This window comes from Amblyomma mixtum, chromosome 10, assembly GCF_055824585.1.
Source record: "Amblyomma mixtum isolate Tamu chromosome 10, ASM5582458v1, whole genome shotgun sequence".
In the NCBI taxonomy this organism is placed as follows: Eukaryota; Metazoa; Arthropoda; class Arachnida; order Ixodida; family Ixodidae; genus Amblyomma; species Amblyomma mixtum.
Window position 1 is genome coordinate 99,394,386 of NC_143021.1, and position 72,089 is coordinate 99,466,474.

Here is a 72,089-nt window from a genome sequence, read left to right on the forward strand (position 1 = left end):
TTTTGAGATTTAAAATATAGCGACAAATGATGCTGTCAGGCTGACAGACGCAACATAGCTGGAATAACAGAAATTCCTCTGGAACCTTCGCATAATACTCGATGTCGCCCTATTGACTTTGGGGACCAAGAGGAGCGGTTTTTTATGGCGGCTAAGTTGAGCGGTAGGCATAAAATACTAGACATGAAGAAAACCACGTTTTCAAGCTTAGCATATATACTTACCGAATGGCGATGAACAATAGGACAACGGAAAAGTGTTTAGAGGGGACATCAGCTGATTGCATGTGATAAAAAATTATGAATATCGTAGATCAAAAGTGCAGGTAAAATATGAATTGGGTGGAGAGCATATTGAGGACAAATGGCTGTCACGCGGAAGAGTTGAAGATCACATCTACACCTACATCTACATCACACCTACAGCATCACATCTACAGCACGACAATGACGATGCGGGTTGGCGTTGCTTATCCCCTACAGATTTCGCTTTAATGTTTAACGAACACTAGGGTCCGCAATGTGACCTCAGCGAAGACGTGAATACTGGGCACAAACCTTCTTCCGAAGCTCGCGGCCTGCCGCTCCACAGTGAGAGGAGCACTGCAGGTAGAAGAACAGCTGGTCGAGCGGGAAACCCCAGAAGAACTTCTTCCCGTCCTTCGAGAGGCGAGCGTCGCCGCCAGCGCCGGCGTTGGTCTGAAGGTCGGGCACGTTGCTAGCGGTGAGCGCCGCGTAGCTAGCCAGGTACCCCTCGTGGAACTTCTGGGGACTGGCGTCCGGCAACAGGCCGCTAGCGTTCAACGCTGTCTTTAAGCGCAGTGTGTCCACGTACAGACGCAACGCACCTGAATCGATGGTTTTAGGCGGGTATGGCTGGACACGCAGCGGGAAAAAAATTTCGGGCAACACTAGTTACATTGGCAACAAATCAAGCGGATTCATTCATTCATTCATTCTTATTTTCTCCCAAACATATGGGATCGCAATGGATCACATGCGGCGTAACCTACTTCAATGTTTATGAAGACATTTTGTGAGAACTGGGAGGCGCGAAACGATATTAACTCCAATCTTCAGGGTCATCTGTAGTAACCCATGAAGGAAACGTCACGGGAAATTGCACTATGAATGAAGCACGTAACTGAGGACATATTAGACTTCTAATGAATGAACTTAGCCGATTAAAAGACCATGCTCCTTTTTTTAAACCTGTTGGTTTATGAGATTTAAAAAGCAATTTTATATGGCTTGCTACGCTTCTGCCGTTTCTCTGTTCAAGTAGGATGCTGGAAATTGCTGGGATGCTTAGAATTCTAAAGCATTGTCTTTTCGTGAGCTCTGTTGAGAAGTTCATTAAATTTTCCTTCATTTCTTATTCCACACAGCCTGATTAATATGCAGTCGTAAGGAAACGCATACACTAGGTTCTCCTTTATTCGCCAAGAATTATTATGGTTTTGTGGCCATGGCTTTCCCCCTCGCCTATCAATCACAATGTCCTTGATTCAATTGCCCGCACCATCAGAAGAGTATTTATTCTGCTTTTCTGTAGGAGCCACTATCTCATGGTCAACTGATGATGTCATGTGAGAAAGTGGTGACGTCAGTGAGGGGTTTTGGTTTGGTTTGGTTTATTGGAATTTAACGTCCCAAAGCAACTCAGGCTATGAGTGACGCCGGACAACAGATGCTGGTCCACTCTACCAAGTTTCGTTCCTGATGAGAAATGCTACGCTTTCGTATTAATAACATCTCTGCTCGGATTTCGGTGTCAGAAGATCCCCGAAATTTTCTGAGCGCTGCATCCCCCACCCTTCTTTTCGGTCTTTTTTCGCCGGTGTTATTTACGGAGCGTATCGATATATTAATATGTAAAAACCAGCATAACAGGAGTGGCCGCGGAAGCATTTCAATGGTTGTGGCGCTCGGCTGGTGACCCGAAAGACGCAGGTTGGATCCTGGCCACGGCGGTCGAATTTCGACGGAGGCGAAATTCCAGAAGCCCGTGTACTGTGCGATGTCAGCGCACTTTTCCGCGTCACCGCTCGCCACGTAGAAGAGACATTAAATCGACGCTGTCTACGTAACCCTAACGGGTATGCATGCTTACGCACGTTCAAGGCAGGCACATAAACTCTTTTAGTTCAGCATATGCGAAGACACACACAACAGTAAGCCCAGCCTAGTGGCGCCATCTACTTTCATGGACGGGAAATATTACTATAAACAAACCGGCGCTCCTCTTAAGCCTAGTAGCGGGCAAAAGCGGGCGACATCTTCATTGTAAATAAAAAATAAAGCGAAGTTATCACTTAATTGTTTTCTCATAGGCGAGGTGAGATCAAGCGAAATATCGGTGCCGCATTTCTGGCCAATGAACGCACAGAAAAAAGGCAGCAGCAGCGACGAATCTAGTCCGAAGTGAGGGGTCCTGCTTCGAAGGACGCCGCCATGTTTGTCGCCGTGCTAATTTCCGCCCTAGTCAGCGTCAAAGGCGGCCGAATCTGCTTCGCTCGAAGGATTTTTGACAAGTGTGAACGGGCCATTAGCTCTGCCGCGTTAATAAATTATACCTAATGTGTTGGTGCAAGGTGGAGCTGTATTTTAGCTTCTCCGTGCGCTAGAGAGGAACACCATCTACAGACCGGCATATGTACCAATTATGAGCACTCAATGATGAATATTTGCCTCTGTATAAGACATTATTTCCAAGTTTACGCAAAAAGACCAGAACGGGACCGCAATGATTAAACTCGCCAGCCCCAAAATAATATTTCCATCCATGTCCGCGGATTCTTGGCCGCGCTAAAGTGCCATCCTGCATGCAGGTTTCGTTCCTTCATAACCTGCAGCGCCTCGCAGGGCTAATGGCAACCGAGTTTCCGAGCTAGGTGGTTCCAAGCGTTTCTCCTCGCAATCTCGTGTATGGCTACTACGTGTTTATACTAGCTAGAACGTGAGATTGCACCGAAACCCATATTCGCGGGGTGCGCGCACATGCCCATGCGTTCTATTTAAACATTCTATTCTCTTTTATTTGAGATCCATCTGAACTCTGCAATGATCCTGAAGTGATTTATCCTGATGTGATATTCTTCGTCCACGGCGACCACTACCCCGTGATGTCTTTATAACCTACATGCATTGCTACGTATTTTGTCGCGGCGCAGAAAAAGCAGCAGCCTAATGAGTTCGTTTGGTGAAAACAAGAATGATGACCTTAAGTGCACCTGTTATTTAAGAGACACAAGCGCTCCCTAGCTCCCTTCCGCTCCCCTCCCCCCTCCCTGATCTCTTCTACAGCGACGGAATTGCAAACAGAGCCATGAAGCTTCAGGACTGAAGTGTGTGCGTCTGCGTGGCAAAAGGGTGTGAGTGGAAGTTGTGAGAAGCAGACATGGGCACCTCGTCCTGACCTCATGAGAGCTTCACTCATTAAACTCAGGGGGAAGCAGGGCTGTCGAAGAAAAAGCTTTGACGGCGAGGAGGAAGATGCCGGAGATAGTGAGGTCAGGGTGAGGAAGGAAAAAAAATGCACAGGTGTGCCACAGTGTTTCTGCCTGTGCTGGACGTTGTTTTTTTTTCCTGTACAGGGCGCATCTGAATTCCAAAACACGCAGGAACGCGAGGATGACTACGGCAGGAAAACAAGAGAACTAGGCAAGGTAAGTTGCTGGGCGTTGTGTTGTGTCGCTGCCTGTGTCCTTCCTCTTGTCCCGTTCGTTGCGCTGTAGTCATGGAAGAAAGGGAACTAGAACGGTAGTGTATCTAAAGGCAAGTGTACGAAACGCCTTCTCAGGATGGTGCAGGATGTCCTCTAGCGACTCCTACGCAGTCGAAAGCAGACGCAGTTCACTACACTTGATGACTAGGCACGACTAAGCAGCATCGGAACATATCACTAATAAGGAATAAAATGAATCGAATATTAAGACCGCTCATTGCGAGGGTAAGGGAGGTAGGAGAAAATGAGAGTGATAGCTAGGGAGGACCAGCAAATTTTAGGATTTGTGGGTGATGGAAACAGGGGACCACAGAATTTTGCAAAATTAGGGTGAGGCAAGGTCACTGAGTCAAAGATCAGTGTTAGAAAGAAAAGGTAAAACTGGGGCATTTGCCCACCCTGGAGTAAACTGCCAACAACACAGCGCGCAGGTTAAGTCTTTCTGAACGCTAATCGTGGCCGGTTCGATGAAAAATACAGCCCGCTGTGTTTTCCGGTCCTCCACTACCGGTTCTCGCTGTCCCTGCTATTTCGATTTCGGCTCCTTTTCTTGACTGTCAACCGTCCGTTTTATTTCCGTTTAAGCCTACACCACGTTTTCCTCCCGTTTTGGTTGTTTTTATAGCCGATAAAACCACTACCATTTCTTTCAAGTGGTGCAATGTGTTAGTGCGCGCTTCACCTGCCATTACGTCCAGACTCGAGTTTGGTCATTACGGGGGAATCTGTCACGGAAGTACCAGAATTTAAACATGCGTAATGCTTTGTTTAATTAAACGCGCGAATGCTTCTCAGGTTCTTTAATATATTTCGCAAATTATGCATTTTGCCGCATTCTGTTCGTCCTGCACGTGTACACGGGCACGTAGTATTGGTCATTCATATTTCCTCCGGTCTGCTATCCTGATATAGAAAAGGCTATACGCGAAGCTTTTTACCAGGCCCACAAGAATGTTTTATTTCCAGTGGATTTTAAGCCAGTGCGACATGACATGACAGGGGTGAGGTAATTAGTGTAGAAAAAAACAGTGTCCACCAGTGCCTCATGCATTCGCTAGCAACGCCTATAAACGGAGGCCGGACCGTCGCCTACTTGGCCCGATCCTTCGGGTGCAAAGCGCCTCCGACCACTTCCGAAACCCCAAGCCGTTTACCACACCCCGTTTCGCTCGCCACTCGCCTGCTCTTGCGCCACAGCCTCCGAGAATTTCTGTTGCTAGTGCTTAATTCAAGTTAGGTATTGGCGTACTCATACTGTGTAAGTATGCGTATATAGCTCTCTTAGTAAATTTTGCCTCGTACTCCTTGAATTAATGTAGAGAGTTGAATTCGTCTGCATGTATTGCAAATAGCGTAATATTTTTTTATGTCTTAAATCGCGGCTCTGTCTTGTTCCCAACGCTAAGCATAAATTGGCTAACCGTGGACGTGAAACTCCGCCTTATATTGCCTCGGTTCGTGCAGGCGCCTCGTTTTTTTCCGGAAGAGTGACAAAGTTGTGCATTTTGTTCAGGCAGTGCAGCAGCACCTAAGAGAATTATGTCGTAAAATATAAAAGCCAAATAAGAAAAGGTGGACAATGATGCTGGCGAAAAGAAGAACATAAATCAGACTAAAAAATTTCGACCATTTGGATAAACGAAAAGAAAAACGTTTAACAAGAGCGATAAAAAACACTGAAAATAAAAACTGAAACCTTAGCATTATTAGACTAAAATAGTTGCCTTTCGTGGAGAGCGACATTTAAATTAGAATTTCTGTATTCTAAGTGAAGTTGATACCGCTTTGCCTAATAGCATAAGAACACTAGAAATAAAATGTTCCCCTAAAAATGCGTCTACAAATATATTTTTATACATTTAAAATGTCCGCTGCAAGAGCAATAGACGAATTTCAGCCATGCTACACAATTCTCTGCGGTCAGCAGAAAGTGAGCTGTCCCTCGAAGATACATAATTAATGTGCACCCTAACATATAAAGGAAGCGAACTAGTGTTTTTACACGAATTATACCATTTTTTGTCGCCCCAGTTTGATTAAAGAGGTTCCAAATAACCGAGCCATGGTTTAGCAGCCGTAATCAACCACCAGGTGTTAGCTCTTTTAGGAGTGGATCATAATGGATTATAAGCGCTGCGGTCGAATTTCGATGGAGGCGAAATATTAGGGGCCCGTGTACTGTGCGATGTATGATAGGGAACCCCAGGTGGTAGAAATCTCCGCAGCGCTTCACTACGGCGTCCCTCACAGACTGAGACGCTTTAGGACGTTAGACACTACAAGCTCAAAAAACACAGACAGAGAAAGAGACTTGGACAACACGAGCACTTAGTTCCAACTGAAGATTTATTGACCCACAAGCACAAATATATACACCTTGCTTCTTTACAGTTTTCGACCTTTCAAAATTAATTTTTGCAATCACTTCTTTGTTATGAATTCTGGTAACCAAGGCGGTCTCTTCGGCATTTTAATATCATTGAACCGTGTTGGCATATTTGAAACCATACCTTTAAATCAAATATTGATCAAACTGAGAGCTTAAAATTTTTACCGCGTGGTTATAGCCCTTAGATATTGTAAAAAAGTGCGAAAAAATCGCGACCAAACTAACAAACCCTGGGTCAAAAGGGTTAAAGCAGCAAAAGTTGTCATTACTTATTTAGTATGCTAATTAGATGTTTAACATATAAGTAAAAAAACACCGGATGCCCATTCATTTAGCTGCTAAGCATACACCTCGGCGCATTAGCAAAAACGTTTTGCTCTCGACCTAAAGTACTCCCAGGAAAAAGACAAAGCTTATTGATGGCGAATGCCAGCCATCTTAGAATTGCAGTCACCCGCGATCCTCACCTTGCTGAGACATTGGAACAAGAAATCTGCAGCCTTTCCCTTCGATTTGGTGGAGTGCTGGGATCTTCTGGAGCAGGATTTCTCGGATGAGGCGCCTGCTGAAAGCTGCCCTGTACTTCTACAAGCAGGGTGTCGAACCGGAACTGAACCCGAACCCGAAACCGGAACCGAACCCGAATTTTCGCCCGGAACCGGAACCGAACCAAACCCATATTTTTTTCGCCATCTTGGAACTGAACCCGAACCGGAACGATTCAAAGGAACCGTTCCGAACCGGTTCGGTACCCTGTTCAGCCCCACTTTTTTTCCATCCCGGCATAAGTCTTGTTTTCCGACAAAATGATATGATCTATCGCATACACTTACCCACCCGTAGCTGTCTGCGCTGGGAAGTGCGAAAATGGTACCCAGTATTGCGACAGCAAACTTACAGGAGGTCTGCTGCCTGGGAAGAAGCCTAATTGAATCTTCTGTATTGTACTGCCGCGAATTCTAAACACTTGTACGTCAGGTTTATGTGAAATATTGAGTTATTACTCCTCCCTTTTACATATTTGCGTAAATTTTTGATCAAAGTGTTACGACTGCTCTAACTCAGTAAAGTACTATAGACACGGAACTTTTTCTTGCGTACTTTCTTCTTTCAAACGATGCGTTAGACGTTGGTGTACATGGAGCACCGCGTGGTATTCACCAACACATAATAATTTATGCTTTAATTTCTTCTTGATCCTGTTTCGGTTTCACCAACATAACAATGGCTGTGACGTGTAGGGGAAATTAGGTCGCGTGAGGTCCTATAAAACGGCAATATAACTGCTGATACGTCGTTCGTTGTAATTATAGGTCTTGAAGTCGGCTGATATAAGGGCTACAGTGAGTCAAAACAACGTATCAGCGTTTGTATTAGTTTTCCCGTGCCTCACGTGACCTAATGTTGAACTCACGTCAAAGCCATCATTCGGTTGATGAGACCGACACAGCATTGGAGAAAAAATTATTTTCTACATTATTTAGTGGAAGTAGGCGAATACCACACGGTGATCCATGTATTCTAATATCTAAGGCGTCATTTGAAAGGAGACTTCCACGTAAAGTATGCGAAGTCCTTTTGGCCTAGCATTTGTAACGGTGACGTAATCACCAATTAAAATTGCGACGGCCTTCAAACTTCTCCGCAGCGCACAACGCTAAGTGGGGGACGCATGATGACGTCATCGAACGTATCCGTACATTTTCAACGCATAAACGCCTGCTTTGAAGAAAAAAAAAAACAACGAAACCGAAGTCAAAGCCCGCTGAACGTTGTTTGGAAGCGTCCAACGAGGCGCGGCAGGGCGTGGTTGACGGCAGCAGTAATTTAAAATCATACCTTCCGTGACATCACACTGAACTTCCCCGCACTCCTTTGTTGCTTTGAGAAGAAGTGCAAAATTTAATCCTCGATTACGTCACTATTTTAGATGGTAGTGCAAAAAACTTTGTATCCTTTACCTACAGCCTGTATAGATTTGAATCCTTGAGTATCGCGAAATTCTCAAAAGGTGGCACAGTTGCCCTTTAACTCGCACTGACATCGCGCAGCATACGGTGCCTTTTGCGTTTCGCCTCCATCGAAACGTGGCCGCCGGGAACGAGTTCGAACCAAGGTACATCAAATAAGTAACCGAGCGCCCTAACCACTGAGCAACCGCAGTGGGTAGTGCAACATTTACTTTTGTAGGCGCTCATTGTCTTAGACAGCAAGTTCTAAATAAAATCCCTCACGATGAGCCCGTAGGGCAATAAAGAAAAAAAAAATTGCTCAATGGCTGTGGAGCTCGGCTGATGATTCCAAAAATACAAAAACCAGCGTGCTCTGTCGCGCGTCGAAAATCTCCAGCTGGTCTCCGTTATTCTGGAGCCCTCCACTACACAGTCTGTCATATAGCCCCAATGTCTACTCGATACGTTAGACCTGAGATATTACTACTAGTATTACCAAAAGAAGGATGTATAAATTGGTGCAGCTTCTTTTTTTTTTAGAATACGCATATTCTTGTTTGCGCTCGACGGAAATAAGCAACTAAAGGCGGGGTCTTGGCTACGGTGGAGATGTACTAAAAAGGAAAAAATTAAATACCGACTACTGAAAAGGGCAATGCGGAAATACATGTGCTCGCTGGCATGCGATAGTGATTACGCCCAAAAAGATGCTACTGCGATGCAATGTAACTACGCCGCCGCGGTGGCTCAGTGGCTACGGTGCTCGGCTGCTGTCCCGAAAGACGCGGGTTCGATCCCGGTCGCGGCGGAAGAATTTCTTTGGAGGAGAAATTCGAGGCCCGTGTACTCTGCGATGTCAGTGCACATTAAAGAACCCCAGGTGGTCGAAATTTCCGGAGCTCTCCACTACGGCGTCTCTCATAGCCTTAGTCGCTTTGGGACGTTAAACACTCATAAACCCATAAACCGCAATGTAACTACGATGAAGTGATTTCGTTATGCCGATTGGCTGAAATTGTTTTGCTTCTAAGAAAAAATTTCTGTCAGCCGCCAGCGCGCGGCTCCATCCGCTGTTCTCGCATTACTCGATCTTGAATTCTCTGTCTGGCGACTTATATCTATTTTTCGCAGTCATATTTCCCGTTCTTAGTGTCTGACGCGACAGGCTTATGAGTGTTAGTGTTTTTTTTTTCTTAGAACGCTTGGGCGATTGAATACGTTGAGCCTTCACAACAATCTGCCTCGGCTATATCGGGTACAGGTGGGTATTGGGGGGTGGTGAGATGGCTGAAAGTTTTTGAAGGTGCATTTTTACCAGTGAATGCCCTGATGTGTCGTCCACCGGAGTGTGCATCAAGGATGGAGGCTGCACGCACGCAGCGCGGTTATTTTTGGGAAAACAGGCTATACTGCTAACGCAGTAAAAAGAACAACTAAAAGAGTATGCATAGTCTTACCTCTGACTCCGAGTGGGATTCGTACTAATGGCGGCGCAACAGAAAACTCTGTTCACAGAGGCTTTAGGCTATTCGGCAATCTTTTAGGCTTCTTTTTATGGTTGTTGCACAGAATATTTGGAACCTCTCTGACCCTCCTCATGCCTTACTTGACCGCGTCGAATTCAGCGATCTCGTCCTAAGGCCTCACGTCACCATAACTCCCTGCGTCCGCCCGCACGTGAAAATTCCAGACGGTGCACACGCCATGAAAGGGGAACCAGTCAGGAGGTAACTTGCTCAGCATATTCCTCCTGCGTTAAAGTGCACTGTGTATGAACACCGAGGATGTGGAATTGCCGAGGATGTGGAATCGGCAATGACCAAAGTAAAATCACAGTACACTGTACTGATGGGCGACTTTAATGCAAAGGTAGGTAAAAAACAGGCTGGAGACTAGGCGGTAGGTGACTATGGCATAGGTTCTAGGAACAGTATGGGAGAGTTATTAGTAGAATTCGCAGATAGAAATAATTTACGGATTATGAATACCTTCTTCCGCAAACGAGCAAACAGGAAGTGGACGTGGAAGAGCCCCAATGGTGAGACTAAAAATGAAATAGACTTCATACTGTGTGCACAACATGGCATCATAGAGGATGTGGAGGTCCTCGGTAAGGTCCGTTGCAGCGACCACAGAATGGTAAGGTCTCGTGTTAGCTTAGATGTGAAGAGGGAACGGAGGAAACTGGTGAAGCGAAAGGCTATTAACGAGTTAGCATTAAGAGGGAAGGTAGAGGAATTCAGAATGTCGCTGCAAAACAGATTTTCCGCTTTAACTGAAGAAGACGACCGTAATGTTGAAACAATGAATGATAATCTTACAGCTATCGTTACAGAGTGCGCCGCAGAAGTAGGTGGTAGGATGGTTCGACAGGATACCAGCAAGCTATCTCAGGAGACTAAAGATCTGATTAAGAAACGTCAAAGCATGAGGACGTCTAACTCCACAGACAGGATAGAACAAGCAGAGCTTTCGAAGTTAATAAATAAGCGCAATGTAGCCGACATAAGAAAGTTCAATATGGAGAAAATCGAGCATGCTCTAAGGAACGGAGGTAGCTTAAAATCAGTGAGGAGAAAACTGGGCATAGGTAAAAACCAGATGTATGCGCTAAAAGACAAACAGGGCAATGTGATCAGCAATATGGATAAGATAGTTGAATTAGCCGAATAATTTTACACAAATCTATACAGTAGCGAAAGTAATCATCAGGTTACTGAGGGAGGCAGTCGAGCACAGCAATGGGACATCCTGCCAGTAACGAAGGAGGAAGTAAAGAAAGCCCTAGGAGCAATGCAAAGAGGGAAAGCAGCTGGTGAGGATCAGGTAACAGCAGATTTGTTGAAGGACGGAGGAGAGATTGTGCTACAAAAACTAGCCACCCTGTATACGCAATGCTTTGTGACCTCGAGAGTACCAGAAGCTTGGAAGAACGCTAACATTATCTTCATTCATAAGAAAGGAGACGTCAAGCACTTGAAGAATTACAGACCAATCAGCTTATTGTCCGTTGCCTACAAGGTATTTACTAAGGTAATCGCTAATAGAGTCAGGACAACCTTGGACTTTAGTCAACCAAATGATCAGGCAGGCTTTCGTAAAGGATACTCGACAATAGACCACATTCACACTATCAATTAGGTGATAGAGAAATGCGCAGAATATAACCAACCCCTATATATAGCCCTCATTGATTACGAGAAAGCATTTGACTCAGTGGAAACCTCACTGTCATGCAGGCATTGCGGAATCAGTGTGTGGAAGAGTGTTATGTGAAAATATTGGAAGATATTTATAACGATTGCACAGCTACTATAGTTCTGCATAAAGTCAGCAATAAAATTCCAATACGGAAAGGTGTCAGGCAGGGAGACACGATCTCGCCAATGCTCTTCACTGCCTGCTTACAGGAGGTATTCCAGGGATTGGAATGGGAACAGTTAGGGATAAGAGTTAATGGAGAATACCTGAGTAATTTGCGATTCGCTGATGACATTGCCTTGCTAAGCCACTCAGGACAAGAACTGCAAAGCATGATCAACCAGTTAGACAGGCAGAGCAGAACGGTGGGGCTAAGAATTAACATGCAGAAAACCAAAGTAATGTTCAACAGCCTAGCAAGGGAACAGCAGTTCGCAATTGCTAGCGAGGTGCTGGAAGTAGTAAGTGAATATGTCTACTTAGGGCAGGTAGTGACCGCAGATCCGGATCATGAGAGGGAAATAACTAGAAGAATAAGAATGGGGTGGAGCGCATATGGTAGGTTCTCTCAGATCATGAATGGTAGCTTACCAATATCCCTGAAGAGAAAAGTATACAACAGCTGTATCCTACCGGTACTCACCTATGCGGCAGAAACGTGAAGGCTAACAAAGAGGGTTCAGCTTAAGTTAAGAACAACGCAGCGAGCTATGGAAAGAAAAATGGCAGGTGTAACGTTAAGAGATCGGAAGAGGGCGGAGTGGGTGAGGGAACAAACGCGGGTTAATGACATCTCAGTTGAAATCAAGAAGAAGAAATGGGCTTGGGCAGGGCATGTAATGCGAAGGCAAGATAACCGCTGGTCCTTAAGGGTAACGGAGTGGATTCCAAGAGAAAGCAAACGTAGCAGGGGACGGCAGAAAGTTAGGTGGGCGGATGAGATTAAGAAGTTTGCAGGGATACAGTGGCGGCAACTGACAAAGGACAGGGTTAATTGGAGAGACATGGGAGAGGCCTTTGCCCTGCAGTGGGTGTAGTCAGGCTGATGATGATGATGATGTCTGAACAGTGACCTCGTGGAACGCGGCGGTTCTGCGTCCTATGAACACGAAGAGTTCGCACGGAATTCAAGAGTTTTTCATCGCAGACATAAATGTTATAATGAAATGTATGATGTCAGTGGGTTTTTTAAGAGACTGCTTAAGTATGTTCTAAAAGAATACAGCATCATGACAAAAATATCATTTTATTGCTGAAATTGTTTCTCGTTGCTCGCACAGGTTGAAATGCACTGACTACGGCACAAACGCCCCTTTGGTGCGAAGGTAGTACGTCCAAACATGTAAGGTCCATGTCTGAAGGGTGAAAAAGGTTTTTGTGGCCGATGAAAACTAAGTCGAGCCCACTTATAGCGAACCTGACGGTCCCGCAGGTTCCATTCGTTATATCTGATGTTCGTAGCAAGTGGATTCTTCTTACAACAGCCAAAAATACTAAGGCCGCTAAAAGTGGCAATTATTTCTTACAAAGCTGCGTTATGCGTGCCTACTTGTGCAAAGCACAGCCTGCCGCGGCCCTTTCCAGGCTATCTAGGGCGGTCACTTAATCCTCGTCGAGACCTTGCTGCCAACTATGAAATTTAGGGACGGGGTATAACTAATCATGGATGAAGTGTGCATGGCAACTAGTGGCAGAACGGCCACGTAAATGAGATTCCTGGCAGTAGGAAAAGCTCGCACTTGGTGTTCAACATCTCCGTCAGGGCAGGAACTTCTGCGATTTTGTGGTCCGCAGGAACGTAGTTATCCGAGGAAACATCCGGTCGGCTATGGATCAACGAAGCGATGCCAGAAATCTGCAATCATCTGGTCACGCGTGTTTTCGAGTTTCTTCTGTCGTTACTGGGCTGATGCAGCGACTAAGTAGTGCAGCGCTTGTGGCGCAGAATGCATCCGTTGCACTGTCAGCTATATAACAATGCCTGCACATTGCAGCGGCGCCTAAGATTGAAACGACTGAGCAGGCTATGCATACCACGTGACCGGGATGGCCAGCAAGGGTTTGAAAAATTATCTAATCACTGTTTTTAGTTGATCCGCGAGATTGGTCAGTAGCTTCGCTTTTGACGATGCCCCTGTATCACGCGCACCGCGCTTCTTCTACTCAGGATGCTTTGCCGAGCCGGCGAACGCGTAGGCAATGATTCCCCTCGTTGGCCATCAACGCGGGTTTGGCCGGCGGTTACTTACTATTTCAATATAGAATTATAGCATATCGTTACCGTGTTTACATTAGCATTTACAGTGCTACCGGACGCCGGACTTTCCGGTTAGCGCTGCCCACAGCAGTGCCGCCTTTTAATTCCATTTCTAGGTTGACATGTTCTTTCCGGGGCGGTGTCGTGAAGGTTGAGAGGCGCTATTTCATCTGCGTTCTTAGCGGAAGGACGACCTCTACAACCTCGGGGTAATTCACCGCGCCACCTCGTTCGCTATAACCGAGTGGTGTGGCCAGAGTTTTTCGCTGTATCTGCGACGAATTTCCGTTGCCCTTATGCATATTTTCACGGTAGCACCACACCCGCTCGAAATAAGCGAGCGTTCGTTATATCTGTGGCCATTAATGTGGGCTCCAGTGTACATCCGCTGACTTCTCTTTAATACACTAGTATCAAGAAAGTTTAGGTGACCTCTCCACCTTTTCCTCATTAAAATACCTTTCTCTCTCTAGGTAAGGCTGTAGATGTATGGGTAGAGGAAGTAATGACCGATTGCAACTTTTGTCATCTGCCTTGTGGAGAGGCCGTACAGGTAAAAAAAAGCCAAGAGTGAGAAAACAGAATGAATCAGCACTCGCGAACATGTCTAGAAAAAACAGGCAAGCACTTACTCACCTAATAAGCATAGCTGCCAGAAAGGGGTTGTTTGTAGCTTTGGAAAAAAAATCCTTAACAAGTTGGTGGAGAAATGGTGCACGCCAGATTAACCCCTCTGTATCACTCTATCAAGGGCGCAAAAAATTATGTGGACGCAAAGGTTGCCTTTGATAGCGCCCCAGGAAGAGTCCCAAACATTCTATCAGGAACAAATTTCTTACTTTACTATAGTGAGAAGCCACGATTAGCTAAGTTTTTGAAGATACTGAGCTATAGGGGTTCAGAATATATAACGTGAGTCACAAAGGCCATGTCGAATATGTGATTTAAATAAAATATGTTTGGTAAGTTCCTTATGTTAGGGAGAGCCAGTGCTCCCACGAGGCTCTCGTTGGGTGGAGGATGGGCGGTGGTGGGATTCTCGAACATTTTCTTACCATGTAGTAAAAAAGGAGGGGGGACTGGCAAGTCGGTTTCGGTGTGACGGAAAGGTATCTGTCTGTATGTATACGTGCTGATACATGACGGTTTCATTTCTCAGTAGTGCGTGGGAACGTAGCGGGCGCGTGCGGCGGCAATTTTGGGGCCCCGTAAGTGCACTTCGTACTTACGGGGCCGTAAGTACACTGCGTACGAGACCTATTACTCGCGCTACGGGGTCTCCCAAACTGCTCAAGCAGCGGGGTCTTGTAGGTGCAAAATGTATCGGCGTTTCGTCCTACACCTCATAAGGTGGATTATAGCGTATACAAAGCCGATTTTGATTTATTTCGAGTTCATTTTGTTTTGCGGCTCTTCCCGTAAATTCGTCTTTTTTGTGCGGACAATAAATAAAATGGGTAAAATAACGCAGTAAACCGGACAAAAGGAAGAAATGACATGACACGAGCGCTGACTAACAACTGGTTATTTTATTCTAGAGAAAGTACGAGGTCTGTTAGAAAAGTATCCGACCTTTGCCCGAAGAAAAAAAACTGGCATATCTGGAGCGTCAAAAACCTAATAACCTTCAAAGTAGTCTCCTTGGGGCTCCATATGCATCTCCCAGCGGTGCTGCCATTGTTGGAAGTATTCCGAAAAGGCCCTTTTCGGAATGGAGTTTAGCTCATGCTGTCGTTGCAGCCATAATGTCCATTCTTTTCTGACATCGCGCTCCTTTCAATGACAACTTGATTTTAGGAAACAGCCAGAAGTGGTAGGGGGACATATCAGGAGAGTAAGGAGCCTGTTGAACTGCAGGAGTCAGGTTTTTCGTCATAAAAGTCTTAATCAAATGCGAGGAATGTGCAGGATCAATGCCGCGAGGAATGCGCCAATTTCTTGTTGACCTCAATTCCGGTCTCTTGCGCCGCACAGCACCACGTAGGCGATGAAGGACATTCCTGTAGTACTCTTTAGTCATTCTTTGACCCTGTGGGGTGCGTACTCGTGGTGTGCCACACAGAGGGAGTCAAAAAAGCAGTCAGCATCACTTTGACATTGCTGCGCACTTGGCGGGCCTTCTTTGGTCTTGGTGACGTGGAATGCGTCCTCTGTGACGACTGGGATTTGGTTTCCGGGTCGTACCCGTACACCCAAGACTCGTCACTAGTGATTACGGCGTCGGTAAAGTCTGTTTGTGGAATCCAGCATCTCCTGTGAGACTTCAACACGAAGCTGCTGATTCTCCACCGTCAGCAGCTTCGGCACGAACTTCGCCGCAACTCTCTCCATGGCCAAATCTTCGGTGATAATGGAATGTGCAGAAAAATTGCTGATGTCCACCTCTTCCGCAATTGCTCGGATAGTCACACAACAGTCCCGCATCACCACAGCGTTCACTTCGGCAATTACCTGGTCATTTCGGCATGTTGATGGCCGACCGGAGCGTGGCTCTCTCTCCACGGATGTGCGGCCGTCTTTAAACCAGTTGCACCACTGCTTAATCTGTGTGCTGCTCATAGCATCATCACCGAAAGCCGCCTGAACATTTCGAATGGTTTCCACTTGGCTATCGCCAAGTTTCTGGCCAAATTTGAGGTAGTAGCGCTGCTCCTCTCGCGCCGCCATTTTCCTTGCAACAAAAAACCGACGAGAGCACTGCGCACTGCCTCACTCAAACGCTGCTTCCCAGCGACTGACGCTATCGGCAGGCGGGAAAAAAATCGCGCATGCGCACGAGGGTTCAAGGTCAGCTGCTGTAAGCGCGCTTGTTTCGTATCCATCAGGTGTTCGCAAAAAAAAAATAAAGTCGGATACTTTTCTAACAGACCTCGTATATAAAGGCGCAGGGCACAGGAAACAACCCCCCCCCCCCCCCCCAAAAAAAAAAAAACAGAACAAAGGTTAAAACTTGAAAACCATAATGCGCATGCACATCACAGTCTAGTCGTGACGTCTTTTTCAACGAAATTCGAAGAGTATCTTCGATAGTAGACGGCACTCCCCTATCTCATGGACCTCACACAATGCCAAGAAAGCCTGACTCCTTAACTACCAAACTGATAGATGGTGTAGCAACACGCTCATCTGCTTCCCCACTTAGAAAAACAAGTCTCCTGTTTAATCACTCTGATCGAATTTTTAGGGTGATGGTGGAGGCCTTTATGATCAGGAAGGATGCAGATGATTCACTTGCCACATAGCGGTAAAAAGACACGGACACACAAGGAGACACACAGGACGGGCGCTAGCGCCCGTCCTGTGTCTCTTTTGTGTCCGTGTCTTTTTAGCGCTATGTGGCAAGTGAAGCATCACCAACTCGCCCAAGCTTCTACTCTGACTATACTGATGCACATGAGCGTGTTGCTTCACCATACATCAATTTTCGTAGATAAGGAGCCAGGCTTTCGTGGCAACTGTATAAGGTCAAGGAGATAGGGGAGTGCCGTCTACTATGAAATAAAGGCTTCGAATTTCATTGAAAAAGATGTCATGACTCGACTACGATGTGCATGCGCAGGATGTTTTTTAGTTTTAATTTTTGCTCTTCTGTTTTCTGGATTGTTCACTGTGTCCTGCGCCTTCATATACTTTTCCGAGAATGTAATAACCAGTTGTTAGTCGGCGTCTGTGTCGTCACCAGACTTCCGTTTGTCCTGTTTCCTGCGCTGCTTAAGCAACCGTTACCAACTAGCCCAGTTTTATGTTCTCGTAAACAAATCTTTGTATTTTTTATTTTGTATAGCGATGTGCAAGAAAAAAGAAAATGCATATCACTGAAACCCTTCTGCGTTCTATTTTTTTTGTCCTGAACCCGTTTGAACCCGTTTGTACTGGTTCGAGACGGTCCGAACCGGTTCGAACCGGAACAGAATGGCCCTCTGGAGCCGAACCCGGAACTGAACCCGAAAGGCGTGAACCCGAACCCGAACCGAACCCGAAAAAATACCGGTTCGACACCCTGTCTACAAGTGCTCAAGGTAGGTGTTCTCGCTGCTGTCCCAAACTTTGCACACGTGCCTGCGTATACAAAGCTACCCGGCTTGATGGCAAATATTTCTTTTTCTACCCGTGTACTGTGCGATGTCAGTGCATGTTAAAGAACCCCAGGCGGTCGAAATTTCCGGAGCCCTCCACTACGGCGTCCCTTATAGCCTTAGTCGCTTTGGGACGTTAAACCCCATAAACCAACCAAAACAGCCATTTCTTCTTTCTAGTGGGGTACGTGCGTCGTTCTTTTGTCGCGTTCAGTAATAAACGACGTCCGCTGCAGGAAAATTAGCTACACACAGTGTGGACATGCGTTGGGCGCGCCATTTGTGATATGGTGTCTGGCATTTCATGTGGCCAAGGTGCACATGGGTGACTCCAAACGGAGCAGTGGAGGATAATGAATAATTTTCAATCAATTGAGGTATTTAACGTGTACTTATAACACACAGGAAAAGGTATTACTTGAATTTACGTCTAATTAAAAACCTGGAGCAGCTGTACAAAAGATTCCAAATCAGACAGATATCGGCATTATATTTTGTTTTATCTGCAATCCAAGTGACCCAGGTACGTGGTATTAGTCCAATCTGAAAGCCTCATATCTAGGGAACGCAAGGACGTTTGCTCCTCTGGCGCCTACTGGCAGCTTCGACGTGTACCTCAAGTAGGAGAAAAAAAGACAACCTTCCAAACCTGATGCGGTGGTAGGAATTTGCTAAGGTTTGCAGAAGACTATATGTAGTTTATCGGGTCTTGCGCCCCGTTGGTGAAACTGGCTTTGCCATTTGAATGTACAGTCTTTGCCAAAAGTAACCAGGCTGCATAGTTTGATTTTCATTTGTATAGTAGAGCCTTTAGAGTTTTCTTTAAGATCGAAAAGTTCTTTGAAGGTGAGGAGAGGGGTTGTCCTTACCATACAGAGATTTAGAGCTTGAGGGCTGGCATAATAGCTTTAATATACGACTGAGAAGCAAAACCATGCAGCCTGGTTACTTTTGGCAAAGACTTTACATACTTTACCAGGTAGCCGTGAAATTAAGCTAGTACGTCGGATCATTTTAAAACACATTAACTATAAAAAATATTTTTGAAGTCACAACCACCAGCTGGACCTTGCTTTATTCCCGCTTTGTTCATCGCTTGAAAACGTAAACTCGAATCCCGTTTGTTTCAACTCGTGGTACTAAGGTGCTTAGTTATATGCTTATGTTTTGAAGGAAAGTTTCAAGTAGTTTGCTTCTCTTCAGGTACACTACGAGTAAGTACGAGCAAAGGAATTCACGTAGGCAATAGCTGTATAGAATGCGCGGCGTCCAGGATCCTGCAAGCTTAAAGAAGCGCTAAGACGACTCCAGGATTTATCTTTAGTAAAAGTGTTCGGCGGGAAAATACGAGTTTCGATTTTGTGTCTTTTCAGAAATCTTGAAATTTGAAATTGAAATTTTGAAATTTGAAATTTGAAAAAGGGCGACATTATGAATAAAAAGGACACTGAAATCATGATTTCAAAGCGAATGGTGCCGCAGCATAGCTAGGACATCCGCGGAATAAATTTAACCCTCTCGTGAGGGCGTAGCTAGCATCATCGCGCCACAACGCCATCGCGGCATCGCGGCTCCTGCCGCGCTGGCGAGGGCGTGCTTGGAACGCTTAACTCGGGCGAGCGCGAACATCGAAAGCTGGATAGCTCTCGAAGTCGGCTAAGGGCTCCTACACATCGCTCCTAAGCTGGCTAGGCCTTGCCACACCGGTGACCACCATCCAGTGAAATAAATGTTGCCGCCCCCACACCCACATTTCTGGCGTCCACCGATAGCCCCGGGGACCCGCTACCCGCAGATCGCAGCCCGATGTCCTGCTTTTCGACGCCCCACCTTCCACCGCTTACACCAGGACATAGGTACTGGATCGGAATGGTGGAACTCGCCAGCTCGTGGTAGTTTTTTCGCCGTTCTACGAACAGTCCAGCCATACGGTTTTACCAGGAGGAAGCGACCATCTACATCAGTGGCGTTGAATCACGAGCAGCGCAGGCTGCTGATAGGCACGCACATTGGTTAGGCTGGTGGGACCAAGGTTGCTCTTCCCGAGGAACCTCTCGAGACATATCATTTGTTTGGGTTGATGGCGGAAACTTTATTACAGAGAAGAGAGCATACGAGCCCCCGAGGGTATCTTCAGAATAGATGACGTCCTCAGTCAAAGACGTCTTAGGACATTACCATTGCTTTGGCTCGCGCAGTGAGTGCCTGTCGGGCCCCCCAAAAAGAACAGCTAAGGAAGGTCGCCTCCCAGTTCTTCCGGGTATGGATGGGGAAGGAGAAACGACTGTTTTCTTGTGGCAGGCACACACCATCTGGTAGACATAGCTTGTCTCTCCACAGTGCTTCTATCTGCCAGATACCGCTGGGTCAGAGTATTGGAGTATAGCCGGGGAGAGCAATGTGTTTGTTTGGAGTCGGCGCAGATTTTGTTCTCCCGCCTTATCCACAGGACTCAAATGAGGTACCCAGGGAATGAGCGCTCGTGCGGCCGCGTCTGCGGCTTTGTTCCATCTAATTGCTTGATGACCTGGTGCCCTAACCAAGCAGTTCGGAGCGGGGCAGGTGACCCTCATGCTCGCATGCAGAATTTATTCGGCGAGGGGTGAGGTCTCCCTTGTCATGTAGCGGGCGCAGGCTTTGCGGTAGTCGGTAACCATTACCTTCGAATTTTGGTGCAAGATTTAACCCAATAGTGACCTCCTCGACCTGTGTTGAGTTGGGGGCCTTAAAGGAGAGGTCACCTACCAGCGTTCCCTCGTGGAGCACTGCTACCATGTAGTATCCACTCGTTACCGGTCCGGCAACGTCCGCGTAGCATACGCCCGAGTTATTACCCCACGGTGTTTCCAGAGCTCAAACGCGCGCTTCCTGTCTTCCCTGGTGTAGCTCTGAGTGTATAATTCTAGGCACAGGCTGTACGTGAAGGTTGCGCCTGCAAAGCTCCTCTACCCTGAGCGCGTCCTCTGTTTTGTGGTCGTGTTGTATTTAGCAGCGAGCGAGAATTATCCTACCTTGAAGAGTCTCCGCCATTCGAGTATGCGGATTTAAGAGAGGGGCTTCAGTGACCTCGTTGATCTAGTTGATCGCACCTAGGGGGATCAAACGCACATTGAATGTGGCCACCGGGAGTTCCAGAGGTCATTTTGTGGCCTTCCGTATTACTGAGTCTACGCGCTCGCATCGTGTTTCATGAGCGGCAGACAGGGGACAGAGCACAAGACTCTGCTGGTAACGAAGGCCTGGCAGAGGCGAAGCGCATCCCTACTTCGCAGTTTTCCGCGCTTATTTGAGGCGCGGTGAATCATCCGTCCAAACAGGCCGCCGGTTTTCGTGAGTTTGGCGGTAGTTGAAATAACTTTGAGGCGATTATGAGCGTACAGGACGAGGATTCTGCATTCCTCGGCCTCACGAATGGTTCCCCATGAGAGGGCCCGGAAGATGCGTGTCTTTTCTTCTAGGTTGGCTTTTATGTGGACAAACTTGGATATAACTGAGGCGCATTGGAGCCCACACGCCGACGCATATGAGTCGACAACAGAGGGGGCCTGTTCGAGAGAGGCCTCCATTTCTCCCAGGTTCCCCTGTGTGCTCTCTATTAAAATGTCACCGGCATACAGCGCATGTTCGATGACTGGCGTCCGGGATAGCTCTCTCGGAGGACATATCATGGTGATTTTAAAAAGGAAGCTGCGAGAGGACCGCCCCTTGTGGTGTGCCTGTCGAGCCCATAAGGTGGGGACCGTATTCGTCATCCCCATTGCACGGTAGGGCCTGGAGAAGAAATCCCGTACGTGGGAAAAGACCCTGTCTTCGCATTTGGCGGGCCTTAACTGGATCCTGCCGCACTGAGCAGATTCCTCACAGTAAGGCGGGAGGTTGTGGTAAACTCACATGGTTACGCTGCCTAGTTGGCAGGTGTGCCACCTGTTTGTCGTTCACAACGCTGCCGCTACCAGCGGCTAAAACGCAAGATATTCTGCACAGCGGGAACGTTAAAGCTGTCCCGTTAACAAAGAGGGTTAACGTTCACCCACAGAAGTCGTCGCACGGGTGCACGCTGCTGTCCAGGGAGCGTCTGAGGTCTTCGTCCAGGGTGAGGCAGCCGTCCCGACAAGTTTTAAGGCGGCTGAGAAGCATGACGGGCGTGACAACCAGCGTCGCCGATGCGGCTGCGGCCAGGCTGACCACGAACGAGGCGTAGCGAACCCAGCGACCCGCGTGCAAGGCATCCTCTGGAGGCGGAGACTCGCGTTCAGCTTCCCCTCTGGATGCCGGGTCCCGCCCCTGCTGGTGTCGCTCGGAGTACTCCACCCCGGGCCGCTCTCTGTAGGTCTCTTCCTGCTCGTTGAGGGCGTGCCGGTAGACCAGAGGGGTGATGGGCTGCATGGGAGCCAATAAATGTTTAGCTTCTTTTCAACTAAGGGCGGAGGAAGCACAGTAGGAAACCGTGAAGCGTTGTGCGGCCAGTCACGTTCTTATTACTCTTCTTCTGCAGATGCCAGCTCGCTGCAGGTGCCATAAGTGCACGAGATTTCAATTGGATACTAGGTCCAGAGAACAACATGGCGAAAAAGACGACTTACTACAGACACACATAAAAAATGTGCGCAGAATTGCATGATGCGATGTGACAAATTAGGGCTAACTGTATTGGTTGAACATTGCGCTTTTACGTTAACCTTTTGGTGTCAAGCCTTGCTCTGGGGCAAGTCAAAAATCTTTTTTTTTCTGTGGCACATCGTGATTTTGGTATAGCAGCGCCATCTAGTACAACTATCAAGATGCGTTTTGCGTGTATAGTTAAAAACCAGAGGGCAGCACTCGTCCAGTCTCCACAACAGCAGCTAACTTTTTGGACTCCGAGGAGCAACGCGCACATTGCTACACAGCGTGAGATACTTTGTTTTTTATCAGCAACTAGACTCTATTTCTAAACTTCATAGTATGTGAAGCTCATCAGTTTTGAGACGGGAAAATCTTGTGCGCAATGAAATCGATAAATTGTTTACAGCCTCGTGGCGCACGGCGTGCAAACTATTAAGTTGCTCAGGAGCAACAACGGCCACTTGTAGGTGACATGTGAGTGCGCCAAGCTCTCGCAATTTACAAACTGCTCACAGAGTGGAAAATTTCATTCGATGTGTCTTTTTTGTGCTTGCGTGAAGTGAGAGAAAACAATAATGCCTTTATATTCAGATGTATAAGTCGAGACGACGCAGGGCCCTCACGAACGAGGAGATCCAGGAGATATTTTTTTGCCTGTTGGGAAGCGGCCGATATAGACGTTGACAGCGAACCCGACGATACAGACTATGAAACGAGGGAACAAGATTATTATCTTGATAAATGCCCTTTAGAATTTATCACTAACCTTCGGAGCGACAATGCACCAGAACTCGAAAACAACGAAGTGCCAAGCGCACCCCCTAAGGTTCTCTCAAGCACCTCTCAAAAATCTAGGGCCGCTATGAAACGAAAAAAAAGAGAAGCCAACGCGGAATTGGCCACGCAAAGACCTGCCACTCATGGATGTTTCATGGAAAGTTGAGCTGTCCTCCCCCGCAGATGTGCTCACTCCTTACTTTTCAGCATTCTTTGACGCCCGAATGGTGGATGCTTTGTGCTACCAAACGAATTCGTTCTCTAAGCTAAAGAATGGCCCTTCCATTGGCGTCACATTTTAGCAGATGCGAAAGTATTTATCAATCCATGTGATATCAGGAACAGCACGCATGCCACACTTCCGCATGTTTTGGCAGAACGGAACCGGTTTTGCTGCGGTGGCTGACTTGTAATAAGGGAGTAATTACTCATTGACGTCCACCCGAGCGCAGCCATACGGCCACAAAGGAAAGCTATACAGCTTTCACAGAAACTTCGTAGTTAAAAAAAAAAAAACCGGTCTGACTTGATGTCAAGAAATCACTTCGAGGTGTTTGCACATGAACGACAACTTTCAAGCGAAATCGAGAGATGTAGAGGGCTACGATCGTCTGTACAAGGTGCACGACGTTGTAGACTTTCTAAAACGAAATATTAAAAATGTGGTACGAGATGAGCGCCAGAGCACTGGTGGCCATATCATCCCCTTCGTGGGGAGATCCCATGTGAAAGGATACACGAAATTAAAACCCAATAATTGGAATACAAAGTCTTCACGCGCGTAAGTTCCTCTGGAATCATTCCCGACTCCCGTATTTATGAAGGCAAAAGCACAACAAATGAACATGGAGTTCGCATATCTGGAGATGTCGTAAATGACTTAGTGCACGCCCTGAAACCGCATGTCAACGACAAACTATAATTTTATAATTCGTTCAGCCGTCTGCGGCTTGTGGAGGAGTTGAAATCGAGAGAATTTCACAGTGTTGGGACAGTGCGAGCTGACCAGTGAGAGAAATGCCCTCTTGCCGCCGAAGCAACACTGAAGAGCCAAGGCAGAGGATCCGTTAATTTTCGGGCAGACGCCAAATCAAAGACTGAAGCCACAAAATGGAATGACAATAGCTCTGTTGTCCCAGTGTCGTGCTACGCAGGAGTCCAGCCGACCGACACATGCAAACGATGGGGCACCAAGGAGAAATTCACCATTCACGATCCTCGACCTTTTGCAGTCAAAAAATAAAACGCCTTTATGGGTGCTGTAGACCTTGCTGACATGCTTATCAAACTGTGCCGCACCGACCACAAATAACAAAAATGGTACATGAGAATATTTTTTTTGTTCATCGACGTCTCCATTTTGAATGGATGGCTTCTGTACAAGCGGCACTGCATGCAATCGGACATCAAAAAAAAAAACTGCTTCTGCTTACCTTCCGCGGACAAATTGGGCAAACCGTGGCTGCAATAAACACAAAGCCGGTGAAAAGAAAATCCAGTACGGCAGCAGGAAGTCAACATGCGTCTCCGAAGCCAATCACGCGACCTCTGGCACCATGGCCGGTAGCGGATGTCCGCTATGACGGCGCGCACCACTGGCCCCAGTACGGCATAAAGAACAGGTGCAAGGTTTGCAAAACAGGCTAAGCATACCTTTACCGTGAGAAATGCAAGATGCATTTGTGCCTACTCCAGACAAGGAACTGCTTCCACTCCTTCCATTCCAATTAGATTCAGATAGAGCGGATGTTGCCCAGGAGCAACGATTCATTACGTAGTAAAGAATAAAGCAATATTTTTTCTTTGACCTATTTCGTGCTGTTGGGTGCTATTTTAAGTTGCATTAGAATATCAGCAGCGTGAATTGCAAATCGCAGGTTTGGGCAACGAAGGGTTAATTGACTTCTATTTCATTTTTGATTTCGGTTTGGGTTTTTCGCGCAGCTGCTGCATGGACTTCTCTTGGGTGTATTGTTGATGCCAAACGGTGAATGATTTCAGGAAGGTGAAGCTGAGCTGGTTTCTTTGCTGTGTGGGGAGAGATACTGGAGAGTGAAGGTCGATTGCGTTGCTCCTGAAGTGTTAGTATAGCGGTTGGATGGCCACTTTTGAACGAGTGAGCGGAGGATTGCACCCACCAGAGGCTACAGGTTTAACACCCCCCCCACACACACACACACACACACTCGCTGTGAAATTTTACTGAAAGGAGGACTATACTACAAAACGCATTAAAGTTGTCACAGTGGCACCTTACCTTTCAGTGGGTGTACGTATTTTAATGCGATACCTTTAAGGAGCTCGTCTTGCCGATAATCTGGCGTTGTCGTCGGCGTGGTTAACCGTGAACCGAAAAGCCCCGAAAAATCCTTACAGAAGCAGCCTAGAAGACAGGTGGGCCAGTTAGGCCACGTGATCTTGAGGCGTCATCACAACCTGTGCTCTTTTACGGCATCCTTCATAGCCTAAGTCACTCTGAGATGTTGAACGCCATAAAACAGAAACCAATCAATTCGTTTGAAGCCGCCCACCAGGGTGTCGCCCATAACCTACCTATCGCATGGGAAAGTTAAGTAACTGGATTTACAATTTAAATTGGCGACGCGAACACACATTTGATGAAAATGGCTTCGAAGATCTCCTGCAAGGGCCTACCAGGAATAGCACGCTGCACGAGGCATTATGCAATGGCGCAATGGTGTACGCTGTTGAAAAAAAAAGCTTCCTTAATTGGGCCTCATTGTTTTGAAGTACTTTCACGTTTGGAAGAAATCAAACGCCTTTTCAGGCGTGCCAACCATGGCCTTACTGAAGGAAAGCTCACCTTTCTGATGCGTAGCGTGAAGGAGGAACTGTTCTCCGGCCTGATCTAAAATCCTCCAAAATCCATCGCCGAATGTGGTGAAGAAGCTTCTGCCGTTGTGAAGATACTTGACGCCCGGACCCGCCAGTACAACCTGCCACTTAGAGTGCTGTCTGCAAGCTCCTCAAGTATTGAAACTGCAAGCGGGGATAACAATTTGGGGTCTAATACGTGATGTTGCTCGGGAAGAACTGCGCCGACTGCTGGCATTGCCAAACCAGCAGCCTTAGATGGCGTCACTCCAATGTAACGTGTACTTGGCTCCCGTCACCGCCGACACAAACGGAAGCTGAAGTCAAGGCTTCTGTCGTTGCAGTGCACAGTCCTGTGCTCGACAAGACCCCCCCCCCCCCCCCTCCCTTCCTCTCAAAGCCTTCAATGGGCACCAAGAACTACGCCTCCTAGCTGCCGCACACCCGTTTTACGAGCGACGAAACGGCTGTAGGAAATGCAACGAGTAGACACTTACTACATATGCTCACTCTGCTCCCACTGCTCTTATGCCGGACATATACTTCGTCACTGGCTCTACAAACACATCGCCCTCCGTGGTTTTGCCATCGACGCCCCACGAATGCTCTACGGCCAGAGACCGCGGCAAATGGACGACTACCTATGGAGAGGGTAGTACTTACCGTCCAGCCATCTGTCTCCTCATAGTCGCCGTCCACCACATTTTTTTTATCACAGGGTCGCACCTACGCCGCGGCTGTTACAGGATTGTCTCCCAGCCCCCGCAGGGGAAACTGTGGAGGTGAGGTTGCTTCCCTAGGAAACCACGAAGAGCCTTCAGCAACCACACCGCATGAAGACGCCGCACCCACTAATGCGATGCTGAATACAAACAGGAGCTCAACAACGATGCTATCTGACTTCACAAAGGCGCCGTCAGACCGAGAAACATCGACAAAACGCTCCACGCAAGATTCACATACCCGATGAAGCCGGGACAAGACGCCTAGGACCCAAGAAGGTCATATTAATTTGCTAGCGGGATGATGTACTGCGCGACTGACCGTCAACGAAAATACATATCATTCGGCCTTCGCAGTGCTACTGCATTGTTTCCGCGAAGTGACCATGGGCATAGATTTCTTGAGTAAGTATGGAATGGCCATTAACCTGCGATCCAAGCTCATAACGCTTTCGACAGACAAGGCCATACCTTCGATGAAAGCTCTGGAGCGTCACGTTGGCTTGGGCGTCCTGTATGAGAGAGAGAGAGCCTCCCTGCCCGCTCAAGCGCCTTCATCGCCACAGGTGCCATGTAAGCCAAGAAGATCGACGCTGTGATCTAGCAGAACACAGAGTTGCTTCTGGACCGAGGGATCGGGATCGAAAGAGGCATCGCTCATTTCTGCAATGGCCAAGCTGGAGTGATGCTGATGAACTTCAGCGAAGGATCCGTTACGTCAATAAAGGACGCAATATAATGAAATTAGACTAAATATAATATGTTCACGACGCCTTCGACCTTTCCGATAAAGCTCCAGCAGGCTCACCTCAGAAAGATCACAAGCCCGTCTTCGCCGCGAACTGAGCCCTGCACAGAAAGGAACAAAATGAGACGCGCGGACTGCTTCAAAGTTACAGCGAGTTATTCCCGTCATCACCCAAAGCACGACAAACGCCGATTGCCAAACATGCATTGTAACCAAGTAGCACACCCGGCCTCTCCGCCAAAGCCCCTGCCATTTGTCGCCGTGAGCTTAGGAAGCCATCCGGGACCGAGCGGGAGAAATACTTCGCGACGAAGTCATACAGCTAGTCCCCTTTTGAAGAAGGAAGGTAATACCAGGTTTTCTGTCGATTACCACTGATTGATTAAACAGTGTTGGTCAACACAGTGTGACGAAAAATATGTCTACCCCCTTGCCCCCCACCACGATACACTGGACCGCCTGTGCGATGCCAGATACTCCTCATTCGTTGACTTAAAAATCGGGTATTGTCAGATCGAGGTCAATGAAAGCGACCGTCAGAAGGCTGCTTTCATAATGCCCGACAGCCGCTACGGATTCATGGCAATTCCACTCGGATTTCGTGCTGCTCCAGCAACGTTCGTTGTTGGACAGAGTATGGTCATGCCTCAAGTGGCAAATTAGTCTCGTGTAGTTAGATGACTTGGTAGGCTTCTCATCGACCTATTACGATCGTCTTAAAGGGCTGAGAACTGTGTTAGAGGCAATGAAGACGCCAAGGCTGACCTTGAAGCCAGAAAAGTGCCATTTTGCTTACGAGAAGCTGCTGTTTCTAGGGCAGACCGTAAGCAACAAGGGAATACAACTTGCCCCGAAGAAAACTGCCGTTTACACAGCCAACCGATAAGAAAGCTGTGGGGCGATTCATGAGGCTTTGCTCGCATTACGGACGATTTGTAAAGAATGTTTCTTGCATCGCCGGGCCCTTGACGCAGGTAACGAAGTTAGATGTGCCATTTAAATTGGAAGCTGCACAACATCAAGCTTTTCATGAACTTAAGCGTTGTTTGCAGTAGCCGGCATTGCATGGACTCAGATCGAGCACTCATCAGCTCGAGCACTTTTGCTCAGCAGCAGCGCTTTGATCTCCAACCCCAACACTTTTCCGAGTGCTATCGAATTTATCAAAGCTATCAAAGTTAATTAATAAGCGCAAGGTAGCCGTCATAAGAAAGTTGAATATGGAGACAATCGAGCACGCTCCAATGAACGGAGGGAGCCTAAAAGTTAGGGAGAGCAAACTAGGCATGAGTAAAAACCACCACTATGCGTCAAGAGACAAAGAGGGCAATGCGATTAGCAATATGGATGAAATAGTTAAAATAGCAGAACAGTTCACAACTCTGTACAGTACCCAACGCAATCAGAGAGGATATGAGGGACGTCAGAGAGAAGGGCTCCGGAATTTCGACCGTCTGAAGTTCTTTAACCAGGAATTAAAGAAAGCAGTAGGAGGAATGCAAAGGGGGGAAATAGTTGGTGAGGATCAGGTAACACAAGATTTTTTGAAGGAACGAGGGAAGATTGTGCTAGAAAAACTCCAAACCCTGTATACGCACTGCATTGCGACCTCGAGCGCACCAGAATCCTAACATTATCTTCATTCATAAGAAAGGAGACGTCAATGACTTGACAAAATTACAGACCGATCACCTTACTCTCTGTTGTGTGTCAAAGTATTTACTAAAGCAATAGCTAACAAAGTCCGCACAACCTAAGACTTCAATCTTCCAAATGATCAGGCAGGCTTTCGTAAAGGATACTCCGCAACATATCATAATCACGTTATCAATTATATGATAAAGAAATGCGCAGGATATAACCAACCGTTGCATATAGCCGTAATTGACTACGAGAAAGCATTTGACTTAATAAAAACTTTTGCTGTCATGCAGGTATTGTGGAACCTGGGTGTAGAAGAGTGTTATGCAAAAATATTGAAAGGTATCATTACCAACAGCACCGCTACCATGGTCCTCCATAAAGTCAGCAATAAAATTACGAACAAGAAAGGTGTCAGGCAGGGAGACACGCCCTCGCCAACCCTGTTCACCGCCTGTTTATTGCGTGTATTCCGAAGCCCGAACTGGCAACAGTTGGGGATAAGGGTTAATGAAGAATATCTATGTAATCTGAAATTCAACGCCCGTTTACAGAAGGTGATCCGACACCTGGATTAGGAACAGTTTGGGGTAAGAGTAAGGGCAGAATACTTTATTAACCTGCGAATCGCAAATGACATTGCCTTGCTAATTAAGTCAGAACATGAACTGCAAAGCACGATCAATGTGTTAGAGATGCCGAGCAGAAAGTTGTGCCAAAAAGAAATTGCCGACAATTACGTTACTTCCTAATGCAAAATTTACGCGCTGCTCATCAGCTGTTCCAGCTCTTCGATGTACTGAGGCAAAGAATTCGACGGCGGCGACGGTGAGCTGCTGCTTCGGCGGCACGCACTTCTGGATACTGGCGGCGACGGCGCTGTGCCTCTACCATTTCAGCTCGTTTAGCAGCAGCCGCAGACGGAGGTAGGACTTCTACAGGTTGCCTCGCTCTTGGCTCAGAAAGAACTCGTAGAGAATAAACTGTTTATATAGGCAGGCGGTTCCCAGTGGTGAACAGCGGCGGTCATGCGTTTCGGCTCGGTCGGTGCATATATCGAGTTCCGCCGATCCGGATATGATGAAATGATGTCTGTTCTGTATCGGCCAGCCGGTCTGATGAGATTGTACCAGCAATGACGTGTGCCTGACCGGCATGCAGCGTTATCTATAAAAGTACGCTGCTGTCTCGAATAAAGAGCTTTTTGCGTTGCTGCCACAGAAGCGTCTGTCTGCTGTTCAGAACAGAACAATGTCCAGTGTCTTACCTCAGGCAGACAGATGCAGAGAAGCTGGTTTCCCGGATTCAGTTCTCGTGTCGACTGCTGACAAAGTCCTCCGTGCGCTGAAATTGTTTGCAAACACCTCAGGGCTGGAAAAGCGTTCGGAAGAAGGAAGAAGAAAGGTAGCGGTTATGTCATATGTTCACACGCTGTCGCACCGGAGTTTTCTTGAATAGGTATAATACTTTCTTTTACTGCACGTTCATCGTACATTTGGTCGCCTTGTATCGCGGAAGCAATTTCTCAGTCTACATCTGGGTCGTGCTTTTCTGTGTTTAGTTTGTGCATTTTATTCACTACTGAGTCCGTAATTGACGCCCCCAGTGACCAGCCACACACACAATCGATAACGCTTACGCTGGCTAGAGCATGTATTTACGAGCTGAAGTGAATAAAATATATTATTATGCCATAGGTATGATTGTCATTGATTTGCTCCATGAAGCCCGCGTTTCAATGGAGGCGAAACGCAAAAAGGCGCCCTTGTGCTGGGTGGATGTCAGTGCACGTTACAGATCCCCAGGTGATCGAAATTTTTCCAGAGACCTCCACTACGGCACACCTCTTTCTCTCTTTATTTTTTACTCCCTGCTTTATCCCTTCCGCTGCGGCGTGGTTCAGTTGTCCACCGACATATTTGAGAAGTAACTGCGCCATTTCCTTTCCTCAGAGCCAATAATCCATTTAATATTGATGCGGGTAGACGACGACGACAAAGAGCGATGGCGCGAGTGGGAAGAGTAGAAGAGGACAACGAAGTTCGGACTGTGTTCTCGGTGCCGCTCGCAGATGTTCTTTTCTATTTGTAAATATTTGTAAATATTTTCTTTCCCGCAACATATTTGGTGGAGGTGCGGATTTCCCCTACGTCTACCGACGACGGAGCTCCGCAGCGGCCGCCAGTTGCCTTCACTCATCATGACCCAAGACGCCGTCCAGCAAACCTCAGCCCCGGCCATGACATCACTCGTTCTTTCTCCCCCTCGTGACCCTGGGACCTTTTCTGGTACCGACAACACTGACGTCGACGACTCGATCAACATGTACGAGCGAGTGAGTACCTACAACCGCTGGGATCCGACCCTCATGCTCGCAAATGTAATATTCTATCTAAAAGACACTGCCCGGGTCTGGTATGAGACGCACGACGACCATCTGACCAGCTGGGACGTGTGCAAAGATAAACTCCGCGAATTGTTTGGACGGCCGCTCGGCCGAACGCTTGCCGCTAAGAAGGACCTCGCCTCCCGAGCTCAAACATCTACGGAGTCCTATGTGTCGTACATTCAAGATGTGCTGGCCCTCTGTCACAAAGTTGACGCCAACATGCCAGAGTCTGACAAAGTCAGCCACGTGTTGAAAGGAATCGCCGACGATGCCTTCAACTTGTTCGTATACAAGAACTGCACTACAGTCGACGGAATTATTAAGGAATGTCGACGCTTCGAGGAAGCCAAAAGCAGGCGTATTAGCCAGCCGTACACACGCCTCCCCAACACGGCTGCGACTTCTTCATGTGAAGACCTGCGACACCGGGAAACTCCAGCGCCCCCAGAAAATGTGACCCGCATCATCCGACGCGAGCTGGAAGCTATGTCCCCTGCCCCCCTGCATCTACATGATGGCGACAACCGCTTGCCTACCATCTCTCTGGTGCAGGCTGTCGTCCGCCAAGAGCTTGCAAACCTTGGTTTCCAGCCCGTCAGCCCTGAACGGTCTTCACCACTACCCGAAATCACTGCGATTGCTCCTGGACGACCTTCGTACTTCACTCCACGTCGGCGAAACCCTAACGATTGGCGGACAACCGACGACAGGCCCATTTGTTTCCATTGCCACCGCATTGGCCACATCTCCCGCGACTGTCGAAATTATTGGTCCCGTCGCAGCACATACCGTCCTCTCAGCTCCCACCACGACGATGAACAGCCCAGCCACTACACGCCCCCTCCAGCCCAGCACAGTGCTTCAGTCGACGCCCAGATTCCCCGCTCCAGCCGCTCCCCGTCCCCCCTGCGTCGACAGTCTCGTTCGCCCCAACGCCGTCGCTCCTCTCCTGGCCCCTACGGACGCTCGCAAGCGGAAAACTAGACGACGCTGCAGTGTCTGGAGGTGATGCTCCAGTACAGCCCCAGTCCCAAAATCCTCGATTAGCCCTTCGCGCACACCATAATTTGCTCGCCATTCATGTCGATGGAGTGCCTGTGCGAGCCCTGATCGATACAGGCGCGCACGTATCCGTCATGAGTTCAGCCCTACAACGCCGCCTCCGAAAAGTACTGACCCCTGCACCCAAAGCCGTTCTCCGCGTTGCCGACGGCGGAACGCCTCATGTTGTTGGACTATGCACAGCCCGTGTGACCATATCCGGCCGTCATACATCCGTTCTGTTCTCTGTTCTGGACCAGTGCCCTCATGAAGTCATTCTTGGCCTCGACTTCCTGTCTGAGCATTCAGCCCTCATTGACTGCGCCACTAATGTTGTTCAGCTTGACCTTCCTCTTTCTGCTGAGTCGCCGTCCCCAGTTATACACCGTCTTTGTGCTGTCGACTTTGTCCGTCTACCGCCTCAAGCCGCAACTTACATTTCTTTCTCATCTGTTCCCCCTGTACCTGATGGTCACTACGTAGTCACTCCGGAACTTGACGTCGCCCTGACGCGCAGCATTGCGCTTCCACACATTGTATTTACAATGTCGGCCAACCGAGCGTACCTTCCGGTCCTGAACTTTGGTTCATCCATCCAACCGCTCCCGCAAGGCATCTCACTCGCCACGCATTGCCCTGCTGCCGAATGTATATCAGTGGTGGACACCTGCTTGCCTTCCACTCAGCAATGCCGGCTGCATGCGGCCCCATCAACTGAGAACCCAACGGACGACTACGCCGACATGATCGCTTCTGACCTACCGCCAATGCAAGCTCGCGATCTTAGGTGTCTCTTATCATCTTTCCGCGACATCTTCCACTTTGATAGCCGTGTTTTGGCTCGGACCTCTGTGGTGACGCATCACATAAACACCGGTGATTCCGCTCCTATCCGCAGACGTCCGTACCGAGTGTCCAGCGCCGAACGCACCGTCATAAATCAAGAAGTGGACAAGATGCTCGCAAAAGACATTATCGAGCCCTCGTCAAGTCCTTGGGCTTCACCAGTCGTCCTGGTGAAAAAGAAGGACGGCAGCTGGCGCTTCTGCGTTGATTATCGGCACCTCAACCGCATCACAGAAAAAGACGTATATCCACTCCCAAGGATCGATGATGCATTAGACTGCCTCCACGGCGCCAAATATTTCTCTTCAATTGATCTTCGATTGGGGTACTGGCAAATTGCCGTTGATGAAAAGGACCGCGAGAAGACCGCCTTCGTGACGCCTGATGGCTTATACCAGTTTAAAGTCATGCCGTTCGGCCTCTGTAGCGCCCCGGCTACCTTCGAACGAATGATGGACTCCCTTCTTCGTGGTTTTAAATGGTCCACTTGCCTCTGTTACCCAGACGATGTTGTGGTTTTTTCGGCTACTTTTGCCACGCACCTCGAGCGCCTCTCCAATATTCTGACAGTGTTTCGTAACGCCGGCCTTCCGCTGAACTCATCGAAATGCAAGTTCGGTCGTCGCCAACTCACTATTCTCGGACACCTCGTTGACGCTTCTGGTGTACGCCCAGATCCCATCAAAATTCAAGCTGTGAAGGACTTTCCTCTTCCAAGGTCGTCGAAAGATGTGCGCAGTTTTGTCGGCTTGTGCTCGTATTTTCGCCGTTTTATCAAAGATTTCGCCGGCATCGCTCGTCCCCTCACCGATCTTCTGAAGAACGACACCCCCTTTACCTGGGGCCCTGCTCAAGAGAACTCATTTTCATCCCTCGTCCATTTGCTGACCACTCCGCCCATCTTAGCACATTTTGACCCGTCGTCTCCCACAGAGGTTCGCACGGACGCCTCCGGATATGGCATCGGCGCCGTACTTGCCCAACGTCAACAGGGTCAAGATCGAGTCATCGCTTATGCCAGCCGCCTACTTTCAGCCGCGGAGCAAAATTACACCATTACTGAGCGCGAGTGTCTTGCCCTTGTCTGGGCAGTGGCAAAATTCAGACCCTACCTGTTCGGCCGTTCCTTCGCTGTTGTCACTGATCACCACGCTCTCTGTTGGCTGTCTTCACTAAAAGATCCCACCGGTTGCCTTGGTCGCTGGGCATTGCGCCTCCAAGAATACTCATACTCCGTCGTATACAAGTCAGGGCGCCATCACCAGGACGCTGACTGTTTATCACGATACCCTGTGGAACCACCTGACCTAGAGGACGCTGAGACCCTGCCCTGCCTCTTAGCTATCTCCGATCTTGCCGATATTGCCAACGAACAGCGCCACGACTCATCTTTAGGTCCTATCTTTGATGGCATCCGTTCTGCAAACCGATCTCCGTCTCTGAACCTTTATGTGCTCCAGAACGGCATTTTGTATCGCCGAAACCTACGCTCCGATGGCCCTCCGCTCCTGCTCGTGATACCCCAACATCTACGCTCTTCTGGCCTTGAAGAACTGCACGACCTGCCGACAGCCGGTCACCTTGGCGTGTCCCGCACGTACGCTCGGGAGCGGCATCGCTTCTTTTGGCCTGGTCTCTATCGTTCCGTCAAGCGTTACGTGGCGGCTTGCGACCTGTGTCAACGTCGGAAAAGGCCCTCCACTTTGCCTGTCGGTCTTCTGCAACCCATCGACATACCTCCGGAACCTTTTCACCGTGTTGGCCTCGACCTTCTTGGCCCTTTTCCGACGTCCATCTCCGGCAACAAGTGGATCGCTGTCGGAACTGATTATACGACTCGGTACGCCATCACGCGTGCTTTGCCGTCCAGCTGCGCTACCGATGTTGCCGATTTTCTTCTGCAAGACGTCATCCTTCACCACGGCGCCCCTCGTCAACTGCTCACCGACTGCGGTCGTTATTTTCTATCCAGAGTAGTTCACGACATTCTTCGTTCGTGTGACACGCAGCACCAGCTTGCGACAGCTTACCACCCACAAACCAATGGGCTTACGGAAAGGTTCAACCGCACGCTCACCGACATGTTAGCCATGTACGTATCGCCAGACCACCGAGATTGGGACGCAGCCTTGCCTTATGTGACATTTGCATATAACTCTTCCCTTCATGACAGAACAGGCTATTCTCCTTTCTACCTTTTGTTTGGTAGGCATCCCACCTTGCCTTTGGACACACTCTTGCCGCCTTCTTCAGCCCCCACCACTGCTTACGCTCGGGACGCCATCTCCCAGGCCACGCTGGCGCGCCAAATAGCACGTAGTAGGCTCAAAGCCTCTCAAGTTTCCCAGAAGTCAGCCTACGACCGCCGTCACCAGGCCGTCGAATTTACCCCCGGATCACTCGTCCTTCTCTGGACGCCCTCTCGCAGCGTCGGTCTCTCCGAGAAGCTCCTTTCGCACTACCGTGGCCCTTACCGTGTCGTGCGCGGTGTTACCGACGTGAACTATGAAATTGCTCCCCTTGAAAACTCGCCATCGTCCTCTGGCGCCACCACCGACATCGTCCACGTCTGTCGCCTTAAACCTTATCACGACGCCCATACGTCGCCGCCCTAACGCCGAGACGGCGTTTCAGCAGCCGGGGTCCTGATTCGGGTAGATGACGACGACAAAGAGCGATGGCGCGAGTGGGAAGAGTAGAAGAGGACAACGAAGTTCGCACTGTGTTCTCGCTGCCGCTCGCAGCTGTTCTTGTCTATTTGTAAATATCTGTAAATATATTCTTTCCTGCAATAATATTTACAGTGAGGTGATAGGGTAGGGTCCTATTGGCCCATTCCCCTCACAACAATATGCGGAGCCCTCATCAGGGGCTCCATTGGCAAGCAACGCTGCCTGTTTTCGTTGAACCAAGGCTTTTTTGGCCTTGAGGTCTTGACGCCCGAGCAAAGCTGCCGCCCAGTTCTCTCTGGCGGGGTTGGCGAGCGGAAAGGTGAGCTTGGCTGGCACGGTAAGGTGGAACGGTGATATTGCGGTGGCACAGCGATGGTAACAAGATGGGTACGTACGTTGGCGGTCACTCGCGCAGCGCAACGCCCCTATGGTGTAGTAATCTGACCTCGAGCGGTGCGGACTGATGGGCCGTCTCAAGCAGTCATGACATTCCTAAGCTGCGCAAAGTTCCACCCATCACCAAATAAATGGCTCCCGTGTCGACTAGTGCGGGGACTTCACGCCCGTCCATAGCTGGTTTCAAGTCAGATGTCCTGGCTCTTCCGTTACACGTCGTTTTCGGTCCTCGGTTACAACTTCATCGAGTATGTAGATGCTGGGTTTCGCGTGTCCTCGGGGCTTGTCTTCGTGGCGGCGTCGTTCTCAAGTCGGTTCTCGCCGTGGTCGAGCTTGTATTTCTACCAGGCGTCGGCGTAGTCGGCTCGGTGTCTTTATGCGGAGTGATCGGTGGAGATACTTCGTCGCATCGTTGGGAGGCAACCTGACCTCCACAGGTTGCTTTTTTTAGATTACCTAAAAGGGCTTGGAGACCTTCCGCGGGCATTCGCTGCGTAGCTGCGGCGTGACGATGTAAACCGTGCAGCTGACGACGATGGCGTTCGAGGACGATTGGATACGTAACCATTAAGGCGTAGGTAGTTGAGAATCGTGCCGGGTCATTGGCCGGGGTGAGGTGCCGGTTGCATCGCATGGGAAGCCTGCAAGGGCCATTCTTTGGTACGGAAGACGCCATGGTGGCTAAGTTCTTATGGTGCACGGCTGCTGGCGCAAAAGACGCGGATTAGATCCAGGCAGCGGTGCTCAATTTTCGATGGAGGCGAAATCCTAGATGTGCGTGTACAGTGTGATTTCAGCGTACGCTAATGAACCGGAGGTGGTCAAAATATTCGGAGCACTCCACGACGGCGTTCGTCCCAGCCCTGTTACAACAACCCCTATAAAACAAAACCTAAACCATTCTTAGTATGGGATTCTTAGTGGATTCACCGCAGCAGGAGCGGTGAGGTCGGACTGGTGAACTGCTCTTGAAATGTCAGACTTGCTTAACGTGGCTGGCTGAAGCATGGGTGGGCGGGTGGTTGGCCGTGGACGTGAGGGTGATGCGTAAGGCGCGAGGTTGGGACCATAGATACGCCTTTCGCTGCGCAGCGTGCCATAGTGCCATAGCATAATAAATAAGTGCCATAGCATGAGGCACTTATTTTGGAATCTTTGTTTGGATTCAACCTCACGAACCTGTCCATATGCGACGCAACCTGAGGCGGCAAAGAAGACAGCAGCAGGTGATGAAGATCCTCCCGCACGATCTCGCGTATGATGTCCCGTAAACTGTAATTGGCGGTCATTGAAGTACCTGCTTGGCTCGTGGAGGATGCTGCTAGTATTTGCTCATAGTCCCGACATCCGTTGTAGAGGATTTTCTAGCTATCGTACGAGCACGGATAAGAACCTTGATAAGTTGTTCTCTGATGCCCCTCATCAAGAAAATAACGTCTTCTTTTATATGTTGTTAAGGTCTTGGCGTCCAAATAGCAGGCACAACACTTCTATGTACGTGACGTCTGTTTCATCAGGCTGTTATACAGGGTGTTTCACCTAAGACTTTCTGCAATTTTTAAAAATAAGCTCTTTGAATTAGATGCGCGCTTTTTCTGGCATAGCATTGTCAGTGGTGTAGTACATCATAATGCAGCTAAGACGTGCTAACTAGCAGGCTTGTTAACCAATATTTAATAGTTAACTTTTAAACTATTACCGTTCGGCTCCTTAATTATTGAGAGGCATGTAGCCCACCGGAAGTAATGTCAGTATCCGTTTTTAGAATTTCGAGAACGCGATTATCCTCGGCGCTGTGGCCCAACAAATTTTGGCTATTTCGACGAGTTAGGTTCACTGGAGAGGTTGCTTTGCCTGCAAGCTTCTCAAACCGCATGTATTTTGGGGCGATGTAGGCGAAATTTGTTGGGCCACAGCGCCGAGGATAATCGCGTTCTCGAAATTCTAAAAACGGATATGGACATTACTTACGGTGGGCTGCATGCCTCTCAATAATTAAGGAGCCCAACGGTAATAGTTTAAAAGTTAACTATTAAATATTGGTTAACAAGCCTGCTAGTTAGCACGACTTAGTTGAATTATGATGTACTACACCACTGACTATGCTATGCCAGAAAAAGCGCGCATCTAATTCAAATAGCTTATTTTTAAAAATTGCAGAAAGTCTTAGGTGAAACACCCTGTATACGGGACAGCACAAGCAGCTGCGCCCTTTCTTTTCAGATTATGGCTGTAAAAGTCTGCAGGAACTCCTGCTAGAGTCATATCCGCGTTGCCAAGGAGTTTTGTAGTCGTGTACCATGTCCAGGCTGAGCCTTTTATATAGAAGAAGACGTGTCTCCCTTTCGTCCGACCATCGTCATCATCAGCCTGACTACGCTAGCTGCAGAGCAAAGTCCCTCCCATATCTCTTCAATTCACCCTGTCTTTTCCAACAGCGGCCTCAGAATCCCCGCAAACTCCTTAATCTCATCCGCCCGCCTAACATTCTCCCACCACTTACTGCGCTTGCCTTCCCTTGGAATCCAGTCCGTTGCCCTTAAAAACCTGCGGTTATCCTGCCTTCGCATTACATGCCCTGCCCACACCCATATCTTCCACTTGATTCGGACTAGGATATCATCAACCCCCGTTTCTTTTGCTCATCCACTCTGCCGCCTTCCCTTCTGTTAACGTTACTTCTATAATTTTTCTTTCGATCGCTTGCTGCGTTGTCCTCAACGTCAGCTGAACCCTTTTCGATAGCGTGCACGTTTCTTTCCCATAGGTTAGTACTAGTAATAGCTCTTGTATATTTTTTTCTTGAGGGATGTTGGTGAATTGCCGTTCATGATCGGTGAGAGCCTGCCATATGTTCTACATGACATTCTTATTCTTCTAGTTATTTCTCGTTCATATTCCTAATCAGCGGCCACTACGTGCCCTAAGTAGACTTAATCTCTCACCACTTCCAACATCGCGCTACTAATTGTGAACTGCTGTTCTGTTGCGAGGCTGTTGACCATTGCCTTGATTTTCTGCATAATATTTTAAAGCCTATCGCTTTGCTAGGTCTGGCGATACCAACTTTTGAATCTGACCAAACGTTAAAGTTTGTCCAGCCATTCTTCGGGATCGTCACCCGGTCGACCCTTGAATAATAGCGGCAATCAGGGCTGCTGCAAAATAATAGAGGCTAGTATAGTATTCGTTTACGCAAGCGGTGTTGAGTGCTTGTGTGCTCGCTTGTGGTCCGGAAGTCGTCCGTATTTACGCGAACGCATCTGGAGAGAAGTGATTGGCAGTTCGTATTCGCTTCAGACAGCTTCTGAGGCTTTTCCGGATTCCCCTGGTTCTGGATAGCTCAGGTTGCTTCGACGGGTCTGGGGTGGTGAAGGTGACGAGAACATTCATTAGCAGATCTACCAGATATGAATTAGGGGCGATGGGAGTCCGGCTGTGAGGAAGGTAGCGAAAGCTGCTGCCAAGGATAAACTGTTTATGGGCTGACCTAACCTCGCAAAGAACTGAATGACTCGGCGGCCGCCCTGGCAAGAAGCATGCACGGAAGTTGTCGATCAGAATGGCGGCAGTTTTCAGCCGCACTGATATAAAGCTCACAACGAACTTTCGAGATATGATAGTCAAGCTAATCATAAGTGTAGCGCAACGTAGCATCGGTTCGCCTTGGTGCTACAATCGTGCCTGTCTTGAAAAGCGTGTTTGGTGCGTGTCTTGCATCACAGAAAAGCGATAAAGCCGCCTGCCGACAGCTTTGAGAACTGAAGAAAGAACCATTCTAATACTTTGTGTCACCATGATATAATTTCATAATATAATGGCGACTACTTTGAGGGCAGCAATTACTTATGGCGTAGTGACCGGATATCTTTCCCATACTGAGGGGACATTATTCAGTTGTTTATAAGGATGACAAATCTCAGATTTCGTTTTTTTTTTCAGTCTTTATGATCAGTGAATTGGATTCAGGGCACTAATGAAGAAAGTGCGAAAATTTTTTGTCTTGTTTACGATTTCCCTTAAGTGCAGATGAGAAGAATGGAATGTGGTCATCTGCAAATGACAGATCTGGAGTATTCCATGAGCTTTGGATGTCATCGGCAAAATTGAGGATGAGACGGGGTTTTCAAACATAATTCGACTGAAAGGCAGAATTGATATGTGTGAAATACGATAATTCATTGTTTACTTGTCCTTGTTGGACGCGAGAGCTAAGGTAGGTTGTCATAATCTGAAGAGCCTTTCTGATAAAATCTTACTGCTAGAGTTTTGCTAGCATTGTTTATTGGCTGATGTGAACGAGCGCTTGATGTGAGCGAAGGACTATGTGAGACGCTTTTGCTCAGAGCACTCTAAAATTGATCCTTTTTGTGTTAGAAATCCATTTTCTGTCGACAACTTCTTCCTAAATCTAAGCTGACAAAGCTTTAGTAGGTTATTTCGATCCGCAAAACTTCGCATTTGCCGGTATACTGTTTTCAAAGCACTTCTAGAAACTGGGCAGAACAGATACTGGGTGGCAGTCTGATAGATGCTCATACTCTCAGCGCTTATGAACAGTGATTCGAGGAAACAAAGTTAGGCTTTCAAATTCAGCACATTACACATACTGCGCGTTTTGATTAAAAAAAAACCAAATGTAAACTATGTTCCATTTTCTGCTACTTCTCAAAGCAGAAAAAACTTTTAATTTCGCTGGCATCCGTTGATATCACGAATAGAGCGTACAGACTCAAATGACAAGGCACTTCACATCCATTGGGCCATTTGCAATCTTCAGAGACCCAAAGTAATCAATGCATTTATGTTCTGATATTCTACCACTCAGTGGTTTGTTCTTATCCAATATATCAAGCATGCCGCTAGACACGTCTTATTAAGACACGTCTTAAAACGTCATCAACAGATCATGCTTGGATTTTGCTGGTTTAAAAGGTAAATTTATTGTATAGTGATTTTATTTATTTCATACTGCAGATCATCTTACCGATCCAAGCAGAACAAATACTTATTAGATAACACATATACGCGGGCAACAAGTAAAATAAAAAGAAAAACTAAAAATAAAAACGCATACATGATAACTATGCGCTTACACTTTATAATAACAGAGAATTCCACTCACTGATGGTACGCGGGAAAAAGGAAAATTTAAAAGTGTCAGTTCTAGCAAAGTACGGGGTAAGTGAACACGGTTGGTGGTGACGTGTGATTCCTGTAGCTAAAAACGATAAATAGGGTGCAGGATCAAGCGCCAGTTTGTTATTTATGAGCAAGGAAATAAATTCTCGTCGAATATTTTTTCTTCTTACCTCAAGAGGTTGGATACGGTTACATTTCATTAGCTCAGACGGAGAATCAGAAAGGTGAAAATTTAGAATAAATAAATCTTATGGCTTTTCTTTGGATTCTTTCAATTTTCTTAATATTGGTATTAGTATAAGGATCCCACACCCCGCATGCATATTCGAGCTTAGGCCTGATTAGTGAGTTAAAAGCGAGAAGTTTAACCTGAGGGGGGCTTTGGAAAGTTTATTTATTAAAAAACATAGTTTGCGAAAGGCGGACGAACAGATATTTTCCACATGTGAATTCCAGGACAGATTGTTAGTTAATGTTACACCCAGGTATTTAAAACTGGAAACTTCCTGTAGAGGTGTTTGTCCGAGATGATACCTGTGCTCAGAAATATTTTTTTTTACGTGTCACGCGAAGGAAGTTTGTTTTTTCTTTGTTTAAATCCATGTCCCATTTCTGCCACCATGCAAGGATGTTAGTTAGAGAGGTGTTTAGGTCAATCTGGTGATTAGAACATGTAATATTTCTGTACAGCAAGTAATCATCCGCAAACAATCGAATCTCAACGCCCGGAACAGTTGTGTCGATGATGTCATTAATATATACTAAGATCAATAAAGGTCCAAGTACACTCCCCTGAGGCACTCCTGAAGTCACTGCAAGAGCGCCCGATTCCTATCCATCAATCGAGGCATACCGGTTACGGTTAGTTAAATAGTTTGAAATCCATGTAACTAATATCTCAGTAAGGCCAGTAGGTTTAAGCTTTAGAATTAATTTATCATGAGAGACTTTGTCAAAAGCCTTGCTAAAATATAAAAATATTAGGTGAACTTGGCCATTACTGTCTAAGGTCAATGCAATCGAGTGAACAATTGTTACTAATTGGGTTACTGTTCAATACCCTTTACGAAAACCATTCTGAAATTTTGATAAAATGGAGTGCCGATTTAGGAATTCATTTATGCGATCAGCAATGACGTGTTCAATTAATTCACAGCAAGATGAAATAAGGGAATTCAAAGGCGCCAAACCATAAGCACACACACACACAGGAGAAGAAGGACGAGACAGAGCGCCACTCACAACTGATTTAATGTGCAGAAAAACACGTACATATATGTCACTGTCGGCGCATGCGCAAGGAAGACATCCAGCTTCATGAAGATAAGCAGCGATCAAAAAACGCTTTTTCAGCCTTATACAGGTTTATCGACGTTTCACTGACGCACAAGTTGCCCCTCTTTTCGATATGGAATGCTTCTATCAGTTCCCTGGCTTTTGTCACACTACTCTTTGCCAAAATCCGCACATCAGAAAAGCATGGTTCACAAGTACGCGACGGGCAGGTTCTGATGTGCATGGGCAAATGGGGGCCATCTTTATTCTGTTCTACATTCCTCAATGTGTTCTACATTCCTCAATGATGTGCAATGTTCTACATTGCACATCAGAACCTGCCCGTCGCGTACTTGTGAACCATGCTTTTCTGATGTGCGGATTTTGGCAAAGAGTAGTGTGACAAAAGCCAGGGAACTGATAGAAGCATTCCATATCGAAAAGAGGGGCAACTTGTGCGTCAGTGAAACGTCGATAAACCTGTATAAGGCTGAAAAAGCGTTTTTTGATCGCTGCTTATCTTCATGAAGCTGGATGTCTTCCTTGCGCATGCGCCGACAGTGACATATATGTACGTGTTTTTCTGCACATTAAATCAGTTGTGAGTGGCGCTCTGTCTCGTCCTTCTTCTCCTGTGTGTGTGTGTGCTTATGGTTTGGCGCCTTTGAATTTAATTATGAATAACTACCAACTAGCCCAACAACAAGTTCTTCTATGAAATAAGGGAGATTGGGCAGTAGTTTGACAGCATTAAACGATCTCCTTTCTTAGGTACAGGGATGATTCGGGCGGTCTTTTAGTCAACAGGCAATTTCCCAGTTCGCAAGGATGCTTGAAACAATACATACAAAAACTTTGCAACTGATTCGGCATATCTTCGCAGAAAAATGTTAGGAATGTTATCAGGGCCACATGCTTTTTTGGTTTTCAAGTTCAGTAGCAAAGAAAATATCCCAAAGTAAGAAACAAAATTGACTTCGGTGTCAATGAAACTTTGCGACTATTGGGGTACATGAACTGGACTTCGAAAACACGATTTGAAATTGTGTATTAAAATGCTGCGCAATGGCTCTCTGGTCAGTGATTATGGAACTGTTGACTGGTATCTGTGACACAACAGCCTTTTTTCCGGTTGTGTAATTCCAGAACTTTTCTGGTGCATTCTTTATAAAGTTTGGTAGAGACGTACTGAAATAGTAATTTTTGGATTCGCAGACTGACTGTGAAAGATTCTCCTGTAGTTTCTTGATAATGTCAGGTTTTACTCGCTGCTTTTTTAATCGTTCTATTTTGCGCTTCTGGTGTATGACGTCACGCGTCATCCACGGAGTCTGCTTGTTAACTTTTTTTCGTTTGCTCAGCACAAAGTTTTCAATGCAGTAGTGGCACATGCGCTTAAAACAGTCCCGCAGGATGCAGGCGTCAGTGTCACCGAATTTAGTCAGACAGCTTTCCATATAATCTACTATGCATGCGTCATTGGCACGGGAGTAATCTTTGAAAGTTTTAATCGAAGAATTCTGATGTTTCTTAGGCGGTAAAAGAGGAAAGCTAACATCTACTAAATAATGATCAGAGAGCCCCTGCTCAACTTGTACAAAATATTCAGCGATATCACGTTTTATGAATTCCAAATCTAGAACAGAACTGCTCGATCCATGTACGCGTGTTGGCGTATCCACCACCTGAATCAAATAATGCGCTAGCATTATATCAAACATGGAATCGATGCTTTGGTTATGATGCGAACATGTTTGAAACAGCTCCCAGTTGACACCAGGTAAACTGAAGTCCCCAATTAGAAGAGTTCGGTTCTTTTCAAATTGTGGCATATGTATCTGCAGTTTGCTTAAGTAGCTCGGTGGGGAATCAGGAGGTCTGTAGATTGCGTACAAAAATAAGCTATAACCCCAGCATGTCAGTTTTAGACACAAGCATTCAAGATAAGGGACAACGTCCAGAATAAAAGCATCTATTTGATTTTTAACAAGCACGGCCACACCACCTCCCCTAGATGACCTGTCGTTTCAGAATACCTGATATGTGGGAGGAACAACTTCGTCGTCTAATATGTCACTGCGAAGCCAAGTTTCTGTTATTACAGCGATGTGAGGATCGTATTGGAGTAAAGCTATTTCAAGGCTGTCTGTTTTATTAATGACACTTCGAGCATTTATGTTTAGCAAACGCACATGCTTCTTTTGAGTGTGAGAGTGACGTCACACCTCAGATTCCGGAGTGGGTGATTCCACGGCAGTTGATTCCACCGCGGGTGAGTCCACAGTGGATGATTACACAGTGGGTGATTCCATACCCTCAGTTTCTGCAGAGTGACCAGCCATAACTTTAATGCGTATGTCTTGCGTTTCATCTCAAACGAAAACATCTTTTTCGATCCTCAGCCTATCATGCACGAGAAAAACCTTCATTTTAGCATTCCTTTCTGCCCTTGCACTTTCCCACAATACCTTGCGTTTCTTAAGGGTTGAACGGGAATAATCATTTTGTATGAAGAAGCCGGACCCTTTTAGTTTCTTCACCTTTTCTTGTATTGCTTTCTTTTAAGCAAAAGTTTGGAGATGTATGATGACTGGTGGCCTCCCGCTTTGCTTTCCGAGCCTGTGAATGCGCCTATAGACTTGACTTCCACATGAAGTTTATTAGTGAAGATTGCTTTATCGATTTTTTCTCTTAATGTCTGCTCGGTCTCATCATGGCTTTCAGCAACACCGTAGATTACTAGATTCGAGCGCCGGCTACGGTCCTCTAGGTCTGTCAGTTTTCTAGTTTGAAAAGTCATGAGTTTTTCAATAGACTTCAGGCTGGTTTGAAATTGTTCAGTGGTTTGCAGCTATTCCTCGGCTATCCACACTTTAAGGGTTTTGCAAGGCTTTTTAAAAACTCCAAGCAGTGATATTTTACTGCGAAAGCACTCATTTGTGAGGTCTAACCGGCTCACCTGGCTTGTGTGAAGCTTGTCGCGATTCGGTTTCGAACACTCGGAGGCGCTAATAGATCAGCTTCGCTGCCCACTTTACGAGGAGACTATGACATCACCACAGCCAATCGCGCCTCGTGTTAAACTGCAACACGCTCTCACGCTGTGCATTACTTATTGTCTTCTTCATCAACTTCAATCCACAGTGGTAACAGATCAGCTAAACTTAACCTCGATCAGAGCTTAGACGGAGTCTGATACCGTTGCCAGGCGTCCCGACGAACCAGCACTTAACTTTAGCTGTTTAACTGTTTAACTTTAATAAAAGCCTACCACTTTTTGACATTAATATAATTAAATCAATGAATGAAGGAGTTATAAGTGTCTTCCGTATTACTTAACCACAGCCTAACATTCCAGCCAACGATGGTTCATACGCCTATATAACACCGCAACAAACACACGTTGCTTTTTTAAGGGATGAGTGAAGCTATAAACTTGAATATGGCGGGTGATTATTTATATAGTCCTTAATGACTCCTTAATTATGAGGGTTAATTTGACAGCAAAAAATTAAGACATCAATTGATGCCACTGCCGGCAGTCGTGCCCATTTATTTATAATATTGGTCATTATCAAAATCTTCTATCTGCAGTCGGTCTCGCGTGTACGCGCAGATGAGGTAAAAAGTCTCCGTTAGAAATGCTACCTAAAGCTAGATTACGCGTGTTTTCCCTGACCCATTCGAGAGATTTATCAAGAGAGAAAACGAAGTTCAAAACGGCGCTTTAAGGAAGCCGGTAGATAACGAAGAATGCATTCCTGCGGCTTCGTAACGCCTCAGTTTTATAGTTGTAGTCGGCAGACAACGGAAGGGAAAAGAACGCCTGATTTCGACATACATGAGGGTACTCAACAGTCACCAAAATCAAATAGCATACAGGAATGGTTCCTTTTGTAATTTTTGATGAAAGCCAATCACGAATGCGGCATTTGAACGGGTTTTCCTAAGGTCATGAAGCCGTCGCCCCGTCTATCAGTGCAGTTCTGCACAGTTATATTGCTGCGAGAGAGGAGCATTGCTTCGGTACTGCTTTTACACCAAGTTTTGGCAATCTTTATACCGTGGAAAGGAAATTTATATGTGCAGAAATGTTTTCCCACTCCTCACATTTCGTACGCGAAATTTGCTCATAAAATACAAGAAGGACGCAAGTTTGTTTTTTCTGAGCACCTACCGCTTATACCTAAGATGGCAAAAAGAATTTAACATTTTTGCACATCGATTTTCGGATAAGGGTGGGTATTCGCGGCAACTTGACATCAAGGCTGACTTAGCTATGGTTGGTATGCAAGTGACACCAAGAAGACTCGATGAATCAGTTTTCTTCGACACAACTTGGCCATTTCGCGTTGTGGCAAATTTTCACGTCTGGTGCATTTCCAATACTTGAGGTACGTCCAGCAATTTCTTCAGTATTGGACACAAGTGTACCTTCAAAATAACAGGATGCGAACAACTATAGCCAACATTTTCTGCTGCAAGTTTTTCTCCTTGTTTTCACCAGCAAGGTGTCATGCTTCGTTCGAGTTTTGAACTGCGCAACTACATTCGCGCTAGTCTTGTTCTTCTTGAACACGTAGCATCACGAACACCACCTTAATTTCAGCGTTTTTGTTCCAGGAATACTGTGGCAGAACTGCAAGCAGTTGCTCCAGATGAGAACGTCGCTTCTTCAGTGCATCACATCTGGATTATATTGCAGTGTTGTGACATTCTTAGTGCCTTATTTGGCTCCTCGGAAAAAAGTTTAGATTTCAAGCAAATAACATAACTTCTTGGTGCAGTGCTTATTCCTTTTAGTTAGTTTTCGAGAACATTTACATAAGTCACGTTCTACTGCGACGAGCTGTTCTAGGCTACATAGAAATACCGTCCCCATTCAGTGCCTCTTCTTTGCAGCAATGGCGGCCGTATGAGCACTGGCTTACTCTTTATCTTACATATTTGCAAGTTAGTGTGGATTCTTCCTGCGTGGGAATTGCTGCTCACTGTCGCTGTCGTGCGTAATTCACTCGAACGCAATTTACGCGTCACTGTACTCTCTTTCCGAGATTCTTTTCTCAGTTAGTGTCGAGGTTTTGCGATTTTTACAGACATAGCAAATAGACTATATAACTGGCACGTTTAGGAAAGAAAGCAACACAATGTCAGAGTGGCTGCGGTGATAGTTACAAAACGCAACAAGTTCCGCTTAACACAAATGCTGTACGCTAATCTCCAAACATACAAGATACTCGTAAGGCTCTGCTCAGAGTGCCGCCATTGCTGCCAAGAGGGACCAAGCAACGACTTTCTTTTTATGCAGCCGAGAACCCGCTCGTAGCGCTGGCTAAACAGGCTAGAGCGCAACCGCAGGTGGTACAATCGGCGTAGACAGCTTTGTAAGCTGAGGCGCTTCTAAGTAGCTGCACAACCTTAGGTAAGACGCTCTCCAACGAGACGATGTGCCACAAATGTAGAAGATACCAAGTTGGACCATGCTTTCAGCGACATCAGTTCAGCCTGAATGAAGCCTACAGGTTTATTTTTGCCCTTGTTGAGGACTTTGATAAAAAAAATGACGTTCTATCGTTAATTCGCTGGTTTACGATGAAGTCGAATGCCGAGGTAACCACTTCACTAGTAATCGCCATTTACACAAGGGTGGTGAAAATATTTTTGGATGCTTTTTCTCCAAAAAACCTACTGAAATTTTATGAATGTTGGCAAAGGGTAAATAAAGGTGCTCAATGAGTGTTAATGATAATGTTTCTACTGGAATATTTTGTATCATAGAAAGTACCCAACAGCATGCCACTATCAGTCTGCAGATTTTTTGTGGCAATAACTGCTTCAGTCTTGCCTATTCCGATCAGTAGCGAGAATGTGTCTGTATTTAGGTGGATCGCTGGGAATACAATTATGAAATGAAATTTTATTTTTCAGTGCTTTATATTGTTAATGGCCGCATTGACAAATATTTAGGAAGACGGCTTAACAAAGCCCGTAAACAATTTTGGCAGTAGCGACATTTCATACAAAGTGCAATGAATAAAAAATAGAACGAATGCAAACGAGAAATGCAAGCAATAAAATATATGTACTCGGTTCATGGACACAATTTTCCTACAAAGTAGCAAAGGATGTTATTGAATATAAAACTACTCTACGAACATAAGTAAATACTACATCTGAAATTGCCTGGGGGCGATTTTATCTGCTTCTTTGAGCGAGAAGCCATAACTTATATAAGCACAACAGCAGGCTAATGAATACTTCGAGAGCACCTTATTTATTTGTGTCTACATTTGCCACAACACAAAGTACAGGTATGGGACATATCATATGTGTCGGCTTAGTACATTTAAATGGGCGAACCTGAAGGCGACACTGAATGCTTATCACCAAGAACAACCTAAACCCCAGACATAATCTGCGCCATCTGTAGCGAACACTGCAGAATCAACCTGACTCTTATGAATCACAGCCAGCAGTTCATCAGGCACGCGCAAGATAAAGTTATTCCCATGACGAACAGAAAGAAGGCAGCGATACGACGTAAGCAAACATGAATCCAGTTAAATCTAATAACAAGGTTTGGTTTCGTGATTTTATAGGATTTTACTTTCCAAACAGACTCAAACCATTAGGGCCACCGTAGTGGATGGCTCCGGGTAATTTCGACCACCTGGAGTTGTTTAACATGCAATGACACGGCACAGTACACTCCAGCATTTTGCCTCCATCGAAATACGACTCCCGTGGGCAGGATCGAAACGAGCCTTTCGGGTCAGCACTCGAGCACCATAACTAGTGAGCCACCGCAGCGGCTAAAAGTGCCATGACCATAAAAAAGTATTCTTACGTGATATGGAAACTCTTTGTAATCAAACGTTGGGTGTTTGTGTGGCCGTCCTGGAAGGCATCGTCAGAAATAAAATGCTGTAAATTGAGCTGATATCTTCAGCATAGACTCGATAATGCGCACCTTGCATAAGGTCAGCTTTGTCTTCTACAAACTCGAGAAAGCTTCCGGATCATTTTGTCAATATGATCACTTGGAGTACGAATCACTAGAAAGAAGCACCATGAGGAATAGTTTCATTCACGATGAGATCTAATGCCTTCGAAGTAAGACATAGATTATGCGTTTTCATCACCTGCTGTCCGATGTACCTCAACCTCTACGTGCTGCTGGCGTTGTGGCCTCCGGTATGCTTCATCCAGAAGCCATGCAGCGACGCGGTAGACCATGACGAACTGGCCGGGCGGGAAGTCCGGCGCCGGCGCGGAGTCGTCGCGCAACTCGCCTCGGAGAACAGCGTGCACTCGCCGCCGCAGCACTGAGTCCAATGAGTGGAAAGCAACAAGAGGTCGTCCATGCCAAAGGACCACGTACACGATATTCAGCTGCAAGGACGAGCCTTCCTGGTATTCCGCCAGCAGACAGGCATGGACGGCGAATGCATCGACAGCCCAAGCGAGTACCGTGTTATAGGGGCCGATTCGCAAAGCAGACGCCAAGCGCTCCAGCCGTGCGACGCAGTCGCCGAGCGTCGGTGCTGCGCGGAGGCGGTACAACTGCCACGTCCATAAATGCAGCATCGGCAACAGCCAGCCATCAATATACGCTACGCAACGCAGGAACTCTTCATAGGGTTGGATTAAGAAGATATCTTCGCATATCGACACTGGGATCCTTTGCACGGACGCCTCTTGAAGGCGCGGAAGCCACGGAATATTGATGCTGCTCAGAACCCACCGTTGCACTGGCGTCAGGGTGTTGAGGGCCATATGTAGCCTCATTAACAAGTTGGCCGCCATTGTGAGTGACAGCGCGTCCTGCACCTTGCGAAATGTTTAGAGATGGCAGTCCTGTTCCAGCTTCAGCGAATCGCGGGTAGGTTTCATCAATGCCGGAAAAGACGCTGTCCGGTCGATCGGATGATGACCGCTTGCCGCGCAGGCTGCTTGAAAGTGGTCCTGTGAGCGTTTTTTTTTTCGCGGGCAGGTTTTTAATGTAAATTCATGACTCAGCATCGGTGCTTTCGCCGGGTCTGTGATACTGCTTACTACTGCGCTCACAGGCTGATGACAACCCCTATTTCAACGCAGGAATGCGAGAAATAAAGCCTGCTTTATCAGACGATATCTTGACGTGTCATGCCGATTTCAGGCTCGAAACATGACTGCTTCGTAGACAATATTGCAATATTAGAAGGCAAAAATGCTATGCAAGGTAGAATAGCAGGAACTAATTGAGTATTTAAGAACCTTCCTCGACCGCATGCTGCCGGGAACCGACACAGGGCTTGGCCTATGGCACCTGCATATTTCTGTACATGTGTCCCAGTTACGGTTCATACGGCAGTGTTAAGTTCGGATTTGAATTCTGTTCTCGGCAAAAAGAGAAAAACAGCACTGTTATTTACCTTCAGAGCACGTACGTACCCTTCTTGTGGTTTTCGCACCTTATGAACCAGAGCTGTGCCTAGATGCTTATCAGATGCATCTAAAAGGAACGCTGATGAAGGTGCAAAATTAAAGGTTTTTATATTTTTTTAGCTCTATGGTACGTTGAGCGTCAAAGCACTTGTTCATTGCCGATGCATTAGCTGATGAACACTGAATATTCTTTCTCCAACTTTTTTAAACATCTTGGTGTCGATAACGGTGCCGAAAGTACTTCGGATCCTTTAATCAGTGATTGCAATGGCAAAGCGATGTGGTCTAGCGGCATGGATCTCTACATAAAGCCATAAACGTAATCGCAGCTCTCGTGTGGAAGGCCATGTGTGTCGTTTAGTGTTATAGGTATTGCGAAGGGTAAGGCCGTGACCTACACGTGATGGGCGGCACTGGCGTGAGCTGTGACTTTCGATGACCGGACAAAAGGCGGTAGCGCGCACCTTGCGTATCCAACGCTTGCTTGTATTTTGAGCGTAATTCGGGATATCCCGTCAATATTTGCTGCGGCTGGTTGAGCCACAAGGCTGAAGAGACATCGCGGCAAAGGCGTCCATAACTTTATCACTGTGGCGAAAGCGATGGGCAGCGCCCGGGGAGCGGGATCATTTCGGGAGCGGGATTGGCTGTGCGTCTAGTATTTCCTGTCTGCATCTAACTGCGATAGTTCGTGTCTCTTAATCCACAAGGTTGATCGTTAGTCGCTCAGCAAACAGTAGAAGAGTCATCGGCTGCCAATGGTTCCCGTTTTTTCGAGCTCTTATTATGAGAAGTTGAGACGCACTATTCCATGTGCGTGTGATCGTAAACTGAACGGAGGGGACGATTTCAAGATGCCAATAACCCGGACTATATTCCAGGCGCTCTTCGTGCTAAAAAAAACACACACACAAAACTGATGCTGCCAGTCGCCTTTGGCGGTCACAGCGAGCCACTAAGCGTGACTTTTGAAGCAGCACTGTTGTGCGTACGCACGACGCGCGTACGACGCATATTTTGTGTTATTTTGAATTTCGTTAGCTTGAATAAGTGTCTTATCAACAGGGATCTTAGAAAACATTCTGCATCTCTGGCATCTCGGCAAAGTGACGCAGTGTTATTTCTCAGACTCCTTGAATTTTTCATTTATGGTGGATCAGGACCTGGCGAAAAGAGGAAATATCACATTAAAAACCACTTTTATGCAGCAGAATGAGGAGCGCTCATGTGTGTAAATTTTAAAATTAGCAGAATCAAAATTACTTTGCTGGGCAGAGAAAAGGAAAATTTCATTGGAAGCTTGAGCAAACCGTCTCTGTGTGTGTGGTTGCAGCTCTGCCAAAGCCAAGAGAGCTGATAGGATTCTTGAGGGTAATTCCTATAAAGCGAGACCTGAACTCCTATTTATTTATTTATTTACAATACCCCTAAGGGCCCTCGCGCGAGGGTATTCCATAGGGGGGGCAATACAAGCATAAAAATATGGCACAGGCATTTGAACAAAATACATGTAATAATGAATTGAAACTAGTAATGCACACAGATAACACAACAAACAACGCAGAATAAAATAGTAAATGCACATAATACAACAAAAATACCAAATCTGTTAGTACATGGTTTGCTTTAACGATTGCTGAAATGATTGTAGGTTAACCTCAGTAGCTATGTGTGATGGCAAGTTATTCCAATCTATTATAGTGCGAGGAATGAATGATTTCGCGTAGAGCGATGAACGGCATGTGATGCGTTTTATTTTGTTATCGTGGTCGCGGCGAGGAAAGACTGCAGGGTGTGGCAAAAAGAAGTCGTCGTGGAGGGTGGGATGGTGATACAGTTTGTGAAGTAAGGTTAGGCGAGCAAAATGGCGTCGACATGATAGCGGTTCCAACTCGGCACGTTGTTTTAATGCTGTGACACTGGTGAAGCGTGAATAATCTGAAAAGATGAAGCGAACTGCACGGTTTTGCAGGGATTCAAGGTTGTTAATGATGTAAGCTTGTTGAGGGTCCCATATGGCAGAAGCATACTAAACTTTCGGGCGGATTAGCGTGATGTAAGCAAGTTTTTTTTAAGTGTGAAGGCGCGTGTTTGAGATTACGCTTAAGAAGGCCGAGTGCGCGATTTGCTGATGCTAAGATTGTGTTAATATGGAAATGCCAAGTTAGGTCAGACTGAAAGTGAACTCCTAGGTACTTGTAAGTTGTTGTAAGTTCAACTCTATCGTTATTGAGGAAGTAGGCTGTAGCAATTCGAGTGGAACTGTTAGTAAAGGACATTAACTTTGTTTTAGATGCATTTAGAGACATTAGCCAGGAGGAACACCAAGCCATTACAGCGTCAAGATCAGTTTAAAGTGAACGGCGGTCGGTTTCATTAGTAATATTACGATATATTACACAATCATCCGCAAATAACTTAATTTCAGATGATACACACTTGGGTAGATCGTTAATAAAAATTAAAAAAAAAGCAGAGGGCCAAGTACACTTCCCTGGGGGACTCCAGATGTTACGGGGACAGAAGACGAGTTAAAGCCGTTGATAGAGGTGAATTGTTTTCTGTTATCGAGGAATTTTTTATCCATGAAATAACGTTGGGATGGAGATTTAAGTTTGTCAATTTGGTTAGGAGCCTGTGATGGGGAACGCGATCAAAAGCTTTAGAATAGTCTAAAAATACTGCGTCAACCTGTAAGCCAGCGTCTACTGCGGAAAATGTGTCGTTAGTAAATCCAGCGAGTTGTGTGTCACATGAATAACCCATGCGAAAAGCGTGCTGATATTTGAAAATGATATCGTGCTCATCTAGATAATTAATTACTTGAGTATGAATTATTTGTTCCAGGAGTTTACAGATGTTGCTGGTTAATGAGATAGGGCGATAGTTAAGTGGAACGGTGCGGTCTCCGGATTTGAAAATGGGTATTACTTTCGCTGTACGCCAGTCGTCAGGAATTGTACCAGATGATAATGATTGTGAAAAAAGTGATGTCAATACTTGATAGAGGTTTAGAGAGGCATTCTTTAGTATTTTGTTATTAAATCCAAGGTGGTCAGAGCTAGTAGTAACTTTGAGGTTATTCAAAAGGGCAAGAATGCCTGATTCACTAATGATAATATCTGGCATGGAAGTGACGGAAGATGGCTGTAACGTGGGTGAGGAAGTGGTGTCTTCATGGGTGAACACTGAGACGAATGCGTCGCTAAGAAGCTGTGCACACTCGGTTTCAGTTACTGGATCACCGTCAGGATTAGTTAGTACGATTTCGGGGTGGGAACTCGGATTGATGACGCGCCAGAATCTATGAGAGTTATTGGTTAACATGGTGGAAAGGTCGTGACTGAAGAAATGATGACGAGTTGTTTTAAGCAGTGACTGATATTCGTGATCGCAATGCCTGTACTTTGTCCATGATGATGGAAGACCTGTTTTGACTGCTTGGCGGTACAAGCGTTTTTTCTTATTATTAAGACGACGAAGGCGATTTGTGAACCATGGTGCGTTTTTATGATATCTGATGGTGATGACTGGCACAAACTTGTCAACAAGATTAGTCAATGTGTCTTTAAGTGATTTCCAATTTGTTTCGACTGAGCGAGATGAAGAGTGAGCTACGAAGTCCTCCGAAAATGATTGGAGTGCAGAGTTAATCCCATCGAAATTAGCGCGGTTGTAGCAATGAATTCGCTTAGTGGATGTTTTCTTTCTACCGAATGGACGAGTGATGTACCCGGTGATGATGTCATGATCGGATAGGCCTTGTAAATGCAAGATATCGGAACAAACCTCAGGGTTATTTGTTAGGACGAGATCAAGAATATTTGCCGTTGTGGAGGATTACAAGAAAGGTCTATGTAATCAAACAGAATAAAACATTTCAGTTCGTTGTGCACTCGACAAATCTCCAAAGAACAAACAGAGCGCACTTCCACACCTTAGTCCAAGTAACTATATCACTGTAGTGCTTAGTAATATTCTGTGTGCAATGCATTGAAGTGGCTCGGCGTAAAAAAAGAAGACCATGACAAGTTTCTTCATGTTAAGACCCTGCTGCGAGTCATGCATGCATTGGTGCTATTTCTTTCACTCAGCTACCGGGAATTCCGTATCGGCACCAAAGTTCAGACTCTAGACGATTAGTTCCCGTATATCCCTTGAACTTTGTACCTACCTCCTAATAAGTGAGCATAGCCGCCGTCCGTATCCGTTGCTTCTAACTAGGAGAGGAGATGGAAGCCGATGCGCCGCTGTGTGACGTAATTTCGTCCGGCGAACATGCTGAAATAGTTCTGTACATCTCTCTGGGCATCAGCAAAAGTGTTTCTGAACAGAAGATAGGCGCACGCTTTGAAGCATTCGCGTACGCGAGTTGAGTTCGAAGCTAGCCTCGTGTGGCGCAGTGTAGGCATGCTGTGTTGTAGCCTACACCCTGCTTGGGTCGCGACAGCAGCGCCACATTGCTTCAGAATTATGACGATATTATATGGGTATGTTCGGTGATTTCCTTTTTTGTCTAGTCTAGCAGAGTTGGACGCGCTCTCGATGCCCACAAACCGTTCTGTCTAAATTGTGGGGCAATCGTGATAGTCTTAAAAAATCCTTTCATAAAGTGAATAAGCCGTGACGTTTCTGCCCCCCAAAGTTCTCAAGAAAAGTTGTTTATTCTGTTTAAGGAGCCTGTTGAGTTGTCTGCGCATAACGTTGCTCTGGTGGCAGGTTACAGATACGAGAAGAAAAACTGATCTTTGACATTGAAATCTAAGCTCCCAATGACTATGGATGCATCAGATACCCTCAAAATTCTTTCAACCTCGACTGAAGGATGGAGAATTCAGTAAATCTGTAGCCTCCAAAAGAAGTTACAAGTCGGACCTTATTGGCATCTCATTTAATTGTGAGGCACCTGCGCACTATTGTATGATTCTCCCATCGACATCTCTACTGGAATGCTCCAAACTGCAATGGTAAAGAAAACTAGGTTTTCAACTTCGTCCTGCGCCCTCACCGGCTAGTTAAGACTGCCATAGAAAACAAATCGGACACGCTTTTGGCAATTAACAGCATATTGTAGTGCAATCTTCACAAATGCCAAGAAATAACAGCGATGAAAAACTTTTGTTTAAAAGAACCCTCTTGACTCGGATTTCAGGGTGTGTTCCTATGCTTAATGTCCTTAAGGGCAGGCTGGAGCCGTAATAATTTTTGTTACTTCATACGAAGCTTCCTTTTTTGTGGATTCAACACCTTTTTCTGAGCTTTTAAGCCCGTCATGTAGCGTATTTAGCCGATTCTAACGCCAACTTTTTACACGAAAATCGAACCTCGAGGCACCACTCCTGCAAGAGTCGAATATAAAAGCGCGCTAAGAACTACGACATTGGCGTTAGCATCACCAGACGGCTTTTAGGCTTTTCAGCGTTTGCATAGTTACCATCTCATAAATAGACGCTCAGGCCTAACTAGTATACTTCTGTGTGCAGTCGTGCTTTATTTTCGAACAACTATCGCTAATCGATGGACCGAGCCTCGAGACGTACTCGCCGTACAGCCTTTTGGCCCTGCTAAAAGAAGTAGACATCTAATTATAGAAGAAGTATTTCATGTATTTATTAAAATAAGCTGCCCAAAAAAGTTAACCACGCGTCGTATACGCGGCTCAATCGATCTGACGGTTGCTTTTCCTGACGAGCGCTCGGTGTCGTGAGAGAGAACTTCCTGTTAATGAGCGTAATGTCCCCTGAAATCGGTAGCATATATCGCTCCGGTATCTGCAGTGACAGGACCGCTTGCAACTTGCTTTGCCGCAAATCAGGCCTTTGCGACGTGTCGCTGGCGACTGCAGAAAGCGTTGAAGACGCCAGAACAGCAGCTTGGGCTTGTTGGTGATCCATCTCACAGTAACAACGCAAAAACATAGACAGGACACGTAGAATAAGAAGACACCACGAGCGCTGACTTCCAACAAGTTTATTTCGAGGTTGCCTGATATACTGCCTACACTCAGCACGTCACACAGTTACGTGACTTCTGCCGCCCGTGTCATCACTTCCCCCCAGAGTCATCGCGCGTACAACAGCTCCAGTTCTTTTGTTGTCAAAAGTACAGATGGCTTGCTGATACAGTCGTCTCCAAGCGTCATTATCTCGGCTGCCTCAATTATCTCGCGAGCGAGCTGATCGGTGTGCTTTTCTATCACATTGTACTGTGCTACTCAGCCTAGCAGGTTTTCGATGGGCAATCCCTTACATGAATTCCAATAGGCCTGCGTGCTTGTTCGACGTTAATTTTATGTTCTTTCAGCCTTTGGTTGGGGAATCTGCCTGTCTGGCCTATGTACTTCTTCCCACATTTCACCGGAAGGGAATAAACAACGCCTTCCGAGCATTCCACGAAGCGGATCTGGTGGTTTGTTGTGCACCCGCGCAATTTTTCCGGCTCTTCGGCGTTCACGCGCCGGCAAAGGCTTTTTAGTTTTCTCGGGGCTGTGAGCACGACATTAACACCAGCTCTTCGGCCAATCTTTTTGAGACCGTGGGAGATGTTGTGGATGTAAGGGAGAGCCACAATTTTTCATTTGTCTTTAGGCCTCATACAGCTATCACGCAGTTTAAGTTTTTTGCTTAATCGTTCCGCGACGGACACAAGTAGGTGTGAGGGGTACCCTGCTGCCTAAAGACGTTCTATCTGACGACGAAAACACGCTTCCATCGTGTGGATCCACGACTTCTTGAGCGCGTTCGACAAGCATAGGTTTGCAATGGCCCTTTTTACCTGCTTGGAGTGCGTCGATTGGAAAGGCAGTGGTGCCTTATCACCTCTTGGTTCATAGGCCCAGCACACGTTCCCCTTACTGAAATGCAGTCTCAGATCAAGGAATCTCAGCGACCATTGTACAGAAAACTAATGATTACACACTGACCCTTGTATAGGAAACTCAGGAAACAGTTATACACGAGTTTCCTGAACAAGGGTCGTTGAGATTCCTTGATCTGAGACTGCATTTCACTACGGGGAACGTGTGCTGGGCCTATGAACCAAGAGGTGATAATGCACCACTGCCTTTCCAATTAGCGCACTCCAAGCTGGTAAAATGGGCCATTGGAAACCTATGCCTGTCAAACGCGCTCAAGAAGTCGTGCATCCACACGATGGAAGCGTGCTTCGTCATATAGAGCGCCTTTTGGTAGCAGGGTGCCCCTCACACCTACTTTCCGTCGCGGAACGATTAAGCAAGAAACTTAAACTGCGTGATAGCTGTAGGAGGCCTAAAGACAAACGAAAAATTGTGGTCCTCCCTTACATCCACAACATCTCACACCTTTCAAAAAGATTGGCCGAAGGGGTGGTGTTAATGTCGTGCCCACGGCCCCGAGAAAACTAAAAAGCCTTTGCCGGCGCGTGAACGCCGAATAGCCAGAAAACCTGCGCGGGTGCCCAACAAACCACAAGACCCGCTTCGTGGAATGTGCGGAAGGCGTTGTTTATTCCCTTCCGGTGAAATGTGGGGAGAACTACATAGACCAGACAGGCAGATGCACCAACGAAAGGCTGAAAGAACATAAAATTAACGTCGAACAAGCACGCAGGCATATTGGAATTCATTTAAGAGATTGCCCATCAAAAACCTGCTCGGCTGAGTATGCACAGTGCAATGTGATAGAAAAGCACACCGATCAGCTCGTTCGCGAGATAATTGAGGCAGCCGAAATAATGAAGCTTGGAGACGAGTGCATCAGCAAGACATCTGTACTTTTGATAACAATAGAACTGGAGCTGTTGTACGCGCGATGACTCTAGGGGGAAGTGATGACACGGGCGGCAGAAGTCACGTATCTCTGTCACGTGCTGAGTGTAGGCAGTATATTGTCACGTTGTAGTGACGGCAGTCCAGTGGTCAGGAAGACACCAGAAAGACTTGAAAACGAAGCTCTTTATTTGGGCTGACTTGCGCCCGCAAAAGAACTGGATCACCCGGTGGCGGCGTAAGCAACAAGCGTGCTCGTCAATCGTCGAACTACGAATGTCCGCTGCTAGCGGCATCGTTCAATTTAAAGCCGACAAGTAAACTTCGAGATAACAGGTCGAGATCATCTAGAGTAATCTGGAAACACGTAGATGCAGCTGTTCATGGCTGTGAACAATCGAGATTAGACCGGTCGCTTCTCGCGTCACGAACAAAAATGATAACACCCCTTTCCTGCGGTCTTGCGCGAACGAACAGACACTACAATGATACGTGGCACTACCCCCCTCTCAAAGAAGCATCGTCTCGATGCTTTAAAATGAAAATGAACACGGAGAATGAAAACTTCGAGTCCTTTAGCGTTCATAATATGGCTTCAGGCGTACGACATGTACGACTTCCGGGCGTGTGCGGCGTCGCTGAGATGCTGTCGTTCCGTCGGGGATGACTTCATAGTCCAGGTCACCGATGCGGCGGAGAACCCTGTACGGGCCAAAGTAGCGTCGCAGCAACTTTTCGCTCAATCCACGGCGGCGAACTGGCGTCCATATCCAAACGCGATCACCTGGCTTGTAATGCGTGTCTCGTCGGCGCAGATTGTAGCGTCGCGCGTCGGTGTGCTGCTGGTCTTGAATGCGAAGCCGCGCAAGTCTTCGGGCTTCCTCGGCGCGATGAAGGTAGGCAGCGACGTCGCGGTTGTCTACGTCGGAAACGTGCGGGAGCATTGCGTCGAGTGTTGTCGTGGGCTTCCTGCCGTATACCAGCTGGAATGGAGTAAACCTGGTTGTCTCCTGGGCGGCAGTATTACTGGCGAAGATCACGTAGGGCAGAATAGAGTCCCACGTCTTGTGTTCGGCGTCGATGTACACGGAGAGCATGTCTGCGATGGTCTTGTTCAGACGCTCTGTCAGTCCGTTGGTTTGCGGATGATAGGCAGTTGTCCTCCGATGGCTTGTCTGGCTGTACTTTAAAATGGCTTGCGTCAGCTCCGCTGTAAATTCCGTCCCTCTGTCTGTGATGAGCACTTAGGGGGCGCCGTGTCGCAGGAGAATTTGTTCGACAAAAAATTTTGCGTCTTCCGTTGCCATACCATTAGGCAACGCTTTTGCTTCGGCGTATCGGGTCATGTAGTCGGTGGCTACGATGATCCACTTGTTTCCTGATGAAGAGGTCGGAAAGGGGCCGAGGAGGTCTATCCCTATTTGCTGAAAGGGCTTAGTTGGCGGTGGTATGGGGTTCAGGAGTCCGGCTGGTCTAGTCGGAGGCGTTTTGCGTCGCTGACACTCACGGAACGTTTTCACATAATGGGAAACGTCGGTAGCTAGCCGCGGCCAATAGTACTTCTCCTGGATGCGGTGCAACGTGCGAGCAATTCCGAGATGCCCCGCAGTTGGCTCATCATGAAATGCCTGCATAATTTCTTGCCTAAGATTCTTGGGCACGACAAGAAGATGTACTGTCCGGTTGGACGCGAAGTTCTTCTTCAGGAGGACATTACTGTGAACGACGAAGCACGACAGTTGGCGCTTGAACCCTCGGCGAGGCGATGCGGTCTTACCTTTCAGGTAATCAACTAGGCTTTGCAATTCAGGATCCGAGCGCTCCTGCTCCGCGAAACTGCTGGCGCTTACCGGTCCTAAGAAAGCGTCGTCGTCTTCTTCTTCACTTGCTGCGTCGACGGGGGCTCGCGACAAGCAGTCTGCGTCGGAATGCTTGCGGCCAGATTTGTAGACTACAGTTATGTGGAATTCTTGAAGACGCAGGCTCCAACGGGCAAGGCGGCCGGAGGGATCTTTCAAATTGGCTAGCCAGCACAGAGCATGGTGATCGCTCACAACCTTGAAAGGTCGTCCGTACTGGTAGGGGCGAAATTTCGACGTGGCCCAAATAATGGGGAGACATTCTTTCTCGGTCGTCGAATAGTTGGCTTCGGCTTTCGACAGTGAACGGCTAGCGTACTCAATAACTTTTTCCTCTCCACCATTTTTCTGAACGAGCACCGCTCCTAAGCCCATACTGCTTGCATCGGTATGGATTTCGGTTTCGGCGTTTTCATCAAAGTGACCGAGCACAGGAGGGGACTGTAATCGTCGCTTTAGCTCTTTGAAAGCCTCCTCTTGCGGCGTTTCCCATTTAAAAGGCACGTCCGCATTGGTAAGTTGGGTCAAAGGCTCAGCGATGCGCGAAAAGTTCTTGACGAATCGCCGGTAATAAGCGCACAATCCAAGAAATCTGCGTATAGCTTTCTTGTCATTAGGCTGACGAAACTGTGCGATCGCAGCCGTCTTTTGAGGGTCTGGGCGAACTCCATCCTTGCTTACGACGTGACCAAGGAACAGCAGCTCCTCGTAGGCGAAGTGGCACTTCTCTGGTTTCAGTGTTAGGCCCGAAGACTTGATTGTTTCCAGCACTGTCCGAAGCCTTCTGAGGTGGTCTTCAAAGCTTGTGGAGAAGACAACAACGTCATCTAAGTAGACTAGACAAATTTGCCACTTCAAGCCAGCGAGCACTGTATCCATTACTCGCAGGAACGTCGCTGGGGCAGAGCAGATGCCGAATGGCATCATCTTGAACTCGAAGAGTCCGTCTGGCGTGATGAACGCAGTCTTCTCGCGATCTCTTTCGTCGACTTCAATTTGCCAGTAGCCGCTCTTCAGGTCCATCGATGAGAAGTATTTAGCGTTGCATAGCCGATCCAGTGTGTCGTCGATGCGGGGGAGGAGGTAGACATCCTTCTTCGTAATGCTGTTCAGACGGCGGTAATCGACGCAGAAGCGAAGGGTGCCGTCTTTCTTTTTCACTAGGACAACTGGTGCTGCCCAGGGGCTCCTTGATGGCTGGATGACCTCGTCACGTAGCATTTCCTCTACTTGCTTGCGGATAGCTTGGCGTTCTATCGGCGATACGCGGTAGGGGCTCTGCCGCAGTGGTCGGGCGTGTTCGTCTGTGACAATGCGGTGCTTGGCAAGCCGGGTTCGTCGCACATTCGATGCTGATGAGAAGCAATCGCTGTACCTTTGAAGAAGACTGCGTATTTGGTCATGTCTGCTCCGGGGTAATGCCGGGTTGATGTCGAACGTGGGTTGACGGCCTTGGTCTGATGGTTCTGCGGGTTGGTCGGGTAGGGCAAATACGTCTCTGATGTCTGCCAGCTCGTCGAGGAAAGCGATCGTCGTGCCTTTGTTTAGATGCCGGTATTCTTCGGTGAAGTTGGTTAGCAACACCTGGCCTTGGCCATTTCGGATTTGGGCGACTCCCCTTGCGACGGCCAGTCCTCGATCCAGGAGTAGCTGGGTGTTTCCCTCGATGACGCCTTCGGCAGTTTCGACGTCTCCAGTACCTATGCAGGCGAGGACACTCGATCGGGGCGGCACGCTCAATGCTTCGTCGAGGACGTTTAAGGCAACGTGATGAGTTGCGTTCGTCGCAGCAGGTATGGCATTCTCTGTGGAAAGCTTGATCGACTTAGATCGAAGGTCGATGATCGCCCGATGTTCATTCAGGAAGTCCATTCCCAAAATCACATCTCGCGAGCATTGCTGTAGGACCAGGAAGGTTGTAGCATAGGTTCTCCCATTTACAGTAACTCTCGCGGTGCAGCGTCCTGACGGCGTAATCAGGTTACCACCTGCGGTGCGGATCAACGGGCCATCCCAAATTGTTGTCACTTTCCTGAGTCGAACAGCGAATGGCCCGCTCATGACTGAGTAGTCAGCTCCCGTGTCGACCAAGGCAGTAACCGCGTGACCATCGACCGTAACTTCAAGGTCACTTGTTCGCGTTTTCGTGCTACACGTGGTCTTCGGTGTACGATCTCGGCTTCGTTGGGTAGTGAGGCTGCGGTGGGCGTACTCCGACGTTACTTCTATGGGCAGCGGTAAAGGCGTCAAGTCTGGTCGCGTTGTCGTCGTCATCGGTGTTGTCATCGAAGTTGTCGTCGGAGGTGTCGTCGGAGGTGTCGTCGGAGGTGTCGTCGGAGGTGTCGTCGGAGGTGTCGTCGGGGTGGTGGTCGGAGTTATCGTCAGTGGAGGATCTTTGTCCTTGCGCTTAGAAGCAACCTCACCTCCAGAGGCTGCTTTATTCAGTTTAACCTTCGGGGGCTGGGGGAGCGTCCACGCAAAGCGTAGCCTCGGCTCGGAGATACGAAGCGCGGAGACGAAGGCGACGGGGAACGTGATAGGTGGCTGGGTGGTGAGCATTCTTCCCGACGCAAAAAATCCTCAATATCGGCTGGTCGCTGGCCGGGTCGGGGTCGTGGAGCGTCGTAAGAGAACCCTCAGATGCCCAGTCTTCTGTAGGGGCAGTGCCGGAGGACGTGACCGGCTTCGCCACAGTGGAAGCATAGTGGGCGGTGCTGGTCGGGAGTTCTCCACTCGTCGCATTTCCTCGGCTGCGCGCGTCGCTCGTAGGACGGGCGGGTTGGGGCGAGTGGGCGGCGGTCCAACGCAGCTGGCTGAGGGCGATAGGGGCTTGTGTCCCGTCGTCGAGGGGCAGGACGGCGCACAGCTGCGGCGTAAGTCATGGCTGGGGGCTGCAGAGGCTGCGTGGGTGTCGGCGTCACACCCAAGGCCTGTTGAACCTCGTCCCGGATGACGTCAGTGAGCGATGAAATTTGCGGCTGCGTTCCCGTCGGCAGCAATCGTCGGAGCTCCTCTCGCACAACATTGACGTATAACATCCCGCAGGTCATTGCTGTTAGCGGTGTCCAGGCAGCTTGCTGAGAAAATGCGCTGCTGGCGGTCATACTGGCGGGCTCGGGCATCCAGAGTTTTTTCCATCGTGGTTGCCTCTTCTACAAATTCCGCGACAGTTTTCGGTGGGTTGCGGACGAGGACGGCAAAGAGTTGCTCTTTAACTCCTCGCATGAGCAACCTTACTTTTTCTGCTTCCTTCATTTTTGCGTCGGCACGCCGGAAGAGACGCTTCATTTCCTCAGTGTACACAGCAACGGTCTCGTTTGGGTGTTGCATGCGAGACTGTAGCAGCTGTAGACACCAGAAAGACTTGAAAACGAAGCTCTTTATTTGGGCTGACTTGCGCCCGCAAAAGAACTGGATCACTCGGTGGCGGCGTAGAAAGAGAAGGTAGAAGGTGGCGTACAAGGTGGCGCCGGCGTAGAAGGTGGCGGCGTAAGCAACAAGCGTGCTCGTCAATCGTCGAACTACGAATGTCCGCTGCTAGCGGCATCGTTCAATTTATAGCCGACAAGGAAACTTCGAGATAACAGGTCGAGATCATCTAGAGTAATCTGGAAACACGTAGATGCAGCTGTTCATGGCTGTGAATAATCGAGATTAGACCGGTCGCTTCTCGCGTCACGAACAAAAATGATAACACCCCTTTCCTGCGGTCTTGCGCGAACGAACAGACACTACAATGATACGTGGCAATATCAAGCAATGTTTACCTCGAAATAAACTTGTTGTAAGTCAGCGCTCGTGGTGTCTTCTTATTCTATGTGTCCTGTCTTTATTTTTGCGCTGTTACTTCGAGATGGATCACCAAGAAGCCCAAGCTGCTGTTCTGGCATCTTTTGACGCCGACCGGCGACTGCACCTTGCCAATTCAGATCCGCGGCGTCACTTTCCGCGGCTGCTTTGCTGTGCTTCCTGAGTGCTCTAAAGACCTGATACTCGGTTTGGATTTCCTCCGGGAATATGGGGCTGTCATCGACTTTAAAGAGCTGATCGTTTCGTTTGCCGCACACCGCACTGTTGACGACGAACCCCAGCATATATAGGACTAAGTTGCCGGTCTGAAATGATGACGTGGTGGTTCTGTCGAGGACCGGCATGTTAATAACTGTGGAGTGCGGTGACAGCTCCGGCACTCATGGCATCGCTGAAGCCAACATGTCGCTGCTCCTGGGTCGGCAGCTGTGTGCAGCTCGCAGGCTTATAGTATTCAAGAATAAGCGAGCCGAGCTTTTGATAACAAGTTTCGGTTGTGAACCCCAACGTTTAGCGGCCAACACAACGATTGCTTATTTTGAAGACATCGGGGAATGCGCCGGAGAGTACGCGTTGACGCGGACTACGACATCAGTAGAATCAACGAATGGTCCTGTTAAACACGACGTAATCCCGAATCTCCTGCCTAGTGAAAAACGCAACCTGCAGACTGTCATTGACTCTTTCCGAGACTGTTTTGCGTCCAGCTCCAGAGTTAGACAAACGCCGATGAAAAAAAACATCGAATTATAGTTGACGAAAGCCAGAGATCATTACGCCAGTCGCCGTACTGGGCATCTTCAAAGGAACGGGATGAAATTCGAAGGCAAGTTCAAGAAATTCTCCAGGACGACGTGGTACAGCCTTCAAAGAGTCTGTGGGCGTCGCCTGTGCCCCTAGTTGCAAAGAAAGATGGGACCCTACGGTTTTGTGTTGATTACCGACGTTTGAACAAAGTAACTACGAAAGACGTTTATCCTTTCCCGCGCATTGATGACTGCCTAGACCGGCTGCCCCACGCAAAATACTTTTCATTTCTCCATTTACGCAGTGGCTATTGGCAAATAGGGTTGAACGAACGTAACCGGAAGAACGCATTTATTACCCCGGACGGTTTCTACGAATTCCGGGTGCTCCTCTTCGGTATATGCTCAGTTCCGGGAACTTTCCTGCCTCGTGTACCTACACTATGTCATCTTCTCCGACACCTTCGAAGAATACCTCAGCCGCTTACGCGCTGCTTTCGAAGTTATATGTTCAGCCGGTCTCTCCCTTAAGCCAGAAAAATGTCATTTCGCTTTCCAGGAGCTGATGTTTATGGGCCACATTGTGAGCGCCAAGGGCGTTAGCCCAGACCCCAACAGGAGTGCCGCCGTCACTGCTTTCCCCATTCCTCCTGAAAAGCGAAGTGTGCGCCGTTTTCTGGGTCTCTGCGCCTATTATCAGCGTTTTGTGAAGAACTTCTGCCGAATAGCTGAGCCCCTTACCCGCCTCACCAAAGATAACGAACCGTTCTTCTGGGGTCGGGAGCAACAACATGCCTTCGAAGAGCTACGCATGCGTATTCAAAGTACGCACATACTTGGGCAAATCGATGAGGCCGCTGACACAGAACTCCACACAGATGCGAGTAACGTTTGCCTTGGTGCGGTCCTTGTACAGCGCAGGATGGTGCCAAACTCGTAATCCCTTACACAAGCCGCGCGTTATCACGCCTGAGGTGAACTATTCCACCACCGAAAAAGAATGCCTAGCTATTGCGTGGGCAGTATTGAAATTTTGACCCTACTTGTATGGCCGCCCTTTCCGAGTGGTGAGCGACCACCACTCGCTGTGTTGGTTGGCAAACCTAAAGGGTCCTTCAACTCGCATGCTGGAGCCTCCAACTGCATGAATTTGATGTCACCATCGTGTATAAATCAGGGCAAAAGCACAGTGATGCAGATTATTTGTCCCGTGCCCCACTTCTAACCAACAGCGCGGACCTCGACGACGATTCGCTTTTCCTTGGGTTTATCTCTGCGTCTGCCCTGGCTCAACACCGCCGAGACGACATTGAACTACGGTACGAACTACGCAGGCAGCTCTCAGACTCCGCCCCGCATCTTTTCACGCGGCCTGTCATCATTCTGTTTACGGGACGGCATCCTGTACAAAATGAACTGTGGGCCGACGGAGGCTGTCAATCTGCTTCTTATACCTAATGCCTTTCGCGATGAAGTCTTGCAGGCGTGCCACGATGACCCTTCCTCTGGTCACCTTGGTTTCTTCCGAACGTTGGCACGCATAGGGCAAAAGCATTACAGGCCAAAACTCGCACTTGTTGTGAAACGCAACGCCCGAACTTGCCGCGAGTGTCAACGTCGCAAGACGTCGGCGACTAAGCCGGCCGGCCTATTGCAGCCTATTGATCCACCACAAGTTCCTTTCTACCGAGCCGGCATGGATATTCTCGGCTCCTTTCCGGAGTCTTCGCTGGGTAACCGGCACGTAGTGGTCGCTACTGACTATCTAAGTCGATACTGTGAGACGAAAGCTCTTCCCTGTAGAACAGCTGCGAAAATTGCCACCATCGTCATGCACAACATCGTGCTTCGTCATGGCGCACCCACGGTCGTTATAACTGACAGAGGAACAGTCTTTACCTCGGCGCTGACAGAGGAAGTTATGCGACTCAGCGGCACCAGTCACCGACGAACGACAGCTTATCACCCGCAAACTAATGAACTCACTGAGCGCCTCAATATGACGATCGCCGACATGATTTCCTTGTATGTCAACGGCGACCACTGCAACTGGGATGGAGTACTCCCTTACGTTACATTCGCATATAACACTGCGCTACAAGAGATGACTCACTTCACACCGTTTCGCTTCCTCCTCGATCGCGAAGCCATGACTATGCTCAACGCAATACTCCTTCCTGGTAGTGTAAACTCCACAGTCTTGGGGGCCGACCGCTTTGTTCACGAAACCGAGGCCACCGGCCACCTTTCTCGGCAGCATATCCGGCATAAACAAAAAACAAAAGGCGCTCACCGTTACAACCATCGCCACAGGGATGTCACTTTCCTGCCCCGAGAAAACGTTTGGGTATGTAACCCAATCAATCAACGAGAGCCTCTGAAAAGTTGCTTCGGCGGTACTTTGGCCCCTATGAAGTGATACGCCAATTACGCGAGTTATACTATGAAGTTCTCCCTCAAGGAACTGTTCGTTCCTCTAGACGAAACACGTCCGAAGTTGTGCATGTCGCACGAATGAAACCTTACCACGCCCGCTAGCAGCTCATGCATCTCTACCTTCGGGCGCCGAAGGCTAAGGTCTTCAGCGTGCGCACCGGCGAGATAGTGGTCGGCCAGTAACCGCGTCATCGAATTCGGCCAAATCAACCTCCACCCCACCCTCGCCATGCTGTCGAACCACAACGCGCTGCTGCTTGAATACTTCGTCGGACAGAATACGCACGCCTCGGTATCGGGAACGCTTAACGACCGCTTGCTGCTCATACTGGATGTAGCCAATGTCCAGACGATTGAGAGCGTAAAGGTCATGGCTTTCTCCATCCTGACCGCCCATATGCTCCAGCCATCCGCATATAAGATGATTTGCTTCATAGTCTCTTCCTCCTCGCGTACGAGATCAAGACGGCCGAGACAGTGGATTCCGCGCCCGTCGACGATAACTGCTGTATGCACCAGGACTACTGCGCCTCTGCACAGGCACTACATGCACAGCAGGTGTTCGTGCCCCAAAATTCCGTGCCCGGGGAAGCGGCACTTGGTCCACACGACCTGTGATAAATATGGAAAGAACGCTAGAAGAAAGTAATCTAGGTTATAATCTGTCGTACGGATTAGGGGGAAATGTAGTTGAGCAGCGACTCCCGGGTTTAATGTATGCGGACGATATTGTACTGTTAGCAGATAGCCAGGAAGATTTACAAACTTTGGTTAATTGCTGTGGAGACGAAGGAGATGCTCTAGGATTCAGTTTCAGCGCAAATAAATCAGGTGTGATGATTTTTAACGATACAACTGATCAGGCGCTTACAAGGCCACGAAATACCCAATGTGGCCGAATACAAATACCTCGGGATATGGCTAAACGAAGGGCAGATATACACGGAAAAACATGAACAGGCTCTTACGGCAAAATGACGAAGAGACGCCGGGATAATATAACATAGGGCATTATGCGGGTACAACAAATATGAAGTGCTCAGAGGTACTTGGAAAGGAATAATGGTGCCGGGACTTACTTTCGGCAATGCGGTTCTGTGCTTAAGGGCAGAAGTTCGGTTTGGTTGGTTTGGTTTATGGGGTTTAACGTCCCAAAGCGACTGAGGCTATGAGAGATGCCGTAGTGAAGGGCTCCGGAAATTTCGACCACCTGGGGTTCTTTAACGTGCACTGACATCGCACAGTACACGGGCCTCGAATTTCTAATCCAAAGAAATTCAACCGCCGCAGCCGGGATCGAACCCGCGTCTTTCTGGTCAGCAGCCGAGCACCATAGCCACTGAGCCACCGCGGCGGCGGCAGAAGTTCAGTCAAGATTAGACGTAAATCAGAGAGCTGTTGGAAGATTAGCACGGGAAGCTAGGAGGCGCCAAAATAACAGGCTTTCTTTACGGAGAGATCGGAAATTTCATGTCAGCCTAAGTGTTAATGCGCTGAAAAAAATAGGAGGGAGGAAAAGGAGCGTAGGAAAATGGAAGAGAAAGTTGCGTTGCAGTGGAGGGCAGCAGAATAATTTCGACCATCTTGCATTCTCTAAAGCGCACTGTGCACAGCACGAGGATGCCTTCAGCGCTCACTCTGCATTCGCCGAAACGGGAGCAAAATTTTCCCCGCGTCCTTTGGTAAAAATTAAAAATTGGTTTTGGTTGGTAACCGCTGTTCGGTTTGGTTTCGTTTATTGGGGTTTAACGTCCCAAAGCGACTCAGGCTATGAGGGAGGCCATAGGGAAGGGCTCCGGAAATTTGCGACCACCTGAGGTTCTTTAACGTGCACTGACATCGCACAGTACACAGGCCTCTAGAATTTCGCCTTCATCGAAATTCAGCCACGCAGCCGGGATCGAACCCGCGTCTTTCAGGTCAACAGCCGAGCGCCGTAACCACTGAGCCACCGCGGCGCGGTAACCGTTGTTCAGAAAGATGTACTTAGTGGACGTTTTCTGTGACGAATGCCTGTGTTTTTCTCAGGCCTGTCCTTCTCCCAGATTGCCATCTGCAACGTCGCTCTTCCAGCGGTTCAGCGTTTCCGGCTAGCGTTCAAGTGGGGCCGACAACATCGGCTCGCCACAGAGTTCAATTCACCCGATATCGGGAGAAATTCAACCGCAGCATTTCAAAGTTCCGATCACGTCCTTGCACCTACCTGAAGAGGAGACCTCCAAATTCATTTCGCATTATTATTTTTCATGTTTATGAGGACAACTTAGTCATCGCTGCCATTCTACTTCTCTTTGTGTTTCGGTTGTGACCGTAGTTCACACTTTTCTTCTCCAAGGTACAACAGTTCCTAATTACGAAAGGGAATTGTTGAGCTGGTTGAGCAGTTATGAGGCATCTGTGAAGTGTCGCAGGTGTAACGAAATGCAGTGCGCATGCGCGAAATTAGCTCCTTTACAAGATGGACACCGACGGCATTCCTTGCCGGTATTTTTGATCAAAAGACTACATTACTGATGCGTGTATCGAACACTCCTAAAAGTGTCATACGTTTTTTAGAGTGCAACCATACATTCGCAGTTTCATGGAACTCTTCCCCCCAGTTAAGATTCGGGTCCATTAGAGAGCCGAGTTTTTTTTTCGTAGTCGCCAGCATGCGTGTTGATGATATGGGGCAACCTATTTCAATGAGGCGAGCGCGCGTTTTTATCACCTTCTGGCATGTAGACGCTGTAAAGAAAATTTTGTAGTCTTGTGGCTGTTGGAGATTTCCGCTTACTGTTCCACTTGCGGAATTTTGGGAGTGATTTGCCTTTAAACATAAGATGGCTTCTCGCATCACAGGACAGTACCTCTGATTTACCCTTGTGTGTTCGTGAGCAGTTTCGCAGTAGTTGCAAACCGTCGCTCAGTTCTGCTACGAGGAAAGTAGTTCTCGCTATACAGGTCATGCTCTTCCCAATGTTTTTACCGTTGATAAGTGGTGATCAGTAGTGCATTGTGGCAATTAAATTTAGCTTTGCAGCATTCGCTAGAGTTAGAGTTCATTGGCTATTCGCTGTTCTGCATCTGATGTCATTGAGTTGCTTTCTCGTTTTTAACTTGTCTTCGTTACTAGCGAGTGGGTATTTTGATTACCGGTGACTGAAAATCTTGATACTTCATAACTGGTTAAGAGACAATGATATTTTTCTTGTTATGATGTTTATAAACATATTAGTGCTTTATGCGTTGATAATGAATAATGCGAGCCGTTCTATTGTGTTTCTTTATGGTGACCAAGCTGGCATTTAGGCCTTCTTCTTTATATTCTGATAGCCTTATACTCCTGATAGATTTGAGGCTCAGTCGTGTGAACCTCATCAGGAAAAGTTTCGGACTCTAAAAATGCTTGGGCCCCAAAAGTTGATAAATAGCTTGAAAGAGGCAGCTTCCGTTTTGAAATGTAAACCTGCAGCTGACTGACTCTTTTGTAAAATCCATAACACGCATGTGGCGCTGCGTAAGCCGAGAACGGTAAAATGTTTCTTATCGTCTTTTCCACAGGATGCAAGAGAAGCAAGGGCCCGATAAGAGCCGCTGCAGAAATTGTTAGTGGTTGTTTTTGCGTGTTGTCACTATCGGTACTGTTAGTAGAGAGCATTCTTCGATGCTCTCCAGTGCTGTTTCATCTTTGTGTAATGAATAGTATTCTTTGTGCTCTCTGCTGTACTCGCAGATATGGGTGCCTTACGCCATGGAGTAACCACGGCAGTGATGGGTTGCAAATTTTTGCGTAGTTTTAAATGTTTCATTCAACCAATAGAGACAGGAAATGCCCTGCGAATTGATTGTTTGCTAGACAGTGTCCATATAAAAACATTGCCAGAAGTAGTATTCAGACGTGCACTTTACCATTGTTGGAATAAACTTACACGACTATCAATTGCGCTGTGTATAAACATTTAGAATCTGCGGTGTATAAATACGATAGCAAGAACAGTCGCATCGGAAAAATGTCTGCAACGATTCGTGAAAAATATCGCTGATTGCTCGAGGACGTGTGGTGTCAAAAGAATAGCGATAACTATGAAAAGATATAGCTGCAAGATATAACCATTGCATTACGTTGGCCGTTGCATTACACGCAGAAAAACATCCCGGGTGTTAAACTGCCATCTCCTCGAGCTGTGCAATAGATGTGAACTTCAATCCGTGCGCAAAGTCAGTCTGAATGCCACAAAACGCGGGCACTTGATAAGTCCGAGCCCAGTTTCTAACGCGTGGCCCGTTTAGTGGCAACAGCAAAAAAAGAAAAGGGCGCATGGAAGCCCCATCTGACGAGTATGTTTCAAGTGATCGAGCAGCGGGAGGTCTGAGCTACACTCCCCAACACTA

General features: G+C 47.5%; 1 pseudogene; it reads right to left on the reverse strand.

Annotated features, from left to right (window-relative positions):
* Positions 1–527: 527 nt before the first annotated feature.
* Positions 528–21,987, reverse strand: LOC149326521 (uncharacterized; annotated as a pseudogene).
* Positions 21,988–72,089: the final 50,102 nt, after the last annotated feature.